The sequence below is a fragment of the Cryptomeria japonica genome, chromosome 11 (assembly GCF_030272615.1).
Source record: "Cryptomeria japonica chromosome 11, Sugi_1.0, whole genome shotgun sequence".
NCBI classification, from domain to species: Eukaryota; Viridiplantae; Streptophyta; class Pinopsida; order Cupressales; family Cupressaceae; genus Cryptomeria; species Cryptomeria japonica.
This window is the reverse complement of record NC_081415.1, coordinates 564,022,948-564,091,183: the sequence shown is the minus strand read 5'-3', so window position 1 is coordinate 564,091,183 and position 68,236 is coordinate 564,022,948. Positions and strand designations below refer to the sequence as shown.

Genomic DNA, 68,236 nt, shown 5'->3' with positions numbered 1-68,236 from the left:
TTCAAGTAACATAGTTTTTTTCTAAACTCTTTCAAACAAAAATGTTCCATCAAAATCTACTTGAAAACTAAGTGGCGCATAGAGTTTTGGACAAAACTCTTTTTCTTGAAACCTCTAAATAGATATAATACAATTTAAAAATTCAAATTTAATTGAATTTAAATGCAATGATTCACTTGAAACATTTTTTTGTGAAATAATTTTGGTGAAAATAGTTTCACTAGTAAAGTTATCTATAAAATAGTTTAACCCCTCTTTTGGAGCAAATTTAATTAAAAAGTTAACTTAAACTCCATGTTTCTCCAATCAAAAGTAATTTCATAAAAACCTAAAAATAACTTTTTATAGAACTCAAAGTCTATAATCTAATTATTCTTTATTATTTTTGTTATATATATACATGCATATAACATGAGGCTAATTAGAAATTTAAAAATATTAAAATGTATTTAAAAAAAAATTATGATCAACTTAAGGGCAAGTGCAAGATAATGAGTCACAAATTCGTGGAAGTCTACGCATTGGAAAATGCGCTCTTAAAACTGGGGGTCCGTTTATGCTTCGGGCCCCCGAGCCGAAAGGTAATGGGGGCCCGAAGAGAAAATAAACGGGCCCCTGTTTTGTTCTAAAATGGGGGCCTGCTTTTAAACAAAACCGGGGCCCGCTTTTTTCCATTTCTAAATCATATTTTACCCTTTTTTTTAGCCAATTTTTTTCATTTTCACCTTGGTACTGAAGTGAGAATAGGAGATCAAAATGGGCCCCCGTGCTGTGGATTCCATTTCAAGCCTCCACCACTATCCCAGGTACACATTCAATCATCTATTTTCACATTTTGTAATTTTCTTGTATATTTTTCCTGTTTTTTGTGTATTATTTAGATTTTTTTGGTATTATTTTAGTTTTTTTTTAAAGTAGCCTATAAATAAATTTGTTTTTACATTTGTAAATTCTTTATTTTGATTTGAAATATTCTTCAACAATTAACCCTAAACCCTAATCAACAAATTTACAAATCAAAACCAAACCTAGATAGTTAACAAAACAAAATATCAAATTTACAAGATACAAGATATCTCAGAAACATCAAAACGAAAACTAAATCGAAACAAAACCGAAACTAAATGGAAATCAAAACGAAAACCAAAATCAAAATGAAAACCAAAACCAAATCAAAACCAAAACCAAAACAAAACAAAAACTAAATGGAAATCAAAACCAAATCCAAACCAAACCAAACCAAATGAAATGGCACAATAGGACCGTTAAATGTTTCTAGGAATTATTTTTTTAAGTATTGGGTCTTTCAACCAATAAACGAAAAAATTTAACCACTTCTAGCAAGCCACCATTCCAATTCCTTAAATTGAACATATGTACCAAAATTGTTCTTAATCCTCATTAGGCAATACAAAAGTTACCACTATTAGTATAACCTTAAAAGTAATTAGCATTACTCTTCAAATATTAGATATCAAAGTTTAGGCTTAGGTTTATGCCATGTTGTGGCATAAAGGTCCTATTATGGTCCTATTATGTCATGTCATGGTATAAAAGGACCAATTATGGACACATTATGCCATGATGGCATAATATGTCCTATTATATCATGACATTGCATAATAAGTCCATAGTTGGTCCTATTATATCATGTCATGGCATAATAGGATCTATTATGCCATCATGGCATAATAGGTCCTATTATGCCATGACATTGCATAATAGTCCACCTATTATGCTATCATGGCATATTAGGTCCATAATAGGACCTATTAAGCCACAACATGACATGATTTTCTTGAATTGCCAACTTCATCATCTAATTCATCTCTAACACTAAAACTATGCTAATTCGACATGTTTACTTAGTACAATAGGACCAATTATGGACCTATTATGCCATGACATTGCATAATAGGTCCATATTTGGTCCTATTATATCATGTCATGGCATAATAGGTCCTATTATGCCATGACATTGCATAATAGTCCACCTATTATGCCATCATGGCATAACAGGTCCATAATAGGACCTATTAAGCCACAAAATGACATGATTTTCTCGAATTGCCAACTTCATTATCTAATTTATCTCCAACATTGAAACTATGCTAATTCGGCATGTTTACTTAGTATGATAGGACCAATTATGGACCTATTATGCTATGATGGCTTAATATGTCCTATTATGCCATGACATTGCATAATAGGTCCATAGTTGGTCCTATTATATCATGTCATGGCATAACAGGTCCATAATAGGACCTATTAAGACACAACATGACATGATTTTCTCGAATTGTCAACTTCATCGTCTAATTCATCTCCAACACCGAAACTATGGTAATTCGACATGTTTACCTAGTATGATAGGACCAATTATGGACCTATTATTCCATGATGGCATAATATGTCCTATTATGCCATGACATTGCATAATAGGTCCATAGTTGGTCCTATTATATCATGTCATGGCATAATAGGACCTATTATACCATCATGGTATAATAGGTCCTATTATGCCAAGACATTGCATAATAGTCCACCTATTATGCCATCATGGCATAATAGGTCCATAATAGGACCTATTAAGCCATGACATGACATGATTTTCTCGAATTTCCAACTTCATCATCTAATTCATCTCCAACACTGAAGTACTAATTCAACATGTTTACTTAGTATGATAGGACTAATTATGGACCTATTATGTCACGTCATTGCATAATAGGACCTATTATGCCATGACGGCATAATAAGTCCTATTATGCCATGACGTTGCATAATAGGTCCATAGTTGGTGTCCTATATTTTTTGGCTAGGATTTTTAAAAACTTATAAATATCTTGCATATCATTTAACATATCCACACCTAAAGGATTTGGTCTTGCATAAAAATTTAAAAAGAGAGAGAAAAGTAAACATAATTTTTTTATTCATGGGTGAAAACCATTCTTATGACACCTTGGACAAGTACCATGATGAAGATCAAATTCTTGCATCATGTATAATCTATTTTTTAAAAGTACCCGACACTTAGGAGTATACCATAATCCATTCAAATTCTCTTTATTCTCAACCATCCTTGTCATCATCCATATCATGTATCTCACATTCCTAGTTTTTGACCTTGATTCAAGTGTTTTAATCATTTTGAGACATGTTTTAGGAAAATTCTAATATATAAAATCCTCTTTACAGAGAACTCTTACACAATTTTAGAAATTTTAAACAAAATTTATTAAAAAAATAGAAATTAAAGAAAAAAATATCACGTACACAAACATTCATACAAAAAAAATTAGAAGATGAGTAACATATATCTACATCTCTACCAAAGTAGGGAGTATGAGTTGAACATGTGATGCTTACCTAGGTAGATATCTACCCAAGTAATCTTATCCTATCCTAGGTGCAAATATGCAACACAATAGTTAGCTAAATGCAAGAAAATAATTATGCAACAACAAAGTGAATGTACACATTGAGGTGACACATAACATAAAAGAGAAACCACTAGATATGAGATATTAGTTTATCACCTAGATTTAACTCTTACTTTTCCTTCATTCATAATTTATCTTTCATATTGTTCACTTTTCACATCTACTTTATCTTTTGGTAGCTATTTATCTCCTTTATGTCTTTTTTTTTTTTAATTGTTAAGTGCTATCATTTATGGGGATAGCTCCCTATATTGCTTGAAATTTTAGAAATTACATTGAGTTTGAACATCATGGACCCACTAGTCCATATGCATCTTTCCCTCTACATATATACTCGACTTTGCATAATAGAAACTTAAAGTTATTACCCCTTCTTTAGCCAAAAGTAACCCACAACTAATCCTGCACACCCCGAGATTACACCTGCCCCCCAATGGCTTGATATATTATAGCACCATACTCACCAATCACAATTGCATTGTGGGTGGAGTTCTCTGGAAGCCACCAGTCATCTGACTCAGTTATCATTCGGAATGGTTCCAAGTTTCCATTGAAAATTGCACATCTAATCTCCCATGCCTCTTCCCCAAATGTCTTCAGTCTCACTCGCTCTTCCCTCCAAAATTCTCTGCGGGCCATTTCTTGAATCTCCTCATTGTTCACTGAATCCTCCTCTCCAACTTCACTACCCTCGTCAGCTTCCCCTTCCTCCTTGTCATCTCCATCGCTCTCTTCATCTTCCTTTGAGTCCGAGCGAAGGTAGTTCTCGAATTGAAAATAAATCTTCAATATGCTCACTCTGACATCTTCCTCCATACCCATAATGGCATCAACGACCGTGTTTGCAATAAAGGGTTTTATGAAGCCTCCTAACAATTTGACCACACGCTCCTTCGTTTCAATGATTTCCACCACTAGAAGGAGAATGGCTTCCAACACCAGAACATCACACTATCTCCTTTATGTCTTATCTCCCACTTTGGGAACATATATGTTTAATTTAATCTTTTATGTTTACTTCATATTCTATTACCCCACTTGTAGGGCATGTTTAATATTTTCTCACTTGATTTCCTTTCATGATTCCTACTTTTACTTCATATGTTTTATCTCCTATTTTTACATTATCTAATCTTTATTAATAACTACTAATTTCTCATAATGATTTATGTCTTATACTTTAATCTTTGTTCTATCTTATGATCTTCAAGACTATTTGCTTCACATATGTTCATATATAGTGTTTGTTTTATCTTATTAAAGCATTATCTTATGTTTGTATATTGGTTAATCTATCTTATTAAAGTATTATCTTACGCTCATATATTGGGCAATTTATCACTTTAGATCATTTTTGTATATCCTTCCATTTATATATAATTATATCTAGGTACACTGATAATTAGGTCTATATGATCTCTTACTCTTATGTCTAGTTACTAAAAACATGTTATTTATTATTTTTCATCAATGACTTATCATCATTATTTTATTTTTTTTCAACAAGAGCATGCTATTTACAATCCTCTATTGTCATGCCTATTATTTTAGAGAATATAATAGATTATCACTATTTGATCACGCATTTTTGCATCTTAGTATCATATGATTGTGCCTCACATGATGATCTTGTATTGCTATTATCTTGCATGATCTTATGTTCATATCTTGGTTTATAGAGCATAATGATCTTACATTTCAATATCTTATTTTAAGCACTTATCATGAATCCTTATATGTTCTTAGACTAAGGAGGATCATCTTATTTCCCACTTCTTTATTGATCTTACATTGGCATATCTTACGAGCAATCCTACTTATATCAATATTATATTATTATATCACATAGCTTGATCCTACATTAGAGGCATCATGGTACTCCACTATCATGTATATTAAATATTTTAAATTAGATATCATACTTATCATAGTATCATAATTTGTATATTTGAATATTTGCACCATTGTTGAGCTTCAAATCATTGATCACTTTTGATCCTAACTATACTTTTCTATCCCATCCTTCATATTGATCCTATCACACTTCATTTGAAAGTATTGAGTCTTTTGCTAATGAACCTACTTGTCCTACTAATCCTACAAGCAACATTTGATCATACTCATTGATGTCAAGTTGGACCATTTGTTTTAATTTCATGGTCACTTTTGCCTATATGATGTGTACTACATCACCATTATTTTGACCATATGTTGATCTTATTTAACTTTTTTTACAAGTTCATGTATGGAATATTTTATATTTATTTTAATAGTTGATGCATTTTACAAGAAATGAATGCATTAAATTGAATATATAATAGATTTATGAAGTTTCATTGAAAGTTTTTATTAAGTTTTGTGCGCAAATTTTAATTTTAAAGATTCAATAGTATGTACATGTATATTTTTTTAAGTTCAATATTATATTATATTTCATGTGTATCTCATTCAATAACATAGAAATGTTACTATTTATAAATGTTTTTTTTTAAACTAAAATAGATTCTTCTTTGACATAGAGTTGTATATAATTCATGTATATCTTTATATATGCAGGAGCTCTTTGTTATCATGGATGTCTTTGACATAGATGAATTATTAGGTGAAAACCCCCCACCACAACCCCCTCCTCCTCCACCTCCACCCCCTAGATTGGATGAAATTCATTTAAGAGAACGAATTAACGAAAACCTACAAGTGATTGAACAAAATATTACTGCTATCCAAAATGAGCCAATTATGCCACCCCATATTCTAGACTTTGCAAAATCAATGCAAATTGTTGTCGAGTTAGTTAGATCTATTGATTCTCAATTAGATCAATTTCATAGACAACGACAAGAGTTGTGTGATTTTTATGCCTATGGTTTAACTTATAGGCAAATCATTGATCTCAAAATAACCAAAGCTCATTTATGTCCATATTTTACTAACCCAAAAACAAGAGAACCAATGCAACCTAACCAAAAAAGAATTTCAATTAGGTGGTGGGTGCATCTAGAAATGGCTAGACACTTTTGGGATAGATGTCCCACTTTGAAATATAATTTAATAATAAATAATAATAAAATTAAAATACAAAAGAATAAATATTAAAATTAATATTAAAATATAAAAGAATATAATTAAATATAATTAAAATTTGATTAAAGTTAATGAAAGGTCAAAAGGCATGAAATGATAAGTTGTGACTTCCTCAAACATGAGATATAAAAGGGAGAAGAGAAACTCATTTGATTGGGGGAGAATTTGAAAAATGAGAAGGCAGATCTGATTTAAATAAGAAGTACAGATCTGATTATAAAAGATTATGTCCTTTCCAAAGGGCAAAAATAATGAAGAGTTGCACTCTTTCAAAAGGTGCTAATGGTGAAAGGGTGTGTCTCTTTCCAAAGGGCATTACATTGGTGGAAAAGAAAACAAAGTATTAAGGATAAGGGATTACTGGAGAAAGGAAGGACTCTAACACCACTATTGCTGCCTCAGTCCACATCTACACCCTGACTAACACGATAGGGGTATAAAACAACCAAAGAAATTTAAAAAGAAGACGTTTCAGGTATGTCTTCATCTCCTAAAGGAATGGTAATAATTTTTGCTAAGATATTGCAAAGAGTAATACGTGTATCTAAAGTATGATAGAAATCACTTCAGTATGTCACGAATGTTAAACCATTTCCCACAGCTAATTATAACTGTAACAAATCTACTATATAGTTTTCAGTAACTTACTGTATGTCGCATACTCAGAAAATATGCTCAATTGGTTAAATGATACAAACAAGTTATAATGCACGACGGTGTTTAGATTTATGGTTATAATGCCAAATTCGCGTGTGCTTGTATTAAATCGTAATTATTCATCATTCAACCTGTATAACATATTAAACTCCAACTATGTATGTGAATTGATAGAGCTGTGCATTTCTAGTAATTAAACTTAATGTCATATATGTATTTACGATCCCAAGCGATCACAATCTGATACGCATAAGCAGTTTATAATAGTAATAAATATGAATAATGTTATACTAAGGAATTGACACTAGACTTTCACAGTACGTCTGATATTTATTGATATACATAAGTAGATTATTATAAAAATTAAACCACAAATGGCATAAGCAAGCTCCTTAATGATTTCCTTTTCTGTTCACCTGATATAATAACCATAAGGTTATACATAAATTGGATAAAGCGAACTGCTAAAATACTGATAGATTATTTTACAGATCTGAAACTATAACATATTGTACAATCTTATGTCAATAACAATAAAAATGAATCTACTCACTAATTTACTTAAAATCTCGAGAAGGCAGAGTGTTTGGGAGAGGAGGATAACTGTCTCAGTTGTCCACCTACTGATCCATGTAAGATCAGTAGGCTAGTAGGGCATATGACTGCTACTGGGCCTGGGACTGGCAATTAATAAGCCCCTCTACAATCTGAAACTTTCTTGGTTTAATAATTGTAGGGTGAGACAAGGAATGAATTGCGGGGATAAGACCCACACCACTAATAGTAAGCCAAAGGGGCATAATGACTACCTTTGGATCCAGAGTGGGATGGATGGGCTAACCGGATCGTTCCCTGTGCTACCAACTATGGTTATTAAAGGAAAAAAAAAGTTATAAACCATATAAGTTGCAATTGAATAAATCTTGTTTCCGCTGCATATGTATAATCTGAATAAAGTAATTTATGTATGTTCTACTATGATTTTTCTTTGAATGAACAAGTAAATATAAGATTATAAACCAAATTGAATTATTAATTCAATATTAGAAAGAAGACTATGTTTCTCTGTTATGACTATCAGTATCTAAGAAGTTGGAAAATGTGATATTTAAGATAGTTTGTCTCCTAATCAATGTAGTTTAAGTCATAAGTATGTTGAGATGGATTAATTATGGGGAAAACAAAGCTAGACCTAGTAGGGGACATTACAAATGGTATCAGAGCTATGATCATGCCATCCTGTAGGGTAAAGATGAATCAATGAACCATTCTAGTTAATAAGAAGAAATCTACCAATATGTGTATTCACGTGTATGCTCTGTGTTTGCATATATCCATTTGTATGAATCGTGTTTTCCATGTGTATGGTATATGTTTTTAATTCATATTGGTGGATGACTTAATTTGAGAAAATTAAAATTTACATTGCTTGAGGACAAGCAAATTTGGGAAGGGCGGACTGTAATGTCCCACTTTGAAATATAATTTAATAATAAATAATAATAAAATTAAAATACAAAAGAATAAATATTAAAATTAATATTAAAATATAAAAGAATATAATTAAATATAATTAAAATTTGATTAAAGTTAATGAAAGGTCAAAAGGCATGAAATGATAAATTGTGACTTCCTCAAACATGAGATATAAAAGGGAGAAGAGAAACTCATTTGATTGGGGGAGAATTTGAAAAATGAGAAGGCAGATCTGATTTAAATAAGAAGTACAGATCTGATTATAAAAGATTATGTCCTTTCCAAAGGGTAGAAATAATGAAGAGTTGCACTCTTTCAAAAGGTGCTAATGGTGAAAGGGTGTGTCTCTTGCCAAAGGGCATTACGTTGGTGGAGAAGAAAACAAAGTATTAAGGATAAGGGATTACTGGAGAAAGGAAGGACTCTAACACCATTATTGCTGCCTCAGTCCACATCTACACCTTGACTAACACGATAGGGGTATAAAACAACCAAAGAAATTCAGAAAGAAGACGTTTCAGGTATGTCTTCATCTCCTAAAGGAATGGTAATAATTGTTGCTAAGATATTGCAAAGAGTAATACGTGTATCTAAAGTATGATAGAAATCACTTCAGTATGTCACGAATGTTAACCATTTCCCACAGCTAATTATAACTATAACAAATCTACTATATAGTTTTCAGTAACTTACTGTATGTCGCATACTCAAAAAATATGCTTGACTGGTTAAACGATACAAACAAGTTATAATGCACGACAGTGTTTAGATTTATGGTTATAATGCCAAATTTGCGTGTGCTTGTATTAAACCGTAATTATTCATCATTCAACCTGTATAACATATTAAACTCCAACTATGTATGTGAATTGATAGAGCTGTGCATTTCTAGTAATTAAAATTAATGTCATATATGTATTTATGATCCCAAGCGATCACAATCTGATACGCATAAGCAGTTTATAATAGTAATAAATATGAATAATGTTATGCTAAGGAATTGACACTAGACTTTCACAATACGTCTGATATATTTTGATATACATAAGTAGATTATTATTAAAGTTAAACCACAAATGGCATAAGCAAGCTCCTTAATGATTTCCTTTTCTGTTCACCTGATATAATAACCATAAGGTTATACATAAATTGGATAAAGTGAATTGTTGAAATACTGACAGATTATTTTACAGATCTGAAACTATAACATACTGTACAATCTTATGTCAATAACAATAAAAATGAATCTACTCACTAATTTACTTAAAATCTCGAGAAGGCAGAGTGTTTGGGAGAGGAGGATAAATGTCTTAGTTGTCCACCTACTAATCCATGTAAGATCAGTAGGCCAGTAGGGCATATGACTGCTACTAGGCCTAGGACTGGCAATTAATAAGCCCCTCTACAATCTAAAACTTTCTTGGTTTAATAATTGTAGGGTGAGACAAGGAATGAATTGCAGGGATAAGACCCACACCACTAATAGTAAGCCAAAGGGGCATAATGACTGCCTTTGGATCCAGAGTGGGATGGATGGGCTAACCGGATCGTTCCCTGTGCTACCGACTATCGTTATTAAAGGAAAAAAAATTATAAACCATATAAGTTGCAATTGAATAAATCTTGTTTCCGTTGCATATGTATAATCTGAATAAAGTAATTTATGTATGTTCTACTGTGATTTTTCTTTGAATGAACAAGTAAATATAAGATTATAAACCAAATTGAATTATTAATTCAATATTAGAAAGAAGACTATGTTTCTCTGTTATGACTATCAGTATCTAAGAAGTTGGAAAATGCGATATTTAAGATAGTTTGTCTCCTAATCAATGTAGTTTAAGTCATAAGTATGTTGAGATGGATTAATTATGGGGAAAACAAAGCTAGACCTAGTAGGGGACATTACACCACCACATCGTACTTATGAGGTCCCTTTATATTTTTTGAAGAAATTATACTGTGAGTTTGTAATGCACCAAAAACCAAATTATTTTGATATTAAGTCATTCCAGGGTGTTGGTCGTGGAATGCCATAGCGTAGATTAGGGGCACGGAGTAATAATCCCCTACCAGATCCACCCATAGTTCCACTTGTTGCTCCATCGATTCCTGCAAATGTGCAGAATACATCATTCATTTCGACTTTAGATGCTTTGACTTCCCTCATAGGTAACCTAAGTGAGCAAGCTACTCACATGGCATTCTCTCCTCAATGGATGCCACATATGTGTTCGAGTTGTCATGAGATGTGTGTAGATCCTACTGTTGATCCAGGATCTGCTTTAGTTATAGCTGAGCATGATGCAACAAATGATAGTATGATGACATCATATATGGATTTTCTTTGCTCTGATGATCATCTTGAGCAGGTATAGATATCTATACATGTACATGTCAATCTTTAAATACTTCATTAAATATAGGTATAAATTAAGTGCATGTCTTTTTTTTATACAATCTAATACTTCATTAAATAAATTTGGTTTATGTAGATAAGGACTACACCTAATTAGAGTCAATATTGCATCTACTGGAACACAGCTCGGCACACCTTATGGGGTATAGTATCAATTTCTATCTAGAAATTGTACTAGGTTTTTAAGTTAATATGTTATCATCGTATACTATATAAATTTTCATGTTGATACATTGAATGCTTCTTTCTCCAGGATTCAGGTCATGAGGGACCCTCTACATCACATTGAGAAGAGGGTGTGACAACTGTGACACCATCTATGGTATGTATCTTAGAATTAATAACTTAAATATGAACTCTTACAATATTGTAACTTAACTTGAAATTATTTAATACACATATATATGTTCAATAAATATGATTTCATTAAATGCATGTTTGCAGGTGGACACTAATATCAGGATAGGTTACCCTCATAATTTTTATCAGAGCCAATTTGAACGCACATAGACATCCTTTGAGGTCTTAATATGTAATACTTAATTTGATCTTATTTTGACTCTTAATTTAAGATTTAATTGGACACTTTGAATTTGACCTTATATAGGACTTAGCTAGCACTACATTTGGTGTTGATACTACACAAGATACTGCTAGAGGAGATACTGCTAGAGGATCTGATGAGCAACATTATGGATGATATTTTATTATATGATTATTTTAAAATCAAATTATAAATGTTCATTTTTCTGTAATAAAAAATAAACACGTGTATGTGCTCATGTTCATTATATCATGTTTCTTATCTTGTATATAGGATGCAAAACAAGTTACTGGAGTTGAAGTGCACACACATATGCTAAGTTTGTAACTTAATTTATGAATTCCAACTGTATTTGATAAATGATTCTTTTGATAGTTAATTTAAAGTATTTTAATATTATTTTTTCCTTGTACAACATGAGACGGGTGGATTTGGTCCACATCTCGGGGAGAAGAGACCACGAGATGTTATTGATGATTGCACTTAGATTTTACTATTTATTTGGCTCTGATATGATGTAAATGTACTATTTTATATGATATGTACTTTTTTATGGACTTTACACATTTGTTTACATGTGCAATTATTTTTTAACATTGTATATATTGTCTTGGACATGCACATACTTTATATATATGGATAGTTGCATAATAGGATTAGATCATATATATTTTGTGCATACTTTATATATTTTGTGCACATTAGATATTATGTGGAGTTCATCATGTTACCATCCATATATATATATATATATATATATATATATATATATATATATATATATATATATATATATATATATATATATATATGGATTAGATATTAAATATAGATTATGTGGACTTGAATTTTTATTTATGGAAGTTGTGCTTAAATAACTTTATATGGATTATGTGGACTTGAAATTTTATTTTCGGAATTTTATTTAAATAACTTGTGATTAGATAAACTAAAGGTGTACATCATGAACTAACAATGATGATAAGACCAAAGTATCAAAATATATCTTATAATTATAACATATTCTAAATGAAAAGGTATTAATCATCATAGATAAGCAAAATATATAATTACCATTACAATAATAATGATGATAAGAGAAAAGTATCCAAAAAAAAAAATTGAATAGAACTTGATTAAAATATAATTATCTCATTCATAAATTTGACCAATAGTCTCTCATTTATGTATATTACACAAAGTGTAATCAAGAAGACCTATCTAAATAAAATAAATAGTCTATTTAAATTATAATAATAAGGATTTATATCTCTCAAAATACAACATAAAGTATGCATAAACAATAGTAGTCATTGAGGCCAAGTCTACTCTGAGAGATCCAGAAAAAAAATACATATGATTAGTTTTTATAATGAGGATGCATTGAATTTAAAATACAACATAAAGCATACATCATGACTCTTCAAAGGGATTTGCCTTAAGGGTACAAAACTTTAACTTACTTGTAATTATTCAAAATGAAACATAAAGTATGCACAAATAACTTGGTTTTCATTGATGCCTTCTACTTGTGGTAGACTTGAAACAAAATTACTAGATTAGATCTTATAATTATGATGCATGATTTAAAATGCTATATAAAATATGCATCATGAATTTTAAAAGGGAGGTGGATTAAGGGTTCAAATTATAACTTACTTGATATTCATTCTATTATACCATCTGCATCCTCTTTCTTTTGCAAAGCATCTATAATTATCTCGTGCTCTTCCATAGAGAGAGTCCATAATTGTTTATTAGCAGGCCTGCCACGATATCTATCCAATTCTATATTAGTTGCCACTACCAAATGCGAGTAATGTATAATCTTCTTCTCTAATTCATAATCTTCAAATGCGGGCAATCCATTCTTTCTTGTTCTATATTTGTGTAGCCAAGTGCCAACAACAACCATAGATCCTGTTGGATAGTCATAATCATCATCATCTACTTGAGGAGTGGTTAGCTTATGTTTTGGCTCTACACATCGAGCCAACCAATACTCTGTCACCTCTTCATTGTCCTCTAGTGCAACAATAGCATAGACATGTCCTGTGCACAAAACAATTTTATTTTAATATTTAATGAGAAATAAAAACAAAAATATACACTATAAGATTTCATATATATGTACTATTTAATAAATCAAAACAAATTTCAAAAACAATTTTACCTTGTTGTATAAGATTTGAAATGCGATCATAGTCATTTGATCCATATCTTCATCAGTTCTTTCATACTGATCATTTGCATCTATGGGTGTCAATGATCTTTGTTGCCATTCTTCAACCCATTCTTTATTCTCACAAAATTCCCAATCTCCGGAAACACAAAACTGACAAAAGAAAGCAAGCTGCCTTGTGAATATAGTCCATGTGTTTGAATTAGAACTCTTAAACGAATGCCATTTAGTTGATCCAATGATGGTATTAAAATCATGCCAAATAGGAATACTATCTTCCTCTACCAACTAGAAGAAACGTTGAATTGCAAAGTTCTCAGTTGATCCTTTTGACAACTTTGAATTGCACCAATCTACAACTGCACGAGCATCTTTGAATTTCGCTGCATCCTCGAATTTCAATTGTTCTCTAGCAAGAGCTCTTTTTACACAGGCACTAGCTCCATCGTGTTCTCCCTTACCATGTCTCACTTCAAAAAAGCTCCATAAATGTTGGACATTGGTTATCTTGTGAACTTTGCATAGCCAATAAAACATTCTTGCATTTTTGAATTGTCCAGTGTAGTTATCTGACCATATCATATGTTGTTTCATGTCAATTTCTCTTTCCTTAAGATTATCATGAAATACCTTGAAGCAATGCTGAACAAACTCTGACGAGTGTAATCGATTATCACTAACATAGAAATGATAGTCCCTCAAAAAATTTCTGTTATCTTTTGTACTGTCATGGTCATGTCTATATATAATGAGCACAAATATGGCCACTTGCACTAAGTTGTAGTATTGTGATTGAGTTTCCTCTTGTAGTTTTAGATTATAATTTTCTACAAAATCCACAACTGATACTATTGTTCCAACTGGAAATGTGCTCTTGCATATGTGAAACTGTCCATCAAGCCATCGGGCATGTTGGGAATGTTTCACATATTTTGAAACAATATGACTTTTAAACTCACTGATAAATGCATTCACATTACTCTGTTATTTAATCAATTCTAAACATTTCCCCATCTTTCCATCCTTTAAAGGGTATTCTATATTTTTAAATCTCCTAACATCAACCATTTTTTGTCCATACTCAGATGAAACATGTTCATGCAAACATTCACCTATCAAAGAATAGTTCCCACATAAATTGCAAAGGCCATAAATGCACGAAGTGGAAAGAAATAATTGTTCATTAGGTGGTTTACAAAATAAACTTGCAATAAAATCTTTTATAGTTTCAGGTGGAACATAAACACCACAATCCTGCACAAGATCATTACCATGCAACATACAACATATATATCAAAAAACATCATAATGGTAACGAAACTGAACATGAGTTTTACAACAACAAGATATTCTTTGTTTATTGATTTTAACATACCAGGGTTTGCATTTTTCAAATGATCTTTGACTAATTCGTAAATTCATTAACATAGATTCATCACTAAATTTTTTAAAGAATTCAGTTTGAGTCATGTCAAGAAGATGTTTTGGATAAGGATCGTGAATTTTTTATCCCACCCTTAACTTTAAAACATCTCTAGCATTTGATGAAACTCTAGTGTTATCATGCCAAAATTTTGCAATTAATTGTTTAGTTTCATCATTTAATTTCATGTTCAACCTTTGAAGTCTACCACTAAAACTCCAACAATGGTTTAGTGGATCAATTTTAATCGTGTCTCTTCTTTTGGCCACTCTTCACAAGGTTCTACGATGTAAGTTCAAATAGCCACTTATATCACTTAACATTCTTTTACTAACAATTGTTTTGTCAACTATAGTAGTTGTTATAACTCTACGTGTTGCATTCTTATCTTTAGAACGACTTGTTTTTCTGATAGAATCGATGGCACTGGCAACAGTAGATACAACTTGCTTATATGATTCATCTTTTCTTTTTGGTTTTGCATAAATACTTTTTTTTTTCATGACTTTACGCATTTTTAACATTTTTATTAATTGTAGCATTAATTGACATTGGAATCCTAATTTTTTATTATAGAAAAATTATTTATATAATCTATTTGCATGTGTTCTAATTTGTCTCCAAGAAACTAACCCATTAAGATTATTTAGCACATTGCTATCAATAGTAAACAAATTACATTCATTTTCTTTCAAAGAGGGTGGTGTAATATTTTCAATTTTTATTTCTTTTCATATTGGTGTATGAAATTTATATCCAGCTTCATTTAAATCAGTAATTTGATTGGCATCATAGTTTTGGGGATTTAAATACATACCAAGATTCGCATCCACATGAACATTTGCATCAACAGTCATACCCGTGTTTGGTTCTACATTTCTTGTGTCCATCATGACCTCTTCAATGGTCTCATCTACAACGAGCACTGAACTAGATGCTTCAGAAGTGTTATTCAATTGTCGTTGTTGTGATCTTTGATCTCTTTGGTGTTTTGCCTCCTCCTCTATTTGTGCTTGAATTTCGTCCGCTGTCATTGTCTTCCTTTGTTTCTTTTGATGTTTCTTAGAACGCATCTTTACAAACTCCTCTTCAAAAATTATTCTTTTTACTGAGCTCTTCAGAAATTTGTGTAAAAAATATTAAAAAGTATTGCCAAATGATGTAAAAAATGTTTGTCGGTACGGATTTCAATGATAGTGTGGTAAATTGATGCAATTTGTCTTTTTTTTATAGTAACGGTTATTTAGGAATGGGCCCCGTGGCCCGTTATTAAATCCAACAATCAAAAAAATGGAATGGGCCCCCGTTTTTAAAACAGGGCCCCGTTCTGTGGAAGTTGATTCCACAACCCACCACTTGGCTTGGGATTAGGCCCGAGATAGGCCTAGGATGGCCACACCTGAGACATGGACCTGCAAATTCAAATCTCCATGAATGAAAGCACAAATATGAACTTCTAAAATAGTTTATGTGCCTGTAATTAGAGAATTTTTATACGAAATTAAAACCCATTTCGGATTATACTGTCTAGTTTCTAAATATGTAAATTTATTTAAATATTGATTATTTTAACTATTTTTCATTTAATTTATACTAAATCGGGTCCAAAAACTTGAAATATTAACTAATTTTGTTAATTTAATTAAAAAAAAATTTTAATGAATTTTTAAAAAAATCTATATGTCATCAATCTACACAAAATTCTTTTCTATTTAAAAAAAAAATTAAGTTTACGTCAAATTTTTAAAAAGATAATTATGGTCATTAAAAAATTAATTAAAAAATAAATATTACAAAAAAAAATACAGAAAAATATGCTCATCAATCTTCAATGTGTTACAAACCATTTCCAAAAACGGTTTGAGAAAATAATTTTAATTGTGTCAAAAAGTGTGAGTCGTACACATGCATGGTATGGTCCTGAAACGGGTATTTTTAAAACATAGTTTTAGAACTCCATTCAAAAATTTATTTTTTATTATGTGGGTATTAAAATAAATTACATATTTGGAAAGTAGACTCATAGGGCTATCTTTTATATTCCTGACTTTTTCCACGATTCAATCTCTAAGTGTTTCAAAATTTAAGCTCAAATGAGACAAAATCTAAAAATCAGGGAAAACACTTCCACTTTTTGGCCAAAAAGTGGACTCAGCTTCTTGCACTGACCCTTAAAGAGAGAATGTTTTCCAACAAGTTATATTTTTTTTAAATGATTAAAAAAAGAAGACAAAAGTTGATGTTCCATGAAAACTATGATGTTTTGATTAAGTTTGACTTTAAAATATTTTTAAAAAACAATCATTGTTTTTTTTCTATCTACTATATTTTTATATTGGCAACTCTTGATGACATGGACAAAAAAACAACTTGCCCCAAGTGAAAAGGAATAGTTTGACAACTTGATGCACTTGTATGCTACTAATGATTTGGTCAAGGTGCACAACTGGAGAATGCTAAAATTGTTGAACCATCTAGTTGCATTAAGTATTGTGACGAGCATCAGGAGCATAATAAAAAATGGAACCACTGGTGAACAACTTGAGAAACAAGTACTACTTTGTAGAGGTCAACATGTCATGCTCACTGCCAATATATGGACACAAGCAGACCTTGTAAATGGAGCTCTTGGTGAAGTAATTGAAATTGTTTACAACAGTGGTTCCAAGCCACCTGATATCCCAATGTATGTTTTAGTAAGGATTGTTAATTATACTGGGCCACCATGGAACCAAGATGACCCCAAAAGTAGACCAATAGTCCCTATATCTCTAGGCAGTCGTAGACATATACCCCTCACAATGGCATGGGCTATAACCATACACAAATCCCAAGGCCTAACACTACAAAGAGCAATAATTAATATAGGCAAAGTGGAGAGGCAGGGGCTAACATTCACGGTCATATCTAGAGTCAAGTCATTAAATGACCTACGCATTCAACCAACATTCTCTTTTGAGAGGTACTCCAAAATGCAAAATAATGCATATACAATTATAAGGAAGAAAGAGGAAGCTCGGCTACACCAACTCTCTGTTTGAGAAATCAAGGTATGTTACTCTTAGCTATTTCTCCCTCAGATTTCTCATTGTTATTTATGGCATATCAACTCCACTATTATAAATTCCTCTTTTGTAGGAATGTAGTCTATGTAATTGCCAAAATCAACTATAAGGAGATGACCTCAACCCACAACAATCAAACTCTTAAGGTAATTATGCTCGTACATTGTCAAGCACATTTTTTGTCCTATACTAATACTCCTTTCTCCCCCACATCTCTCCCAACTATTCTTTGAACATTAATACCATTGTTACAAACTCCTCTTTTGTAGGTGTCTATTTCGGTCCATTGCAAAATGAGCTACAAGGAGGCAATATCAAAATCCAAGCATACATATCAATCAACGACACCAACTATAGTCCACTCAACCATATGAAGGCAACATATTACTTTTATTCTTTGGGTCTAAAAGATAAATGACATATGTGACAAAAAAAACTTGACATGAGGCACCAATAAATGTATTATACATAAACTGCCATTCCATATAAAATAACCAATACCATTTAAAAGAAGCACAATATCGCTACTTTGGGTTTTTTATAAGGGTAGTTTGACTCTTTAACCCTAAATATGCTCCCCAACTTATCACACAATTTATTTATATAATAATCATTTGTAGTTCAAGAATATATAATGTATTTAGCTAGATGAATAAAAAAAATATCACACTTAAATGTTGAATATAAAAATTAATGTCCTTAATAACCCCCTGCCTTTAAGCTCAATTGCCCTCCACTATTTGCTAAAATAATGTTGTCAAACCATTTATCATAACATACCTATGACATTTCTTGTAGTTTTTACCCCTCCCCTTCAAAATATTGCCATATTATACCTTTCTATCAGTGTAACCATTGCACCTCATTGAGGTGCATGTGCTACTTATATCATTTCAAACATTCAAAACATAAACACCATTTTTAGGTAGTCCAATTTAAAAAATTGTATTTGTGTTAGTTGTTTCCTTTATACAAGTGTGTTGATTCTAAAATTTTATGCAAAATATTTGATGACAAATACAAGAGTGCAATGGACCTATGATGTTGTCACAAGAAAATAATTCAAAATAGACTCTCCTTGAAGATGTTTCACTTAGATGTTCTTTTCGTATATTTTAACATTATCTAAAATGAGTGAATGTTTGTCCTTAAATATAACAACCAAGTGCACAAAATAACATAATCACATGCTAATTTGAATCAAAATGGCTAATAGGGGGACATGGTGAGATAGATTTTAAATTTGAATTTTAAATGTTTTGGGTTCGGATCTATGATTATAAAAGTAACCTAGGTCAAGTCAACACCTATAGCTGTAATTTAGTGTGACAAATACTAAACGTAGTGATCAAGACTAAATATTTTAAGATAAGTGATGATAAGATCAAGATATAGGGATATCTTGAGTTAAATTCCTTCAATATATACCATTTCAGTACACTTATTATTATATTTAAGATACTCTAAATAAAGTGGATCCAAAATATAAGAAAAAAGTGTGGGTATATAATTTTCACCACTATTTTTCACGTACACTTTGGTGTGCATGCAAACTACTAGGTGGATGCATGGACAAGTAAAATAAGCAATCAACATACATATTAAAATTTTTTAATGATCAAAATATATAGATCTAGATGTAAAGTAGTAGATCATTGTTAAATTATTTTCATAGTGAGTGTTCCATGCGAACTTCTAAAATAGAAAAACGTGAAATTAATAGCTTTTTTCAAGCATTTAAATTTAAAAATGAATATAATCACAAATTTCATAAGGGGACTATCATTATAAATAGTAGAAATAAAAGGACAAGGTCGAGAGATCCCGTTTCTATGGAAAAATATCAAAGTTTTGGCTATATGGAAAAAACTTTGACCATATAGATAACTGTAGAAGAGCTCTATTTGGATATATATTAGCATTTAACTCAGATAGAGTGATAAAATTATTTTGGTTCTATAGAAATGCACTTTATCTAAACAAGATAATGAATCTCAATCTAGTGCCAAAATATGACCATATCTATCATAATTGCAACACTTGTAATGAAACTCTTGAAGAAATCTTGGCGATCTATTAAATTCTTCTTCCAAATCATTATTTATAAATGATGTTAGGAATTTAAGGTAAGGTAAAAAGGACCATAATCACATGCACAAAACAACAAGCATGTAATACTATTATAGATAACATCATATATGACATGATATGGTAATAAACTTGAGTGGATAACAAAAGATAACATCATGCATGCATAATATGGATGTAAAAAAATATACATTAGATAATCATGTAAGAAAGTAAGTTCAAGAGAAGGATATGGTCCTTATAGAGATGAAATGTGATCAATAATATACAAATATGAACCATGTAGGTAGACTAATATTATATCTATACCTAAAAATGTTATGCAATGTAATCTTCTAGAAGTGTGGAATTTTCACATCATAAATGTAGATTCAAATCTCACTACCCATTATAGTAATCATGGAAACATCTCAAGATAGAGGCTACATAAGTATGGTAATGCATCAAGTAAAGCCCACCCATATATAGTATCAAGGGGGTACCTGATGTATGGTCAAGTATAATCATATTAAGGAACCAATCTCAATCTCATATATGTGATGAGGAGATCAATATTTCATCCCAAAATTTTAATCCCAATTATTTTTTATCTAATACTAGTGAATGAAGTGTTTCACTATAGACCTAAGTTCAAATACTAACAAATAGAGTAACAATTACTGTGGTGATGCATACACTTGCGTGTAGGAGTCATACTTAATGATAATGAAATGTGCATTTATACATCTTATATCATATAAGATAATAAATTTTAACTATTTATACATCTTGAATGTGCATTTTATACATTTAAATATTAGGAAAATGAAATTCATTGAATGGTAATTTGCAAATACAATGGCTGAAAAACTTGGCATTATATAAACTCTGCCATATTTTAGAATCCTGGAATTCTATTTATTGTTGAACATTGTAAACGGTTGGAGGGTTCTGGAACTTTTTGTGTTTGTGCTGCAAGGGTACAAATCTGGGGATTCTTCTTCTCTGAAAACTGAACTTTCTCAGTTTTTAGCGAGGGCTTTGAGAGTAGAACCTGGGACCTCAAGTACGGATTCTCTCTCACCCCTCTACTGGAGGCTCCGCTTCTCATTGCGGGTGGAATTCTACGCCGGAGAGAGTCTCGCATAGAGTTCCTCTGTATCCTGAACAGGGGATGAACAATTTTAAAACTGCTCTCATTTGGACAACAAACAAAGATATTTAGCAATTCGCTTGATATTTTCTCTGGGAAAATTTCAAACAACAGCCTGTCAACAAATGGAGATCGCAGTTAATTGGCTTGCACTGCAACGGGATTTGACACCATTGTGAAGAATTCGTTGAAGCTGACCTGGCCATCCCCATCAGCATCCACGCCTCGAATAATGTGATGACACTCATCCAAACTAGAAGTCTCTCCCAGCCTCCTTAAAACTCTGTGGAGTTCATCGGCAGAGATGGACCCATTACCGTCGATGTCGAACATGTTGAAGGCATCTTTAAGATCCCGCAGGCTCGCAGCGCTGTCTACGCCACGTGTATTGAGCGCAACAAATTCAGACAAGTCAATGTAGCCATCTCCGTCTAAGTCAGCCTCTGCCATCATCAACTGCACCTCATCCTGCGTCGCATCGTGCCCCAGCGAGCGCATGACGTGGCCCAGCTCCGACGGAGATATTTTGCCGTCACTGTTGGCGTCAAATTTAGTGAACACATTCTGAAGCTCTTCGCCGCTCGGCAACGGACAAGGAATCCTCACAATACAATCCCTGCTCGAATTTTGCCGTTCTTTACGGCCCGACATTTTCTTCGGCGACGAAGATTTTCGCGGCCGAGATTCGGAGGAGAAAATGTTAATGCTCTCTGATTGCCGCCGGGGAGATTCGATCGGCGCATTTTTGCGGTTGGAAAACCAGGGGAATCCCATTATGATCGATCCAGAGAAAACAGCCTAAAGCTTTAAATTTTGCTTCGGAAGGGAAAGGGATTTCAGAATAAAAATTTCTGGAACTAGGGTTTGAAGCTTTGTAAAGAAGGAAAGGAAAGATTCTGTATACTAAAGCGCTCCAATTCTTTGCTTTCTCCGACACAGCAAGTTCTTTGTGGTTACTTAACGGCTGCAAGGTACTCTAAATTGAATGATAACTCAACAAGTAGTTGCAACAGAAGAGTAGATGATCTGAAGCTTTATAGATTGTGGATTAGCGCGTGAAATTATAAAAATGATCCGATCACACCCTGCAGGTGGCGAACCGTCCAATCCTAAAATCCAAAATCGAATAGAAGATTCGTTGAAAACGAGTGCGTGGAGCAGATGAGAAGTGTACTACCAGCGTTTCTTCGCTGTTGTTTGTTTTGTAGAAAATGAAAGTTGAATAAGTAGAAGAAAGTGCAGGCCGTAGGAAATTTCGGCGTGGAGGAGTTGTAACAAACTTGACAAGCGTGTTTTGGTAACCCAAAAATTTAATTTTGGTTGCCGACTTTGAAAAGTTAGGAGGTTCCCAATTTCTTGAAAGATTCGTTCTAGAGATTTCCATAAGTAATGACGTGAAGCACACAAGATTAATGACGCCCTACCTAAAATAAGCATGATTTCAGTTGTTGCCAAAACAAGGGGTAGTTGTTGTAGTTGTTGAATTTGGAACAATTATCTTCAACTTTTCAACTAGAAAATGATTTCAGTTTTAAGGTAGGGGAAGGGTCGTATATCTTAAGTTTCTAAACATTATAAGTGTATTTGTAGTGAAAGGTGTACGAGTTGATACTGTTACGAAATATATTAAAGTATAAATGAATAAGAGATATTATTTTGTTTAGTAATTTTATTGTACAAGATAATATTTAGAAATAAATGACATAAAATTATAATATTGATTTTCGATATATGTATGTATTCACAGAGTTTTTTGCACTAAAGCATTTTCTCATTATAAAGATTTAAAAGTTGTTATTTGAGCTCACATCTCAATTGAGTAGTGATAGTCACTTATAGTAGTCCACATTAAACATAAGCCAATAAATATAAACTAGCATACCTATATTTTATAAATAAAATGTATGTAGGAGACGTCAAGAGATATCAAATTTAAAAAATCTTTACCTTTAGCATACATTAATTAATTGCATTTGATTTATAATCAGCATTCAATTTGGTTTAATCTTAGAATTGGTTTAGTATTAGGGTTTGATTGAAGGGATTAAACATAAATATTAACCTTAGCATTAAGTATTATAAATGTTATAATTAATAATACCTTAATATTAATTTTTATTTTTTAAATTTAGAAACATAGAAATTGTTTTAATCTATCTAAATTGGAAATTAAAAATTATGTATTCTACAAGGAGATTAAATGTCATGTAAAATACTATATTATTTTTAAAATATGTGTGAATTTAGAAACATATAAATGGTTTTTGATTTGCCTAAATTGGAAATTTAAAATTAAATATTTGTGTATGCATTTAACTTCGGTTTTTTGAATTTAGAGACATTATTGATGTATATATGCATATAACTTTGATTTTTTGAATTTAGAAACATCATGTTTTTATGTTTACAATTTTGTAACATACAAGTTGTTTTCAATTTTTCTAAATTGGAAATTACGATTATTTTTTTTCATCTATTTTTTATTTGTTATAGAAACAACACTTTAAAGGCATGTATGTTCATGCTCATTGAAGGAAATGACTCTTTCAAAATATTAAGTTTTTTTTTTTATTATTCCAACTTTAAATGTTTCTTTTTTTTAATCGGTAATATGTTATTTTTTTATTATATTATGAAATAAAAGCACTACATTAAAAGAGATTCATTTAACAACCATGCACCTAAAACCACCAATTTAAACCCCCAAACCACCCAAAATAGAACCAAGTATCAAAAAACCACCACCTAACCACCCACCAAACCAGCTTCCCACACCCAAGTAGCAGTTAACCGAGCACAAAAGATGCTCATTACATCATTTCCATAATAAAAAAATTCACTGGCAATTCAATTTTAATAGACAACTACTAAGAGTATAAAAGTTTATGAACTAAAAACTAAACTATGCACATGGCAAGCTAAAAACAGGGGTACCTGGGAACTCTTCATGATCATTGACAAGATTCCTCCTCCTCCTTCACCACCACAATATTTGAATCTCCACTCGTGTCTTTTGTCACATCTCCACCTTCAATCAGAAATATTGCCATAAGTGCATTTCTCACTGCCATAGTCTCAGACATATGTCTAGTTCATGGCCTCAACCTTCATCCATTCATCTCAACCTCCCCTACTTCCACTCGTGCCTATTTAATAATCTCCTCCAACTCTAAGATTTGAACATACAACTTCAATGCCTCCCATCCACGCCTCTCCGTCTCCCGGAACCAAGCCTTCACTTCTTCTCTCCTCTTGAGGAAGGAGATGTCCATACATCTATTTCTAAGTTCTATTTGACACATTGAAACCCCACCCTAGCACTGCCCACTCAAGTAGAAAATCCATGTTCTGTAGATAATCCTTTAGCACAATCGCCTGCATAACTTTCCTAACCTCCTCACATAGGGTGCCCAATTCTAACCCCCATGTCATAATGAGTGAATAAACATCAACCCTTGATTGATACCTGTAGACGTTTTCCCGCATACAATACCTATGGCCGATAACAGCCACCTCCTCTCCTAGCACGAGCTGCACTGCTTTCAAAAACAAGGAATCCCTTGACTTAAACATGGTCTTCAATCTTCTCTCTGGGATCGGCCCCCAAAATATCGACATCAATTTGTTGGTTTTAAGCATGAAATTAGCCTTCATATCGTATGCCACCTATAAACTACCTTCCTCTATCACAAAACCACTCTCTCAACCTCCAGCAGTCACAAATCATCCGCACTGACTGGGCATTCATTCTCAAACTTTCCATAAATGCATCCTTCATCGCCCCTGCAAAATTCATTGGTATTAATTACCAATGTCAGTGAAATTCGTTTAGGCTCGTGTGCAGTGAATGGGAAATTAATCTCACACACTTCATCCGAGTGGTTGTACTATACGAAATCAGGCATTCAAATCATGCCAATGAAATATGTCATCATCCTTGTCCCACCACTTCGTTATTCCTTTATCCATCTCATAAGCCGCATTAGATAAAGCATCTGCTAACTCATTGCCACCTCTTCAGATATGGGTTATACGGAAATCTTGAAGGTTGCATAATTTTGAAACAATCAAGTCTATGAGCTTATTTAATCTCCAACTCAAGGTTACCCCTTTCATAATTGCATTCACTACAACATTAGAATCTCCTTCAAGGTGCACCTTCGGAATCTTCATATTAACTGCTAACTCCACTGCTAATAAAGCGACATGCACCTCTGCATCATTATTGGTTCCATCTTGTAGTCTCTTTGCACCCTTAAAGAGGATCATCCCACTTTCATCACGAGCAACACATCTCGCCCCTTGAGATGCCTAGATTACCCTTAGATGCCCCATCAAAATTTATTTTAATCCACCCCTACTCTGACTTACTCTACGATTCCTCCTCCTTTCTTTGTTCTTCACCTGAAGGATGAACCCTTGGAAACCCATGAATGGGTCGCAACTTTAAATTTTTCATTTGATAATATTTTTTAAAAATATATGTAGATTGAATCTATAATCAACATTTCTCCCATAAAATATAATATAAGGCAAACAATATAATTATAATCTAATTATTAACTCTTGTTTATTTCTTTCCATTTTTTTCAACAATAAAACTTGATTTACTAATTTAACTCAAACCAAGTTTTTGTTTTTTTTAAATTAAAATTAGCTTTTAAAAACATAGAAGCAAAATCAAAATTTCATGTTGTGGTTTAATTTCAAAATTGCATGAACCTTTGGAATGAGTTTTTAATGGATATGTTTATAATCTTTTATAATTTTTCTATTATATATAATCTTTCACTTAATATCAAATTTGTTTTTGATGTTTCTATATTTTAGTTCTACAAATATATATACTTTCAAAAATAACTAAATAGAATAACTATTAAATAATTAAATTTAACTATACAATTTTTTTTCAAAAATCTATATGAGATTTCTTTGTTCATATATAAGCTTTCATGTTTCTAAATCTCAAAAAAAAAATCAATATTTATAATCTTTTATATCCCACAAAGAAGAAAATAACTAGAAATATTTATTTTATATATATACCTTTTGTCACAAATAGAAGAAAATAAAACATGTATTAATATATACAATAGGCTTATTCTATTACTCACATTTGAGATTATGTATGATTCAAGGGCAAGAGTAACACCCCTAAAGATATTGGTATAAATTTTACATTTAGATATGAGTTGTGTAAAAGAATCTTGTTCACACTTCGGTCCAACCCTGTGGGTGACTTGCATCTTTGTATTGAGCAGACATAAACTCCAAACAAACAAAAATTAAGATTACATTATGAAGAGTACAAATTATATATATATATATATAAGTCGCCCCATAGTAACAATGAAAGATGTGTAGAGAATGCCTTTGCATGGTGTCATGTCTCCTTTCAACCACTCATGCCCTAGTAAAAAAATAGAAAAAAATAATAATAATAACACAAATCATGAAAAAATAACATAAATCATGAATGAATTGCCTTCCTTGTACAAATTATCAATGATTATATTTGCTTACTTTTTCATACATGCTTCTTTTCCTTTGTAATTTGCTATGTTGTAGAAGGTGTGTGCGGGATTATTTTCATCGTGCATGTGAAGCCTGGCGTAGAAATGAACTCCAACTAGGAATCTGCCAAAGCTAGGGCTATAATCCAAGAGAAAAGAATTGTATCTTCCTAAAAAAAATTCAAGATATACAAGTTTCTAAATAGTTTAAGTGTATTTGTAGTGAAAGGTGTACAAGTTGATAATGTTAAGAAATATATTAAAGTATAAATGAATAAGAGATATTATTTTGTTTAGTAATTTTATTATACAAGATAATATTTAGAAATAAATGACATAAAATTATAATATTGATTTTGGATATATGTATGTATTCATAGATTTTTTTTGCACTAAAGCTTTGTTTCCTTATAAAGATTTAAAAGTTGTTATTCGAGCTTACATCTCAATTCAGTAGTGATAATCACTTATAGTAGTCCACATTAAATATAAGCCAATAAATATAAATGACATATGTTAGTCTCATAAATTTGATAGACGATGTGATACAAAGGAAAATGCTTTCCCAATTACCAATTCTTAATCCTTCAAAGTATTTATCATGACTCTTATGAAAGGTGATTTTCTTTACATAATTGACAACAAAATAAAAAAATTGTGGCACAAGTTTTAATATTAGCATCCAAACATGTAGATTATGACAATAATTTTGTACCTTTTTCGTTACAAAACAAGATCAATCATACATTTATAGATAAGTTTTCTTAAGTCCCGGCTCCACAAACAAAGATACAATGTGTGATTTTTTCATTATTAAGTTCTTACAAGATTAGTATCACATGCTTGTAACATATAAATGGAAGTAAGAAAATAATTTACCATATTTTTTCTACAAATATTTATAATAAAAATAGTAAAAAATTTCACCAATAAAAATAATGTTTTATGAAGTTTCAAACAATTAAGTTAAGACTTTATTGTGATTCAATATTATCAATATGAAGCATAAAAAATCAAGATTTCATCTATAACCCAATTATTGTAGTCTAAAATCAATCCACCTTCATGCTTCACAAAACCATTCATTTCATATGTGATCTTATTAGCTTCTTTGAGATCCTTGAATATTCATAAAGATAACCCATTGATTTGAGTATGGACTTTAATTTCAATTTTAATTTTAGAAAAAATGTTTATTTGCCTATACTTTCCTTGCCTCGTGTTCAAGACATGATGAGGACCACCATGTTATAGAGAAAACTATCATACCTCAAGGGCATAATTGGGTAAAATGGCTCCCCTCCACTTTCTTCATAGCTATGATAAGTGATAATTGAAAGAGGCATCTAAGAGGTAGCCTATAAATTATAGAAGTTGTTGAAAGTTGACTATTTATGAGGAGGATTCCCATGACCCATAGTTTCCATTGATAAGTGAGATGATAGGGAGAATGCAAGCAAACTATTATCATTGCAATTATTCATGGATTTCACTACCATCCAAACGTTACAATTAAGGTTTTATCATAGGTCTCCTAAGTTTCAACACCAACATATAAGAATGTAGTTAAAGTGCATATGACTTTGATGGTGTTAATGTTTAATAGTGTCGCATAATACACAATGTCAAGTCTTGAATATTTTTAAAATTACTTTTTCACCTTTTAACGACTATTTGAAAACACGTTGACACTTATGAGACTGAAATGTACATTTATACATCTTATTTCATTAGTTGTAAATTTCAACTATTTATACATTTGAAATGTGCATTTTATAAATTTAAATAATACTAAAATAAAATTCATTGTGTGAATACTATGGCTGAAAAACTTGGCATTACGTAAACTCCCTATATTTTAGAGTCCAGTGATTCTATTTATTGTTGTTGTTGTTCAACATTGTAAAGGGTTGGAGGGTTTTGGAATTTTATGTGTTTGTTAGTTTAACATCGGCTATCGATATCCAATGAGTTTGTGAATCTGTGATTGGATTATTGTAATTCATACAAATGAGATTTCATACGGGCAGTATTTTATAGCCCATGGTATAATAAAAGAATGAATGTTATTGTGCATCTCAAATTTGTTACCGAACTCTTCCTTGGAAACAGAACTTTCTCAGATTTTACCGGAGAACTTTGAGAGTCGAACCTGGGACCATGGGTTGGTACTTCTTAATTGGGCTCCTCAAGTACGGATTCTTTCTCACCCCTCTACTGGAGCCTTGTTGGAATTCTACGCTGGAGAATTTCTCTGATTGCTTGGCCTCTGTATGCCGAACAAGGGATGAAAAATTTAAAATTGCTCTCGTTTGGACAACAAACAAAGATATTTAGCAATTCGCTTGATATTTTCTCCTGGTAAATTTCAAACAACAGTCTGTTAAGAAACGCAGATCAGAGTTAATTGTCTTGCACTGCAATGGGACTTGACATCATTGTAAGGAATTCGTCGAAGCTGAACTGGCCATCCCCATCAGCATCCACGCCTCGAATCATGTGATTACACTCATCCAAACTGGAAGTCTCTCCCAGCCTCCTTAAAACTCTGTGGAGTTCATCGGCAGAGATGGATCCATTGCCATCGATGTCGAACATGTTGAAGGCATCTTTAAGATCCCGCAGGCTCGCAGCGCTGTCTACGCCACGTGTATTGAGCGCAGCAAATTCGGACAAGTCCACGTAACCATCGCCGTCCGAGTCAGCTTCTGCTATCATCATCTTTACCTCATCTTCCATTCGTGCCCCAGGGTCAAAGCTATTCTGGCTTCAAAACAGACTTTTGGTACAGCGTGATAGCAACGTGTTAGTCAATCGCAATCGATAATGTAAAACATGCGACATGTTAGTCAATTTGTACTGTCGTTTTGAAGCCAGAATAAGCACATCTGTGCCCCGCAAGCGCATGACGTGGGCAAGCTCCAACGGAGATATTTTGCCGTCACCATTGGCGTCAAATTTATTGAAGACACTCTGAAGCTCTTCGCCGCGTGGCAACGGAAAAGAAATCTTCACAATACAATCCCTGCTCGAATTTTGCTGTTCTTTACGGCCCGATATTTTCTTCGGCGACGAAGATTTTTCGAGGCCGAGATTTGGAGGAGAAAATGTTGATGCCCTCTGATTGCCGTCGGGGAGATTCGAACGGTGCATTTTTGCGGCTGGAAAACCAGGGCAATCCCATTGCGATCGATCCAGAGAATAAAAAACTAATGCTTTAAATTTTGCTTCGGAAGGGAAAGGGATTTCAAAATAAAAATTTCTGGAACTAGCGTTTACAGCTTTATAAAGCAAGAAAGGGAAAGAAACTGTATAATAAAGCGCTTCAACTCTTTGCTTTCTCCGACACAGCAAGATCTTTGTGTTTTCTCAACGCCTGCAAGATATTCTAGATTGAATGATAACTCAACAAGTAGTGCAACATAAGAGTAGAATATCTGAAGCTTTACAGTTGCGGATTAGCGCGTGAAATTATAAGGTAGAATTCAATCACGCCTTGCAAGTGGCGAACCGTCCAATCCTGATATTAAAAACTGAATAAAAGATTCGTTGAAAACGAGTGAGGAGAGCAGAAGAGAAGTTGTACTCGCACTTGACGAGTGTGTTTTGGTAACCCAAAAATTAATTTTTGTTGGCCGACTTTGACAAGTTAGGAGGTTCCCAACTTCTTGGAGATTTCTTAATTAAGCACACAATATTAATGAAGCCTTACATAACATCAAACCACACAAGCATGATTTCAGTTGTTCCCAAAACAATGGGGAAGCTGTTGAACTTGTAACAACTTTCTTTAATTTTTCAGCTATAAAATGATTTTTTTATATCAGGTAGGGGAAGGGTTAGAGTAGGAGGGGTGTACAAGTCCATAATGTTAAAGAATTAAAGTATTTTTTCATAATAAAAATTTAAAAGATATTATTCGAACTGACATTTCAATTTAGTAGTGATAATTACTTATATAGTAGTCTATATTAAACATAAGTCAATAAATATAAGTGGCATATGTCAAGCTCATAAATTTCATAGACAATGTGATATAAAGGAAAATGCTTTCCCAACTACCAATCTTTAATCCTTCAAAGTATTTTTCATGACTCTTATAAAAGTTAATTTTCTTTACATAATTGATAACAAAACAAAACAAGTCGTATCACAAGTTTTAATATTAGCATCCAAGCATGTAGTTTATGATAATAAGTTTGTAGCTTTTTCGTTACAAGCCAAGATCAATCATAGATTTTGGTGCACTAATGAACAACTATAGATCTTTATGGTACTAGATCATATTCTAAAACAAAAGAATTTGTCAAACTACTGCAATATTCATCACTGCCACTTATATGGTGTTTTACTTCTTAGTCAAATAAGTTTTAAGAGAGTAATAACATGGAAAGCATTAACTTAAAATTATTTTTGAAACATATGGCTTCTAAAAAATAGTACCATTAACATCCAAAAATAAAATGGATTGCAGGGTTAAAATTGATGGCAAGAAAGGGTAGAGCAGAGGAGGGTGAAGCATCAGAGGTGCAAGTAGAAGGGTAGATGACCAATATTTTATTCAACCTAGTATACCATCTATCCTTCAATGGAGCTTTAATAGCTCATTCAAGTCTAAGACTTGAGTTTCAAACAAAGACTAGCATTTGCTACTAGAAGAGGGTGTTGTCACATAGATTTACTAAGAATGCAAAAAATACCTTGACACTTTTTCTCCTATTTTGATGGAGATGCTTCTTGCTATGGATAAGTTCCAGATAACCTGTTAGGTACCAACATTGGTGAGGTTAGTGTGAAGGCTATTGTGAGGGGGAATCAAAAGTAGAGGAGACATGAAGAACTATTGTCTATGAGTCTACTACTAAGGCACTAGGGAATCTGTTACTCTTTATAGATAAGAAACTGTTGGAATTAGTTTTCCTCTCCTTATGGTATATTTTGATAAATCTAGCTAATGATATATACGATCTGATCCTTTTTGATGTTTGTGTTGACTAGCTTTTAAACAATCTAGAAGTAGATCTTTAATTGCAGGTTTATGGATATAAGACAAATTTTTTTAAGATTATTATTTGTATGGAGTTCATCTGGAGCAACATTAAGTGGTCCTCTCCATCTTTTTTGTCTAGAGGCTTATTTCATGTATTTTTTTTAGTTTTCAAAGCATCAAGATTTTGTCTGGAACAATGGCTCATGATTTTGTGCAATGGTTGGTGTGATGGTATGCCTTTGTAAACCCTTTTGTTGATCTAACGATTGAAACTATTAATACCAACACTTGTCCAACTTTGGATTTGTTGTGTTGATTCCCTATGGTTATGTGAAATCATGAAATGATTAGGTTGTTGGCAAATAAGGTTGGAAATTTTGTGTGAGGATTGATATGGAGTATGAGGATTTTAAAAATAAATTTGCAAGGCTTTGTAACTGTGTTATTGTAGACATTTCAAAACCTATTTTGTATTCTTCACATTGTATGTGCACATGAAATGTGCATTTTATTTTTTTTAATTTGAAGGACTACCAATTAGATGGTTCTAGTGCAATGAGTTGGGTAGAAGATTTTTTTAGTTCCATGCTCCTAAGTTTCTAGGGTCCAGTTTAGTTCATTGAGAAAAGGGGGTCTCCTAAGGTGGAAAGCTAGACGAGGATTTTGTGCTAAAGAACCATAGTTGTTTAATGTTAAGTCAGGAGGATGGCATGATGATTCCTCACAGGCTCAATCTAAAAGGACTCTGACTATTTCAAATCTATTGGTAGAGGGGTTGGGAATCTTGCCTCTAAGGTTCTTTGGGAGCATAGCTGAGAGATGGAAGTTGACTTAGAGATTGGCTGATGAAGTTGATCATGAATTTCAAACTACATTAATTTGGTAGTGACATACCTTCTACCTACCTCGAGGATTTTAGATTGTTTGCAGGGTTTGGTTAAGGTGTTGTTTTGAGTGGATAAACATAAGAAGCACAAAGTGTAGAAATTTGAAGTAGAGAGACTGTGGCAAGAAGCAGCAAAAGCAATCAACATAGGATCACAATGAACTATGAAAGATATCTTAATTTGCAAGCGGAGGAGCCAACACACAAATAAAGATTTATTTTTGAGGGAAAATAGAAAATGTTCACCTAAAAAAGGGGACATTCGATATATATACTATGTTTTGTTTCATGGAAGAGAAAATAAAAGAGTTGAAACAATGAAGTTGGGCTTTGAGCTCTTTTATTGCATCTGCAAATCTAAAATTTTATGGTCTGTTTAAGCTAAAAAAAATTCAGCAATGGATGGCAGTAAAAGCTTTTTTAGGTAACTTTTGTATTTTTTTTGTTAGAGGTTCTTTTGTACCATCTAAGTCGATGCCATTAAAAAACATTTTTTCATAAAAAAACAAATTCCTTAAATTTGAAAATAAAAACTACTTTAAAAAAAGAAAGCTTGTCTTGTTTCACAGTCAAGGTGTTGTTGGTAAACCCTAATATGTTGGTTCCCTATAAAAGGGAAGGGTAAAAACCCTAATTATTGCCCTAGCCATCAAAGATTTAAAAACTACCTTAAAATACCTGACTTTTTTAGCAAAAAATGTGGGCAGGACATTCAAAAATAGTGGGCAATGTTTAGACAAAACAAAAAATCTTATCGCCATTTAGGTTGAAAAGCGCCTATTATTTCTTTGAAAATTTGTCACAAATTTCAGCAAAAATAATTGTCATGGAAGCATGAAGGAGTCTCTTGGAGTAGTAAGGGTTTGTTTTACGAAACATTAGGAATGCAGCTATAAGTGGTACAACTATTTCGACAACAACATTTGAGCCAGGGTTTTGGCTATCAATTTTTCAAGCAGTTCTGGTAGTTCCATATCCTCTAGCCTCTCCCAACATTTATGGTCATTGTTAGGACAACCTGCATAATTTTAATCAAGCCTCAATAATGTATAAACCCAAGAGATAGAAATACATCATCATGACATAAAGCATTCACATTTTGTACCTAAACATATATGGTGAATAGTAACCTAGAGAAGATAATCTGTGGCCCAACATGTGGCAGTTTTTTTGTTTTTTTTTTTTGCATTGGAGAGCTCAGTGCCCATGAATCTAGGTCAAACTAAAAAACACTCCAAGATAGCATTATGGTTGTGAAGGCTTTGTTGTGCTAATTTATATAGTCTTTGGGGCAGGCTTGAAAAATGTTTGTGCTCGATCATAACCCTAACACACAATTGTCAATATCTCAACTAAATCTTCGCCATGCTTTTGTTGAGCAAATGTGTCTGCCCCATTGTAACCCTAGTTTTGATGCTAATCTCATTGATCCATACCTCTTTCCGAAAAAGAACACAAACCAGCACAAAGCATTAAGAGTTAAAAACCATAGACGTTCATAATGGCTACCAAAGCAAACCTTGTTGGTTTGAGGCTAGTAGTTGATAATGCTAGTCAATGTAGTATTTTCATATAGTCAATGGTAGTATTTTCATATGTTACAAACTTGGGTCGATTATTTCCATTGCGTGTCATTTCTGCAGGATATGAAGATAAATATGTACAGATGGAGTAGACGGCACGATTGGTGAAACATTTTCTTTGAGTTCAGACTGATCAAATTGAGTTTGGCAGTTGCGTGACTCATTCCAATAAACTTTTCTTTAAAATCGAATGTGACTTTAAGAAATCATTAATTTTGCAATTTTTTTAAAGAATAATCAAGTTCGCCATCCTTTTTGTCGATCTGTTGGAAGTCTCGGTTTCTTCTACGAATTGCTGCCAACCACTGTAAACAAGACTTTAAAGTTGAGCACATTGGATATGAATTTGATGGTAAGACGTTCTGAAAGGCACGAACCTTCCTTTGCCGATCGAACAAGACTTGCTCTACATGAATACCAAACTATAACCTGGATTGATATTAGTTTTCTTTCATTATCTTGCTTAACTCTCATGGATATCTGATTACTCACACCTGATAATGCCTTGTGCTTTTTCTTACAACTTAACTTATCTTCTCACAACTTTTCTTAAATCTTGTGTATCTTTCGAATTATGGGTATTCGATATCTTAGGATTTAGTATTATTTACACCGTGGCTTCATCTGTAACGCGCTTCAAAATTTAAAAAATATATAATTAATCATTATTTAAAATAATTAAAGATATTTATTGAAGGTTCTGAGCAAATTTCTCTTTCGAAGATCAAAGATGTTGTAATGTCTCCTACTAGGTCTAGCTTTGTTTTCCCCATAATTAATCCATCTCAACATACTTGTGACTTAAACTAAATTGATTAGGAGACACTATCTTAAATATCGCATTTTCCAACTTCTTAGATACCGATAGTCATAACAGAGAAACATAGTCTTCTTTCTAATATTGAATTAATAATTCAATTTGGTTTATAATCTTATATTTACTTGTTCATTCAAAGAAAAATCACAGTAGAACATACAGAAATTATTTTTTTCAGATTATACATATGCAGCAGAAACAAGATTTATTCAATTGCAACTTATATGGTTTATAACATTTTTTTTTCCCTTTAATAACCATAGTTGGTAGTACAGGGAATGATCCGGTTAGCCCATCCATCCCACTCTGGATCCAAAGGCAGTCATTATGCCCCTTTGGCTTACTATTAGTGGTGTGGGTCTTATCCCCGCAATTCACTCCTTGTCTCACCTTAAAATTATTAAACCAAGGAAGTTTCAGATTGTAGAGGGGCTTATTAATTGCTAGTCCCAGGCCCAGTAGCAGTCATATGCCCTACTGGCCTACTGATCTTACATGAATCAGTAGGTGGACAACTGAGACAGGCTTATCCTCCTCTCCCAACCACTTTGCCTTCCTAGGATTTTTAGCAAATTAGTGAATAGATTCATTGTTATTGACATAAGATTCTACAGTAAGTTTTAGTTTCTGATTTGTAAAATAATCTGTCAGTATTATAGCAGAACATTTTATCCAAATTTTATATAATTTTATGGTTATTATACCTGGTGAATAGAAAATGTACTCATTAAGGAATTCACTTATGCCATTAGTGGTTTAACTTTATTAGTAATCTAGTTATGTATGTCATAATATATTTGTAGCTAGGAAATGTGGAAATCATCACAAACAAATCAATACTAATTTAGCTCAATCACAAAAGCTCAAATGCAATGATCAATCCTAAACACACTCAATAAAGACATGAAAGCAAAACATTCAAAGATTAAAAACTAAGCAAACCAAATGTAGATTTGAATGTTTCCTTCATGCGGCTCCATTGTCCTTCTTTCTTCTTCAAATAGTCTTTGTTTGTGGATCTCACCTTCAAGTGCATAGACATGAGATGAAAGCAAGTAGACAAGATAGTAGTGCAAGAGTACTCGAAGCATGATTGATTTGACAAAGTGATTCAAAAAAGTGATTAGCTGGGATTGAAGAAATTCATCCAATTTATAGACAAATTAGAGAAAAGATCAAATTAGCATGAAGAGATTCTAATGGAAATTGCAAATCACAAATGTCAATTATGACAAATTATGACAAATTTTGCACTTGCTATGCAAAATTGATTGATTGATAATTCATGACAATTTATGACAAATTTCTATGTCAAAATTGATTGATTGTCAATTATGACAAATTGAAATGTCATTCCCATGAAATTAGGAGAAAAATAGGAGAGAATTGAAATTAGATGAATTAGAAATCAGGAAATTAGAAAATTAGAAATTGATGAAAATTAGGAAATTAGGTAAATTAATTAATAATTTGTCATTTAGTAATTAATTCACAAAAAGAGGAATAATTAGTTAGCCAATTAAATAAACATTTAATTGTGACACGAAGACTTAGGATAAATAAACTATTTAACCTAGAGGGAGAAATGACAAACAGGGTTAAATGATTAAATCATGAAACCCTAGAAGATGAATTAGAAATGCAAGGATGACAATTAGGTCATGATTGAAGATTGATTTGATGCCGATTTGATCATGATTTTGAATTGATAAATGACCAATGTGATAAATGATTTGATTGATAAATACGCCAATTGACGAGGAACAATGACTAATTGATCCAAATTGACATGATTGAAAAAGACGACGATGACGATCGATGACAAATTGATCACAAAATGACAAAATTGACAAGAGGACAAGGATCGATAACAAAATAGATTGCAAAATGAAAAGATTGAAAATGACCATGATTGATGACAAATCGATCGCAAAATGACAAAATTGACAAGAGGACAAGGATCGATGACAAAATAGATTGCAAAACGACAAGATTGAAAATGACCACAATTGATGACAAATCGATCGCAAGATGATAAGATTGAAAATGACCACGATCGATGACAAAATCGATCGCAAGATGACAAGATTGATAAGAGGACAAAACCCTAATTAGGATTGACAATGTCCAAAATGATGACAAATGAACACGCACATTGATGCGACAGGATAAGATTGACGAAAATCATGACTGAAGATTATTGTCGACAAGACCAAATTTGAAAGCAAGACAAATGAAAAATGTAGAAGAATGACTCGATGCTCACAAATGATAAAAACCAAGTGCGTGACATAGGAGAAATGTTAATGCGATGCAAAAACCTAAAATGAGGCAATGCGCCAATGTTAAAGTATGAATCCGCAAGCATTGACCATTTTTACATGTCTACATTTTGCCCCTCTTTAAGACAATGCGAATTTAAGCGTTGTTTCAAAGAACGATACTAAAAATGCCCCAGACAACTGACAATGACATATGCATGCCCCCTCGAGGAATTGGCTGGAAACATCCAGAAAAGAGGCCAATTAATCGATAAGAATGACGGAAAATGATAGGATCGAACGGATTGAAAATTGGACTGCCAAGACTGATGGAAGAAATGTTAGTAAGAAGAAATTAGACAGAGGATAGTTAGAGATGAAGGAAAACTTTCTTTCACCAATGCACTTTATAGGTGAGAACCTTTATTTAATGTAGCAAAACGGATGCAGAGCATCATGGCATTGAAGGCCAGAGCTAAAACGCAACCCCTTTGGCAAAAGACAGACACATCGCACACAAGGAATGAGTGAAGCATCGTAGGGTGCATACATCAAGGGTCGAGGTATGTGCGGCGTTCACAAAGTGAACATACTTATCATAGACACCCAATGATATAGTTGCCCCAGTTTGTGACAAACATTCCACAAACAGCAAACACTACAAAAAAAAAGAAAGGGACCATGAACCATCCCGGTCACTCTAAATCACTCAGTGACATCATCGAACAACATAGGAACATGATCGAAGATAAATCAATAAATGATAAGACTCGCTAATTCCAACAAGTCAAACAAACATCTTGATCTGCATTGTCAAAAGTTGAACATGTTGATAGGATGATCATGCTGTCTGGTTTCAGGACATGTGGCACCCCGTCTAAGACAGGACACAATTTGGTTTCAAGTATACCACACCCTGTATAAGACCCATGATAGTGTGCCAAGGACGAATGATTTTGAAGTTGATTGTTATGACAATTTTGATCAGTTTGAATGTCTGGTTTGATCGAAAAAGTTCATCTGTTTATGCATGATTTCATTAAAACACAATGTGTGATTGCGTGTCATTGGAGGGACGCTCAGTGATCTGTCTTATGCACAGAGGGGATATTTTTTGCAAAATGTTTTTCGAGTTTTTTATAATTTTTTTTTTGTTTATTTTTTCAGGACTTTATTTGACTTTTTAGGGATTTTTTCAGGACATTTTTCAATTGTTTAGGGATTATTTCAGGACATTTTTCAATTTTTAGGGATTTTTTTCAGGGCATTTTTCAATTTTTTTGGATTATTTCAAGACATTTTTCAATTTTTTTGGATTTTGCCCCCAATGTCTAGAAAGGCAAGGAATATGACAGGTGAATAAATAGGTGCTGAAATGATGGTGGATAGAGGGAAGACAAAGGCCTTTCATCATGGAGACGATACGGATGCAATTTTCAAGGGCTATTGCATGATGGGACAAGAGACTGGATATGACAATGTAAAGTGGGAACATGGCATGAGGGACAGGTCAAGAGGTTTTTTGAAACTATGTTTAAATTTTGCATCCTTATGTCAAATCAAGATCAAGGAATGAAAAAAGAGGAGTGTATGGATAGTGATAAGATATGGATAGGATAAGCAAGACCAAGAATGGATAAGGGACATGGACTGAAGGTCAGAATTGGATACGGGATAGTGGCAGAAAGTTGCAATAAGCTAGGGAATATGGATGAAAGGTTGTAATAAGCAAATGGATAAAGACCAAAAGCTATGATAGACTAAAAGTTGCAAACAAGATGCATGATGCTCATGATGATTCTTAGCCTTGTCAAGATCAAAGGTGGAAAGGGAAAATGGACATGAGGGATGATAGGACATGAAGGGTAATGACAGGGGTTCGATAGGATAATGAAGGGCAATAGGATATGAAGGAGGAAACCTGCCCCCAAGTGTGGTGTGCAAGAAGTTCATAGATTATGCATGACGCCTGTTTGCTAGGTTTTCATCACGGTACTTGCCCAAGGTGCCTGTTTGCCAGGTTTTCACCAGTGGATGAATTATTTTTCTTTTTTTTTTTTCACTTTTTTTTTTTTTTTGTATTTTGATTTTTTAAATAGAAGATGGACACATGATAGGGGATCGAAGAAGGACTCAAGTGTCTTTTTTTTTTTGGATATTAGCCTTGAAAAAAAATGGACCATGACCTTTAAAGGTATGCTCAAAGACGTTGGTAGGATAAGAACATGGAAAATAAGATGAAACTAAGCTAAGGATTTATGCAAAGGATTGGACCAGAGGGATGGAAGGATGGAAAATATGCATTGGATAATGGATAGGGTATTGGAAGAATTGGGCTTCAATGGACAAAAATGTTGGCAAGATCGACATTGGCACACACCTTGAGGGGTGATGGACTGATGGAGGAAAAATGTATTTTGGATATTGAGATTTTGACGGAGGAATAGCTTGGGATTTGTGAGATTTGGATGGAGGAATAACTTGGGATTTTGGGACATAAGGGCCCAAAATGGATGAAGAAGATGATGGAGGAACAAATTTGAGAGGTTTGGATGGAGGAATAGCAACTTTGGATGCCAAGTTGGATGTTTCTTTAGGCTTTTGTGCTTCAAGGAGCTGCTTAGGGATCCACATGGTTTTTGATTTTTCATGCTTTTGTGGTTCCTTGGAGTGCATTGCTTGCACAAGGGATTTAGGAACCCATATATATTTTGACTTTTCTTTATTTTGCTCAGTGGGCCTTTGTGGCCTTTTGGATATTTCTTTTTCTTTTTGGATCATATTTTTCTTTGCTTTGACATGTTGATTAGATTGGACATGTTGATCCTAGAATACATGTGGATTTCTAGCCTTATGACTTTTATACTTGGCATCCAAATTGCTTGGAGGAGGAAAGGAATGTATGGATGGATATGAATGAAATGGAGTAGACTTATGACTTTTATACTTGGCATCCAAATTGCTTGGAGGAGGAAAGGATTGTATGGATGGATATGAATGAAATGGAGTTCTTTTGGATTGATGAAATTTACTCAAGGATGTGTGCTTTTGCTGACCTTGCATAGAGGACAGAGGGATATAAGGACCTCAGATGGATGGAAAGTATGATGGGGAAGGTGTATGTTTTGATTTTGATGGATGGATACCAACGTCTTGAGGAATTTCACTAAGGCCATGACCCTTAATATTTTCTTTAACATGAAGGGATTCTTGCTTATGAAGATCTACTCCTTTGCCTTTATGAATATCTTGACTTGTAGGATACTCTTTTCTTTGGGAAGAAGACACGAGTCCATTATGAGGTGGATATGATATGAGAGAAATAATGAGATCTTGAAGTGGATCAGATTGCACCAAAGTGGAAGAACCCATTATGCATGTCGAGGGTTCATGAACATCTTCCACTGACACGTTAGAATCATGAGGGGTATCAGGATCACTAGGGGGATCAGGATCACGAGGGAGACTAGGATTGTGTAGTGGACATGGTTCAATGACTGGTTCTTCAAGAGATGGAATGGGAGAAATAATGGGATCATCAAAAGAAATGTGATCTTGGAGTGTATATGGAGCATTAAGACAAGGAGATGGAGGAACAAAAGGATCTTGTGGAGGATTTAAAGGAATAATTTGATCTTGACAAGGAGGAAGATCATTGGAATCCTCTTTAAAGTTGCTTTGCTCTTGACTTTTAATGGGATCATCGGAAAGGATGGAAGGGATATCTGGAATGTCCATGGGATTTGAAAGGACATTTTTTTTATGAAATGGAATGGGATCGTTTGGGATTGGATGGACTGGGATATCTTGATCTTTCTTAGGGAATGGAGTGTCAATAGGAATTTGGATAGGATGGACAAGAATAGGTGAATCATCGTGAGTGTCTGGGAACATGGGGTCCTAGTCAACAATTGGATGGGATGATAAGGTTTCAGGATCTTGATCTTGATCTGTTTTAAGACACGTTTCTTCATGCTCTAAATTATCCTCTTGACATGGGGTTGGACTTTGGATATGCATGGGGGATTTTGGCAAGGGATTAATGCTTTGGCATGAAGGAAAAGCACTTTGAACATTTGTGATGGATTCTAGCAGGGAATCAATGCTTGAACATGAGGAAGAGGGACTTCGAATGGGGTCCTCTAAAACAGGTAACGACAATAAAGTGCATGGTGGCATTGGGTCTTGTATTTCTGAAACATGACAAGGATGTGCATCATGAATTGGATTATCTTGGCAATCAATTATGGATAGCTCTTGGATAATTGCATCCTTGGGTGTATTGTTTGATGAGGACAATGTAGAAGGTTCTTGGGAAACTTCTAAAGGTGTAGGAATAGATGCCACTAGAGAGTCAATTTGTTTGTAGGGGGATGAGGCATTGCTAGACATAATTATATTATCTTGATCTTCCTCAAAGAATTCACTTGGTAGTTTCCTTAAGATCATTGCAATAAAGCCACCTTTCTTTCGAGGTTTTGACATAGTTGTATCTGGAATTTGAACTTGTTTGGAAAGGAGTTGGTTCTGATCTGATGTCATGTTTTGATATTGGACTTGGTTCAATTGTTCTGACATGTTTGAAACTTGGGTTGGTGTGTGCTGCAACCTTTGTTTCTGAATGTTTGGTTGTGGTTGTTGACACTGATATTCCACCATTGGTTGAACCATTTGTTGACATTGTATAGTTGGTTGGACATATTGTTGAAATTGGACCATTGGTTGTATTGGTTGTATATGTTGAACAGTTGGTTGAACCATTGGTTGTATTGGTTGAAAATCTGATTGATAGTAAACACCTTCTTGTTCTTGTTGTGGAGGCACATAATGTTGAAATTGTTGTTGTCTCTTTTCTTGAAATTGTTTCATCATCTCTATTTGTGAGAGGAGAGCTAGTATGTCTTATCGTTCAAGAAGAGATCTTACATCAATTGGCTCAATCTTTGGATTTCGACCTGGAAATTTTTGAAACATTTTGGACATTTGTGATCTATTCTTCTCAATGTTTTTCACTCTTTGTTCCAATATCTCCTCTTCTTGAGCTAGTTTCTCCTCTAGTTTTTGTATTTGGAGACTTGTTTCATCATAAAACGTTTGATTGATATTGCCTTGTTGTTGGGTTGGATATAATTGTGATTGCCTTGTGTGTATGGTGAAAATGGATAACAATAATAACAATATTGAAAGGCTAAATGAATTCAACCACCAAACCCTAGCCTAACAATGAACAAAGATCCACCATAACATATGAAGATAACCTAAGACAATGCAAAATAACTCAAAATCACAAAGATTATACCATCACATGTCCTATAGGGTTTTGATCTCCATTCTTCCTATCTCCATTGATCTTGCTTGATATATTTGCTCTCAGATTTTTATATGCACAAGAGCTCAACAAAGAATGGAATGTGGTTGCAAGTAGGATCGTAGTGTAGTCAATTGCATAAAAGATCATTAGCATCTGTCATTAGGATTAGGGTTTGAAAATGAAGAAAGCATCTCCTTAAATAGAAGACACAATAAGAAAAGGAGGGATAAGATTGAGAGGTGTAAAAAGGAGGTCGGCTAGGATTAGAGGGTAGGTAGAAGAAATAATGAAAGAGGTAGGTAGTGTAGGAATTAAGAGATGAATGACATGTGTCATGGATAGAAAAGGTTAATGAATTAATTAAATAAATAAAGATTTATATAATTAATAGAAGAAGTGGGATCAATTAAATAAATAAATATTTATTTAATTTAGGAAAAAGATAATTTAAATAAATAAATGTATTTATTCAAATGAGAAATAAGGCTAGAAGAGGATAAATGAATTAATTAAATAAATAAAGATTTATTTAATTAATAGAAGAATTAGGCTTAGATAATTAAATAAATAAAATATTTATTTATTTAGACATGACAATTTTGAGTGTCTACATTTTGCCCCTCTTTGAGACAATGCGGTTTGTCGCGTTGTTTCAAAGAAGATAAGATGAACTAATACAGAGTTGCCCCAGGATGGGAATGATATGCCCCCTCGAGAGATTGGATGAAAAAGTCTGGAAAGATTGCAGACAATCTCTCGATAAGAAAGACGGGATAGAATGGACTGATCGGATAAAGTGACAGAGTCACGGGATGAAGAATACTGACCCGGGAAATGAAGACGAGGGCTAGGTTAGGCTATAAGATAGACCACGGGCAAAAGACATCCTTATTGTCATCCACACCCTTAGAAGATCACAGTGCAGAGCGAAAAAAGAGCAGCAGCAGTCAGCAACGATGGCTTTCATTCATAGATTCGACCGTGTTCGCCGATTCCAGCGACCAGCAGATGCAGGAGAGCCGGTAAGTACCCGAAAACCTCCTCGTACTTTCACGCATTTCAAATTTTGTCATTAATGCATGCTAAGTAGCAATAAATGCGCTAGGAATAGGATAGTTGAAATATGCAAAAATGCGGAACCGCGTCTGTGTCAGTGCCAGGCGCGTCTTTGTCGGACAGGCGCGTCTGTGTCGGGTCTAGGCGCGTCTATGCCTATAACCGTGTTTGTGCTGAATGCGGACGCGTTTGTGAAATGTAGAAGCGTCTGTGCCCTGTAGGGGCGTTTATGTCATGTAGGGACGTCTGTGTTCCCTGGTTGCGTTTGTGCATGGCATACGCACGTTTGTGTTCAGAAAGCGCATCTGTGTTGCAGAAGTGCATTTGTGCAGTCTATAAGCACGTTTAGGAGTTTAAAGTGCGTTTGTGTGTCAAAATGCATAGTTTGAGTCTTGTAGGTCAAATCGGCAGTTCTGTGATGAACATACGCTATCGATTGGATAAGCTATTGAGAGGATACACTCGAGCAGGTCCTATAGGATGACTAGGATAGATCAAGGCACTTTGTGATGAACAGGGAGCACCAAGATAGGCAACACTTTGTGATGAACAGGGAGTGCGAATGTGAGTGACACTTTGTGATAAACAGGGAATGTCACACACGTAGTACTTTGTGATGAACAGGGAGCACTACTAGGGTAGATAGCAACACTTTGTGATGAACAGTGAGTGTCACTAGGATAGGTAAGCGTATGCATTTAGGTAGCAAGTAGCATTTTGTGATAAACAGTGAATGCCACGATAACTGACATGATTGATTGGTTGACTGCAGGAGTATTTGCCTATGTTGGAGTCACGGGAGAGATTCCCATCGACTCAGAGGTTGCGACCAGAGTTGTCGATTCAGGATAGGATTGCGATTGAGGAGATGGGTCTCACACATGTGCTATATGTGCTCGAGTTTTGGGCAAACATGGGTTTGCTGACTGCACTGGCGGAGAGATGGCACTCCGAGACTTGCACGTTTCACTTGCCTATGGGTGAGATGACAGTGACGCTTGAGGACGTCTACAGGATTCTGCATATTCTGATCGATGGAGAGTTGATTCCATATGATCGAGATGGTGACAGGGAGGCACTGAGACGGGTATTCCAGGATCCCGGGTTGGAGATGCGAGCAGGTCACGTGGCATGGGATACCATGACCGCTACAGGTTTAGCTTTACCAGCTGTTATCGGAGGAGTCATCAGTGGGTACTTGTGTCCAGACAGAGCTACACGAGGATTGGCAGTTGGCTGGGGAAGGGCATTGGAGACACTAGTGACTGAGCACACCAGATATGCATGGGGGCCATGTGTCCTGGCCCATTTGTACTATGAGCTGCATCAGTTTGTGTACCACGGATCAGTGGGCTTGGACTGTGGAGTGACTCTCCTACAGGTGTGGGCATATGAGCACCTGCCGATCACACGACCTATCCACTTCAGAGGCAGAGGGCATGGATGGAGCTTTATGCATTTGTACGATATGATTACATCACAGCCTCGGATTGGTCGACTGGAGCATTGGAGACGCGTCATAGATGACATTGATATGGTTATCTGGAGGCCATACCTGGGGTGCGAGGAGTGGGATGACGACGCATTGGAGCTTCCCTATGCATTCAGGAGCAGGTATCTGATTGGGCGGACGCCCTATATTCTGGAGAGGCAGCTTGTTGACAGGGTATGCAGACAGTTTGGCTGGATTCAGCGGATGCCACGAGGCTCGGGCATGTATGCCCGTACAGTCAGAGATCAGGTACAGTTCGGGCCGCTGTTATCATATGATCAGGTCGTGACACAGCTGGCAGAGATGATGCCATTACCATGGGACATGTGGCCGGAGGTAGAGGATGCAGGGATGGACGCAGAGTACTCTGCGTATTGGGCAGAGCATCCCTTTCCGAGATTGATAGATCCGGGAGAGCTGTTGGAGGGAGAGGCTGGAGGGGATGATGATGATGATGGTGGAGGAGATGGAGGCAGGGGTCGACGGAGGTGGAGGGGAGTGGTGGGAGAGAGGTGAGTAGCACCTCGGAGGGAGGGAGGACAGGAGAGAGCAGCTCAGGTGGTGAGGGGTCGAGGTGGATTGCCCCTACAGGTACCAGCAGCACAGGGTCCTAGAGCACAGGGACCTAGACAGGTGCAGGGACAGGGACAGGCACAGGGGCAGGTACCTATTCAGGCACCTAGACAGGTGCAGGTGGAGGCACAGGTACAGGCACTTGCAGAGGAGGAGCCACAGGCAGAGGCGGAGGGTGGAGATCCTGAGGAGGATGAGTTGTTGGAGCTGCGAGAGATCTGCCAGGGTCAGGCAGACGAGATTGCTGATTTGGTGCGGGAGAGGGATCGCCTCAGGATCAGGCTCAGGGACACAGAGCGGGAGAGAGACCAGGCCATCCAGAGATATACTGAGGCCGAGACAGCTCTGAGGGCAGGGAGGCAGGCAGCAGAGGATACAGGGGCAGGCTACGCATATGTGCTGCGAGCCGGGGAGGAGATCGCCTACTGGAGGGATCTGTACTATGGTGCCGTGCCAGCGGATTAGCGGGCGAGGAGCTTCCATAGATCGTCGCGCACAGCGACGACTACGAGAGGGAGTCGTAGGAGGCAGGCATCCAGCAGTGGGGTCATGGGACCTCCTCCACCACCAGACAGGCAGGGGGATCTTAGAGCGGGACCATCTAGAGCTCAGACTCCGTCGAGGCCAGGCGGCTCCGAGGGAGGGAGTTCATCATAGCCATAGAGGGCTCCCCTTTGTATCAGTATATGTACCATTTTTGTATTGTAGACACCTACGGGTGATTTTGTAGCCATATGATTCTTTTGACATCATTGTATCATGACACTTTTGATTATATATGAGAGATGATCCATTTTTTTGCGGCAGCTATATGCATGTGTACCTTATGTGATGATATGTTCTTATGTGATGCATGTTTATGATATGGATGCTTATATGATGCAATGCAATATATTTTTGTTCTTTTATGTTGTATATGTGATGCATGATGCAAAGGTGAATGTATGTAATGCAAATGAATATGATAATGCAAATGATTATTTACATAATGAAAATGTGAGATGTGCTAACATGTGTTGTGTGCAGGACATGATGCAATTGTGATATCTATATGTATGTATGAAATGCTTATATGTGGTGATGCAGGTGCAACTATATGAAATGCAAATGTTTTTGGTGTGTCATTATACTCAATCATGTGATAGCAGGCTACGCGGACTCGAGAAGGACGATGGAAGTCAATCAAGAAAGGGGGATGGAAGACAGAAGATATGAACGTGAAAGAGCTTCTTGTGCATTATCATCATTGAGCTTATTATGGCAAGTAGGTTATGACAATCGAGGCATATGTTTGACCCAGAAAGTCATTGTACCTGTTTGCATGGAGATAAGACAGTCACAAACAAGGAATGCCCCTAGTTCACACTAGACTCACAGTGTCCTCATATCCTTGGACAAGTCATAGCATTACTAAAAGACAATCCACAGACAGCAAATGCAAATAGGTGACGATACCCCATCCTCGCCTTTCTAGTCAAAGACATCCTGGAGATAGAATCTCTAGTCAAAGACATCCTGGAAAAGCTAAAAGACATGTCACCAAAAAGATAAAATCAAAAGAAAACCAAGACTCGACACCAACATCCACTGTAGTCCTCAAGTTTAGTGTCTCTTATCACTTGTACAAGTCTTATTTGATTGTGGTCACAATGTTTACTTTCACAAAAAGGATAGATAGCACTGAACCATATGTTGTCTGAGTCTGTTGAAAGATTTGATTTGTTGAAGCCCATTGTTGCTGTTGTGTCTCATTTGAAACTGACTGAATCCATGAAACTGATACTTTATTGTGGAGAAGATGGAACTTTATTGTGGACTGGCGATGCAGATGTTGCTTTATTGCGGATTGTGCGCGGATAGACTTGAAGGAAGCTGGAAGAAACTGTACTCCTCGAAACATGTGATGTTCTCAGTTCCACACCCATTACTAGACGTAGGATTTGCCTTAGCCACAGAGAGGATCTGATTTATTATGGATGGAAAGGGAGTGAAAAGGGAGGGTTATGGATAGCTAACCAATCTTAGGTAGATCAATAACAAGCCATGATGAGAATAGGTAAGTTTATTTGTGAGTGAATACGTTGTGAGTGTGTGCAAAGTGAAAGATGAAAGAGAATCCTGAAGGAGAGAGGAGCAAAGTCTCTACGCATGGCGCTGGTGACCCAGTTTTCACCATGGTACTTGCCCAGGGCGCCACCGAAGTGGTTTTCACCGTTGGACGAAATTATTTCTCTTTACTTTTTTCTTTTTTTTTTTTTCAATTTTTTTGTTGTCACAAGGCGCCTGTTTGCCAGGTTTTCACCAAGTGACGATTTTTTTTGTTTTATAATTTTTTTTGTATTTTTGAATTAGGATGTTCCGAAGAGCTTATGTGTAGAACCTGCGAAGGTGCATGCTGTTGATAGGATCCTCCAAGGGTTCACCTTCTGTAGTTGAGAGCTGATATGCCCCAGAGCCATATACTGCTGTGATGATGTAAAGATCAAGCCAGTTTGGTTCGAACTTGCCCTTCTTATCTCTGTCTTGCTGATTCTTGGGGTTCTCTCTGAGGACTAAGTCACCTACCTCAAATGTGCGAGGCTTAACTTTGTGATTGTAACTGCGACTCATTCGTTGTTGGTAAGCCTTGAGATGATTAAAAGCAGTGTGTCGTCGTTCCTCCAGCAGTTCTAGTTCTTGTAAGCGAGAGACCCTGTAGTCTTCGTCATTGATTATGTTTCTCAAGGAGACCCGTAAAGAAGGTAACTCAACCTCAATAGGCAAGATGGCTTCAGAGCCGTAGACAAGTGAGTAGGGTGTAGCTCCTGTAGGTGTGCGGACACTTGTGCGATAGGCCCAGAGTGCAGGATTGAGTTGGATATGCTAGTTACGGCCAACGTCGTCGACTATCTTTTTAAGGATTTTGAGAATTGTTTTATTAGACGCCTCAGCTTGGCCATTACCTTGGGGGTAATATGGTGTGGAGAAACAATGGGATATATGGAAGCACTCACAGAGTTCACGAACATCCTGATTTTTGAAAGGACGCCCGTTATCAGTAATAATGGAAGTAGGAATCCCGTATCGGCAAATGATGTAGTTCAGGATGAAGGTAGCAATTTGTTTCCCAGTAACTTGTGTGAGAGGCACGGCTTCAATCCACTTTGTAAAATACTCTGTGGCTGTGATAATGAATTTATGTCCATTGGAAGAAGGAGGGTGAATCTTGCTTATGAGATCGAGTCCCCACTGACAAAAGGGCCAAGGAGACGCAAGTGGTTGTAGTTCCTGTGCTGGTGCATGTATGAGGTCTCCATGAATTTGACACTGCTTACACTTCTTGACAAACTGATATGCATCTTTTTCCATAGTAGGCCAGTATTATCCAGTCCTGATGAGTTTCTTGGCCAAGGTAGGACCACTAGTATGCAGACCACATATCCCTTCATGCACTTCTCGTAACGCAATCTGAGCTTCGTCATTCTCTAAACATCTAAGAAGGGTGCCATCTAGACCTCGTCGGTATAGGATATCAGCTAAAATGACGTATCGAGAGGATTGGCGAATGAAAGTGCGGCGTTGATTGTTTGATAGATCGGGAGGTAAGATATTGTCGCGAAGGTATGTGAATATGGAACCATATAACTGGGATTCAGGACCAACAACACATATCATTTCTGTAGGAGTGATCTCGTATGACGGAATCAGCAGGTTGTCTACCAGGAATTCATAGCAGGTCTCATTTTGCGGTAGATCAATGAGCGAAGCAATTGTAGCCATGGCATCAGCAGCGCGATTCTGTTCTCTTGGTATCTGCTCAAACTCTATCTTTGCAAAGTGTTGTTTCAGATCATCTACCAGTTGTTTGTAAGGCATTAGCTTTTCATCTTTTGTTTGATAATCATCAGTTGCTTGACGGATGACAAGTTGAGAATCCCCAAAAACATGAAGTTCTTGGATCTTCCATTGAACTGCAACTCTTAACCCAGTTGTTAATGCCTCATATTCCGCTATATTGTTAGTGCACGGAAATGATAAGCGGTATGACTTTGGTATAGAATCGCCTTGGGGAGTTATAAAGAGTATACCCGCTCCTGCCCCGTGCTGTGTGTATGAGCCGTCAAAATATAATTGCCATGGCTTTGCAGGTGATATTGTTAGAATGGACTCATCTGGAAATTCTGACTGTAGAGGAGCATCATCTATCATGGGAGCATCTGCCAATTGGTCTGCAATTGCTTGTCCTTTTATAGCTTTTCTGTCCACGTATTCAATGTCGAATTCACTCAAAATCATTACCCACTTGGCCAGCCGCCCAGTAAGTGTAGCTTTGTTGAGAAGATATTTTAGTGGATCAATTCTGGCAATCAACTTAGTCTTGTGAGTGAGCATATAATGTCGTAACTTTTGTGAAGCAAAGACCACAGCGAGACATGCACGCTCGATTGGTGTGTAGTTTAGCTCATATCCCACCAATGTGCGACTGATATAGTAGACTGCTTTTTCCTTGCCGTCAGGTATTTGCTGTGCTAGGAGTGCCCCCAGTGCCGTTGGAGTAGCTGATATGTAGAGTAACAAAGGTTGATCTGGAATTGGTGGCATCAAAACTGGCGGGTTCAAAAGATAATCTTTGAGCGTCTGAAAAGCCTGTTGACAGTTCTCATCCCATTTGAACTTGATGTTTTTGTGTAGCAGGTGCTGGAAAGGGTTACACTTATCTGCAAGTTGTGCTATGAATCTTCGTATGGACTGGAGTCTCCCTTGTAAAGATCGAAGTTGACTGATATTCTTGGGTGGCGGCATGTCCAAGATAGCCTTGACTTTTGCTAGATCAGCTTCTATTCCTCTTTTAGACACAATGAATCCTAGGAGCTTCCCGGAGGTTACTCCAAAGACACATTTCTTTGGGTTTAATCTTACCTTGTACTTTTCCAACCGATCAAAAGCAACTGAAAGTATGTCCAAGTGTGTATTTCTGTCTATTGATTTAACCAAAAGGTCGTCAACATAATCTTCCATCGTTACATGCATGAGATCATGAAAGATAGTGGTCATCGCTCTTTGATAAGTGGCACCTGCATTTTTCAGCCCAAAGGGCATAACATTCCAACAGAAGGTTCCCCATGGACAAGTGAATGATGTTTTATGTTGATCTTCAGGTGCAATCCTGATCTGATTATATCCAGAAAATCCGTCCATTAAAGATAACATTTCATAGCCTGCTGTGAGATCAACAATCAAGTCAATGTTTGGTAATGGGAAATCGTCCTTTGGACAAGCCTTGTTGATATCTCTGAAGTCTGTACATATTCGAATGCTGCGATCCGGTTTGCTGACAGGTACCAAATTGGAGATCCATTCGGGGTAATCAATTGGGCGTATGAATCCGACATCGAGTAACTTTTCCAGTTCTGCCTTAACTAGTAATGCCACTTGCGGGTGCATTTTCCTCAATTTCTGTTTTACTGGTTTTGCCCCCGGTTTGACTGTTAAATGATGCATCACCAAATCCGGGTCTAGCCCAGGCATATCAGCGTATGACCATGCAAAGTTGATTTGTCGTCCCTCAAAGAAGCTTATGAATTTTGCTCTCTCGGCCTCTGTCAATGATTGAGCCAAAAATATGTTGTGTGGAACCTCTGCTGTACCAATGTTTGTCTTTATAGTCTCCTCTACCAACATGGATGATTTTTCCTCGTATGATGCTGGGAGAATGTCGAGCCTTCCATCTTCGGGCGCCTCAGAAAGGTTTTCACCCTTAGATACGTCCTTTCTTTTTACTTTTTTGGAGTCAGATAGCACCACAATGTGGTTTTCGCCATAAGACCCTTGTTTTGTTTTTATTTTCACATTTTTGCGACTAGAAGGCCCGACACCTTCACCAAAGTATGCTATGTTGTTGAGCTCTATGGCGTATCCTGCTTTGTGGTCTCCAGGGGGAAGATCATCTCGAATGCCAAGGTAGTCGATAATAGCTTCATCATTTTGAAATGTATCAAATTGTGCTGGTCCTTCATGATCCCAGTCAATGAGTTGGGGGTGAACAAGGGGAAGGTCATTAGTGTTTTCAGAGTTTGCAGGACTAATAGTGAAGATGTGGTTATACTCAGGTATGTCAAGGCAATCGTCGAGGTCATCGATGGCACTCTCCTCATCAGTTTCGATCGTGAGCGAATCCAAATTGTCATCACTAGTAGAGCCTTCTGGGACAGGTGTCCTCATCCTATGTGATTTTGACCTAGGACCTTGAAACGAAGCTTGTGCGGGATCCTTATGGGTTGGTTCTTGACCAACTCTGAACTTTTTGTAAAATTCCTCCTCCTCTGTGGGTTCATCTGGCTCTCTGAATGTTTCAGTGAGCTCATAGTCACTGGAGGATTTGTCTGAACCCCATTCCCACTCATTGGAGTCTGTGGAATAGTAATCCTCTTGTTGAACTTCGGCAACTTTAATTCGCCATACCTCTTTTGTTCTTTTATTATGTAGTCTGGGATTGAAAAAACCAAGCCCCTTGGAGCGTTCCCTTCTTGTAGTTAGCTCAGGTTGTAAGGGCTCCATGACACCTTCTTTGCGTAGTCCGAGAGGGCTTTTTCCGTCATACCCGAATCTTTGCAAAATTTTGAAGCCTTTGCCATAGTTCTCACAGGGTATAATAATCTGATCATGTGTGTCCTCTTCAACGTCCTTATAGAGCATTTTATATAAATTTTCTTCTTCTAGTTCACCCCATTTTTGAAAGATAGTAGGATCCCATTTGAGCATCATGATGGAGATTTGCTTGTTAGGATGTGGCCTCCCATATTCCTTGGGAGAGGTCATGACTTGTCGTAAAAACATTGTTTGATTCAAAGTGTATTCTCCCATGCCTTTGTCTTGAAACTTGGCTCTAAGTTCACCTTGTTTGGATGTCGAGGGCTTTAATGACTCAGGATCAATATATGCTGAAGAAGGAGTAGCCTCACGATTGTTGGGGATGATAGTCTCCGTATGTGATCTCAAGTTATTACAATATATGAATGGATTTGGATCACCATTGACCGTTACCTCGACTCCATTGTGAGCGAACTTTATGTATTGATGGTATGTTGATGGGACTGCCCTCATTTCATGAATCCACGGACGTCCTAGCAATATGTTATACGTGAGATCTAGATCCAGGACTTGACAAACCACATCCTTTGTGACTGGCCCTATCCTTAGTGGTAAGGTGACCGTGCCCTTGGATGAGCGCTCTTCATCATCATAAGCCTTAATGGTGATTTGGTTTGTAGAATTCACAACTTTGTCAGAATATCCCAATTGTCTGATGGTACTCAAGGTACAAATATTAAGACCTGCTCCTCCATCTATCAGGACTCGCTTTATTCTATGTTTATGTATGAAGGCTTCAACATGTAGAGGTGCATTATGTGGCTGACTTATGGAGGCATCATCGGCTTCTGTGAATGTGAGGGAGTGTGGAACGGATAGGTATCCCACCATGGCTTGAAACTGGTCCACGTTCAGATCAGTAGGGACGGCAGTATCTCTCAAGATTTTGTCAAGGATAGCTTTATGTGTCGGAGATATGCGTAAGAGCTCAAGAATAGAGATGAGCGCAGGTGTCTTTCCTAGTTGTTCTACAAGGTCGTACTCAGGCTTGGTTGATGAAAGATTGGTATTCTTAGTAGAGGCACCTGGCAATGTAATCTTACCTCGACGAGTTGTAACATAACATTCAGAGGTAGATGCGGATGAAGATCCCACACCTTTTAGGACAATTTTGGGTCTTTGAGAAGAATTCTCAGGATTTTTATTTTTGATAGTAATGGTAGAAATATGATTGTCCATTGAGATGTGATTGATAGTAGAATCATAATTGTAAGGTGCTCTAGTGTAATTGGCTTGATCATCTGTGACTTTGCCTTTTCCTTTGTCATATTTTGGGAATGGTTCCTTAAACACCTCATGCTCTTGGTTAGATGAATGTCCCTCAATCTCTATATCTCCTCTGTCAATGAGATCTTGTACAATGTTTTTCAATCGATGGCAATTACCTGTCTTGTGACCCTTGCTCTTATGAAACTCACAATACTCATCATCATTCCACCAATTTGGTTTTACCTTTGGTTCATAAGGAGGAAAGTCTGGAACCGTGATTACTTTGTTTGCTACAAGCTTTTTAAATACTGATTCAAGTGGTTCTCCCAATGGAGTGTACTTCCTTCGTGGTTTAGAAGTTGTTTGATTGTTCACTTGATTATTGGTAGAATTTGATCCAGAAAAGATGAACTTTGGTCTCACTATGTTGGCATCAACAACACCATCATTAACCGTGTTCTTGTTCTTGTTCCAAAATTTTGGTTTGTCCTTTCCTTTGAAGTCCTCTTTGTTTTCTTTGAATAGTTTGATAACTCCTTGTTCAATTAAGACCTTTTTTGTTGCTAGGCCCTTTTCAATGACATCCTTGAATGTAGATAAACAAGCTTTTCTGAGATCATAGCCAATAGCTTTATTAACGTTTTGTGTAAACATCTCCACCATCTGTTTTTGCGGGATTTCACAAGAGCATCTGCTAGCTAGGTTTCTCCATCTCTGTAAAAATGTTGCAAAAGATTCTCCTTCTTTTTGTTTCGTATTGCACAAGGTAGTAACTGAGACATCTGTTTCAATGTTGTAAGAGAAATGCTGAATGAATGCTTCTGCCAAGTCGCCCCATGACTTAATACCGGGAGGTAATTGAGAAAACCATTCCATAGCTTGATCTCCTAAGCTCTTTGGGAACAACCTCATTAAGTATGTTTCTTCTGCGGCTACCTCAATACAAGCTGTGAAGAATTGTCTTATGTGTGCCTTGGGGTCTCCTCTCCCTCTATATTTGTCGAATTTTGGTGTCACAAAGTGTGGAGGAAATGGAGGCATTGGAATGCTCTTATCGAAGGGATAAGGGCATATATCTCTCATAGTGTATGTAGGTTTTGATGTACTCATGTCCTCCACTTTCTTTTGTAGATCTCTAATTTGTTGCTCCAAATTATTCTTGGGAGGAGATTGATTTCTTGTTGCATACCCCATGTTTGAAACACCCATTTGAGGAGGAACTTGTTGCATGTATGGATGATACTGATCGTAGACATGTCCGTATGGAGGTCTATATTGTTGCGACATATATGGAGCACTTGGCATAACTTCTTGTTGAGGGACCCCATATCTGTTTTGTGTGTATAAACCATATTCAATAGGCCTTTCATTTTCCATTGTGTTGCCCCCAATTTTGACATGAGGTCTCCTTGTGTCAAAATTTTGAGGATGTCCTTGAGTATCCATTTGTCTTGATTGACCCATATCTTGAGCATGTGTTTGAGCATAAGGCCTCCATGATGGTCTTTGAGTGTAAGTATCATATGTTTGAGCTTGTGTATGTGGGATTGCTGGTTTCTGAAGCAAAGCTGATGGTGACTCCGGCATCATATTATTCGGTCCTCTATTTCCTCCACTATTTGGTCTCCTTTGATCCATGTTGGGTTAAGTTTGTTGTGAGGGTCGACTTTCCATAAGTTGAGATAAGTCAAAATCATGCGGTATTTTAGCTCCACTTTGTGCCATCATGTTTAGAAAGTATTGACGATCTCTCCTCATTATCTCTTCAACCAATCTATTGAATTGGGGATCCATTATGGATTCTTGTATGTCTGCTGATAGTATTGAAGAATTGTCCACGGTGTCATTGTGTGTAGCATTGTTGTTTATAGTGTTTGTGCTCTCCACATTTGGATTGTGTCTATAAACATTCATGTCTGGTAATGTAGTGTGCTCAGGATTGTAGAATAGATCATTGTCATACTCATAAGAACTCATGTTTGCGGATTCTTGAGCTTCTTTAGCTATTCTCCTAGATTTTTGAAGGTGGGTTTCAACCATGAACTAGGTGTTAGACCAAGATGAGAGACTAGATGAAAAATGACAAGAGTATGGAAGACCCAGAGTTGTATGGAGCGTAAATGAATCTTGGGGTGTACTTGCAATGTCCAAAGTGTAAGACCAAGTATGTAAGTAGTAGAGTAGGTGTGACTTCCAAAGAGAGGATAGTTTCTCTTGATGAGGTAAGCTGACCTTGACTCTAAGTAAGACCAAATGAGACCCAAAGGTAAGAAACCTTGATGAGGGACCACTTAGCAAAGTGTAGTAGTATGTAGTGTGTTGAAAGAGTATAGTGAGGACAAGCAAGTGACCTTTTTGACTCAAGTTTAGACAAGTATGAATGTAAAATGAGGTATGAAGCAATGATGGACTGTGTAAAACCTTAGAATAGGCTAAATGCTAGATGAAACCTGAAGAGACAACCTAAGAAGCTCAAGTATGCCGAAACTGATTTTCTTTGTTTGCTTGACTGTTAAAATTTTCAAATCCTGACACAGACACCTCTGTATACTTCACAGACGTGTTTTCCAGACACAGACGCTACTCTGTTTGACGCAGACATTGACAAAAACACAGACACTATTCTGTACTTCACAGACGCGCTTATCTGACGCAGACGTGGTTTGAACAGACACAGACGCGTTTCTGTAACCTTAGTGCAATTTTTCCTATCTGTGAAATTGTTTTGTTGTGACCAAATCTGATTGTTCGACTGTTTTTCGTGACAAGAGGACACAATATTGATGATTCAATGTTTGCAAACTGTTTAGACTCCAAAAGTGTGTTGTTTGATGTAAAAAGTTTTTTGCATACACTTGAAGACACAAAAGACACAATGTTTTGCTGTTTTGTCTTGAATGTTTGAGTATTTAGCATAAGACAAGCACAAATCTTAGGGCTAGCCAAGACAATAGTTGTTGATCCCACATAGGGTTTTACCCCCGAGGCTACGCTATTCAGAGCGGATACTTAGATGCTTGACCTCACTGGCTCCACCCTCGGCACTCACTTCTCGGGTCAGCCAAGCATCAGTCCCCATGAAAACTCCCCATGGCGAACTTTGTATCTCTACTAAGAACCGTATGTGTGTGGGCCGCTACCAGAGGTCTGACCTCCTGCCTCAACAACTAGAAGGATTTGGGCATCTAAAACAATGAGGTGCTAGTAAGGGCATCCGCTCGTGTGGCCATACATGCGGCACTTTCAGCTCTGTAAATACAGAAGGCTCCCAGCCGGTAGGGGTTACGCCCTACAAATGATCAAATAAATTTGATCAAACGGGTTTATGGGGAGACATAGTGTCAGTATGAACTAATCAGCACACGTTATTCATAGTTTTCACCATGAATACATTTGATTATAGTGGTTTGGATGAGGTGGGTTTTCCTCGCTACCACTTGGGTCGTTCTCTTCTCACTAGTAGTCCTAATGACCACACGGGAAGATAGGCCCTCTAAAGATTAAACAAAAAGAGCCTATTGCTCAAGACACAAAAGACAATGATTCAATTTTAGTGCACCAATTGAAGTGTTTGCTAAGCTATGAAAGACAAGGCACACAATCAAAATTACAAAACCCTAACTAAGGCCCTGCAACAAAATTATTAGTAGTTTCAAATGATAACCCCTTCCTGCAAGTACACAAGTTAGGTAAATTTTAGAAAACCCAAAAAGACTTTGTGAAAAGGGGCCTTCAACAAAACGTATTTGCCTCCAAAGCAAGCTGCACAAAACCAGATTAACTAGATCTGCAAGAGTTAGCCAAAAATAAACCAGATCTGAAACCCTAAGTACAAAATCCGAAAACCCGAATCAAAGAAAATTGAAAAATTTGCAAAATAGAAAGCACAGACGCTTCTATACAGACGCAGATGCGTCTTTACGACATAGACGTTGTTCTGTGATTCACAGACGCTATCAGAGGTCACAGACGCGACTTTCGAATGCAGACGCGATAAGATCCAGCACAGACGCGGTTAAAATTCTCAGACGCGATTCCAGAAACCTGCAAAAAAATAAAATCTGGCAAAACACAGACGCGATTAAAGATATTGCAGACGCCTCTGAAATACAAAAACGCGACCCGAACACTTGCAGACACGGAAAAACCTAAAATGTTGTCAAAAACTGTCCGATCTGCAACTTCAAAAATGCAAAATCTGCAACAAAATGTTAAATGCAAAGGGACAAGAGTCCCACCGGGCATGCCAAAATGTGTATGGTGAAAATGGATAACAATAATAACAATATTGAAAGGCTAAATGAATTCAACCACCAAACCCTAGCCTAACAATGAACAAAGATCCACCATAACATATGAAGATAACCTAAGACAATGCAAAATAACTCAAAATCACAAAGATTATACCATCACATGTCCTATAGGGTTTTGATCTCCATTCTTCCTATCTCCATTGATCTTGCTTGATATATTTGCTCTCAGATTTTTATATGCACAAGAGCTCAACAAAGAATGGAATGTGGTTGCAAGTAGGATCGTAGTGTAGTCAATTGCATAAAAGATCATTAGCATCTGTCATTAGGATTAGGGTTTGACAATGAAGAAAGCATCTCCTTAAATAGAAGACACAATAAGAAATGGAGGGTTAAGATTGAGAGGTGTAAAAAGAGAGGTCAGCTAGGATTAGAGGGTAGGTAAAAGAAATACCAAAATAATGAAAGAGGTAGGTAGTGTATGAATTAAGAGATGAATGACATGTGTCATGTGTAGAAAAAGATAATGAATTAATTAAATAAATAAAGATTTATTTAATTAATAGAAGAAGTAGGACAATTAAATAAATAAAATATTTATTTAATTTAGGAAAAGGATAATTTAAATAAATAAATGTATTTATTTAAATGAGAAATAAGGCTAGAAGAGGATAAATGAATTAATTAAATAAATAAAGATTTATTTAATTAATAGAAGAATTAGGCTTAGATAATTAAATAAATAAAATATTTATTTAATTAGACATGACAATTTTGAGTGTCTACACCTTGGATTAAAATTCGATTGCATTGTCGGTTGATACATCAAACTTTGTTGCATCATTGGTGCTTGGAACCTTGTTTCAATAGACATGTCACTATGCAATGCAACTAATGGGATTGACGAATGCAACCTAAAGGATGACAATGCAACTTAATGTTTTTGTTGTTTTTCAAGATTTTTACAAACTCATGAATGCAATTCTAAAAATGAGACCCTTAGGAAATTGAAATGAAGTCTAGACCTCAAAGGACAAAAGGACCAAGTGACAAAAGGACAAAATGACAATGTCTCCCCTATATGCTTGGATACTAAGCTATGTTTGACCAAATGACATTGATGACAAAAAGACAAAAGGTTTGATAAGGTCTAGACTTGCTAACAATAGCTTAGGGTTTATCAAAGATTTGCATTACTCAAGTATGACAAAACCTATTTTTGACACTATATGCAAAGGGATAATTACTATGCAAATGACCCTAATATGATATGATAATGACCTAAACTTAATGAAGAGACCTAGGGTATGCAAAAACGAATGTATGGCAATGTCATTACTCTAATGCAAGAGGACACATGCAAATGGATGACCCTTATTGATATGCAAAGGAGTATGACCTAGGTGAAACCTAACCTTGGTAATTGACAATGAATTTGCAAAATGCAAACCTAGGATGAACCTAAATCTAAGTGACATGAATGTTGAGACAAGATTTTGAAAAATGTTTGACAACGATGTTTGAAGGTGTTTTGAACTTTGTTGGATGAAATTTTCTTGTGTTTAACCTTGTTTTGAATCAATTTGCCTTATTTTTGAAATGAGATGCAATTCAACTTTTGACAAGCAAAGAAGACAAGATATTTCAACTTAGACTCAAGACAATCATGCTCATTCACGCATTTCTTATGGTAGGAAAGGACATTAGGTACTTGAGAGGTAGACTCGTTATGGGATTCAAGGAGAATACATAGATACTTGACCCCACGGGCTCCCCTCCACGACGCTCACTTCTCAGGGCAGCCAAGCATCAGTCCCCATGGAAATCTCCCCATGGTGAACTTAGTATCTCTTCCAAGTATCCGAACTTGTCCTTCTCAAGCAACTAGAAGGATTTTTGGCCTCTAAATACAAAGTGTTTAGTAAGGATTTTTGTTAAGCGTTACTCCTTGGTGTCACGCAAGCATGATTGAGACATTAAGCCCACCAAGATACCAAACAAATGTAGTCACACAAGCACGATTTAGACCATGAGGCCCTACTTAGATGTTGATATGAGAAAGAGTTCAAGGGTCATCACTTCCCAAGTAACTACAATTCCCACGTAACCCTTCCTTCAAAGCTTTCGCTCATCAGGTATTTATTTATAGTGAGTTAGAATGCCAAGGTATTCTAGCCGTACTCACTTTGGGTTGTTCCCTTCTCACGATTGTCACTTGCTTGCAAAAGAAAATGGTCGGGAAGGCAGGCCCTCTAAAGGTGACACACAATCAAAAACATGAGCATGGTATCGAAGATCTGGATTTCTGATCACCCTAAGAAGGATGAGAGCATACTCTCCTACTCCAATGTCAAACTCAACAATCAAAGAAAACATACATTCATTCCATCCTATTTAGAAATCATACTAGGTGCCTAAATATTAATTACAAACACAAAGTTTAGTTGTAGTCCAAGGCAACTTGCAAAACCCAAGTCAAAAGTTTGATATGTTTAGTCTTTGACTATCTAACCTGCATAAAACATGTTAGTAGTTTCATTTGTTGTCTTTGTCATGTGTAATGCCAAGGTGCTACACAGAGAATTAGTACCAAAAACCAAAAAGCAGAAACAGAATGCAAAACAAAACAATTTGCAAGTAAAAACACTGCTTTTTTACCTCTGTTTCTGGACTTACACAGGCGTAGAATGCTTGACACAGGCGCAGAATGCTTGACACAGGTGTAGATTGTCCTTGACAAAGGCGCAGAATGCTTGACATAGGCGCAGATTGTCTCACACAGGCGCAGAAGTTCCCAGAAAACCCTGCATTACCCTGTTTCTTGGGTTTTTAACCTGCAAATCAACTCAAAAGCACTCAAAAGCATGATTAGGGGGTTAGTTCACGTTTGGTTCACCAATTAATGTAGCTAGGAAATCAGAAATCATCACAAGCAATAGCAAATTGGTCAAGCTCAATCACAAAAGTTCAAATGCAATGATCAATCCTAAACACACTCAATAAAGACATGAAAGCAAAACATTCAAAGATTAAAAACTAAGCAAACCAAATGTAGATTTGAATGTTTCCTTCATGCGGCTCCATTGTCCTTCTTTCTTCTTCAAATAGTCTTTGTTTGTGGATCTCACCTTCAAGTGCATACACATGAGATGAAAGCAAGTAGACAAGATAGTACTGCAAGAGTACTCGAAGCGTGATTGATTTAACAAAGTGATTCAAAAAAGTGATTAGCTGGGATTGAAGAAATTCATCCAATTTATAGACAAATTGGAGAAAAGATCAAATTAGCATGAAGAGATTCTAATGGAAATTGCAAATCACAAATGTCAATTATGACAAATTATGACAAATTTTGCACTTGCTATGCAAAATTGATTGATTGATAATTCATGACAATTTATGACAAATTTCTATGTCAAAATTGATTGATTGTCAATTATGACAAATTATGACAAATTGAAATGTCATTCTCATGAAATTAGGAGAAAAATAGGAGAGAATTGAAATTAGATGAATCAGAAATTAGGAATTTAGAAAATTAGAAATTAGGAATTAGAAATTGATGAAAATTAGGAAATTAGGTAAATTAATTAATAATTTGTCATTTATTAATTAATTCACAAAAAGAGGAATAATTAGTTAGCCAATTAAATAAACATTTAATTGTGACATGAAGACTTAGGATAAATAAACTATTTAACCTAGAGGGAGAAATGACAAACAGGGTTAAATGATTAAATCATGAAACCTAGAAGATGAATTAGAAATGCAAGGATGACAATTAGGTCGTGATTGAAGATTGATTTGATGCCGATTTGATCATGATTTTGAATTGATAAATGACCAATGTGATAAATGATTTGATTGATAAATGCGCCAATTGACGAGGAACAATGACTAATTGATCCAAATTGACATGATTGAAAAAGACGACGACGACGATCGATGACAAATTGATCACAAAGTGACAAAATTGACAAGAGGACAAGGATCGATAACAAAATAGATTGCAAAATGAAAAGATTGAAAATGACCACGATTGATGACAAATCGATCGCAAAATGACAAAATTGACAAGAGGACAAGGATCGATGACAAAATAGATTGCAAAATGACAAGATTGAAAATGACCACGATTGATGACAAATCGATCGCAAGATGATAAGATTGAAAACGACCATGATCAATGACAAAATCGATCGCAAGATGACAAGATTGATAAGAGGACAAAACCCTAATTAGGATTGACAATGTCCAAAATGACGACAAATGAACACGCACATTGATGCGACAGGATAAGATTGACCAAAATCATTACTGAAGATTATTGTCGACAAGACCAAATTTGAAAGCGAGACAAATGAAGAATTTAGAAGAATGACTCGATGCTCGCAAGTGATAAAAACCAAGTGCGTGACATAGGAGAAATGTTAATGCGACGCAAAAACCTAAAATGAGGCAATGCGCCAATGTTAAAGTATGACTCCGCAAGCGTTGACCATTTTTAGACGTCTACAATATCAGACGTACTGTGAAAGACTACCAATTCCTTAGCATAACATTATTCATACTTTATTACTATTGTAACTGCTTATACGTATCAGATTGTGACTGTTTGTAATCATAAATACGCATATGACATTAAGTTTAATTAATTGATATGCACAGCTCTATCGAATCATATAAATAGTTACAGTTTAATGTATTATGCAAGTTGAATGGTGGATATTTACGGGTTGATTCCAGAACACATGAATCTGGAATTGATGCAAATTATTGTTGTATGTTATAACCATGAATCTAAATACTATGCACATTACAAGTCAGCCTGAAACGTTAAAACTAATCATCATATTTTCTGAGTATGCGTCATACAGTAAGTTACTGAAAACTATATAGTAGATTTGTTACAGTTATAATTAGCTGTGTGAAATGGTTTAACATTCGTGACATACTGAAGTGATTTCTGTCATACTTTAGATACACGTATTACTCTTTGCAATATCTTAGCAAAAATTATTACCATTCCTTTAGGAGATGAAGACATACCCAAAACGTCTTCTTTATGAATTTCTTTCGTTGTTTTATACCCCTATTGTGTTAGTCAGGGTGTAGATGTGGACTGAGGCAACAACAGTGGTATCAGAGTCCTTCCTTTCTCCGGTAATCCCTTATCCTTAATACTTTGTTTTCTTCTCCACCAACGTAATGCCCTTTGGCAAGAGACACACCCTTTCACCATTAGCACCTTTTGAATGAGTGCAACTCTTCATTATTTTTGCCATTTGGAAGGGACATAACCTTTTATAATCAGATCTACACTTCTTATTTAAATCAGATATGCCCTTCTCATTTTTCAAATTCTCCCTCCATCAAATGAGTTTCTCTTCTCCCTTTTATATCTCATGTTTGAGGAAGTCACAACTTATCATTTCATGCCTTTTTTCTTATTTAAATCAGATCTGCCCTTCTCATTTTTCAAATTCTCCCTCCATCAAATGAGTTTCTCTTCTCCCTTTTATATCTCATGTTTGAGGAAGTCACAACTTATCATTTCATGCCTTTTGACTTTTCATTAACTTTAATCAAATTTTAATTATATTTAATTATATTCTTTTATATTTTAATATTAATTTTAATATTTATTCTTTTGTACTTTAATTTTATTATTATTTATTATTAAATTATATTTCAAAGTGGGACATTACAGATGTGTAGTTTTATTTATAAGAGAGACAATCAGATTACAGTTTTGGAATGAGAGGACGAGTGGAAATTGTAATCAAGGATAACGTATTTGATTCTTCAACCTCCATCTTAAAAACACAACCTTTCTTCTTACAACTACTGTACAACATATTGTTTTACACAGATACGCTCTAGAATTGAATCTTTAGCAGGCTTACATAAAATCAAAATTACATACAATCCAAGCCCATTACAAACTATAGTTATGAAAGCATTAAAACATTCAGAGCTTATTTTTGTATAGTGAATTCAATGTCTTCGGTGATACGGAATACCTTCTATAATCACAATAAAAATTAAAGAATCATGAATAATACAACCACTAGATATTTACAACCAGCAGAGCGGGAGATCCAAATGCCATATCTACAATTCTTGGCTTAACAAAGCAATTCGCTTTTGATATTTTGCAGTTGTATTGTAGTTGCATAGAAATAATTGAAAACAAGTGAGGAGCGAATAAAAGAAGTGTTTCCTTGCAGTTGTATTGTAATTGCATAAGAAATAGCTACGAAAATTGAATAAGTACAAGAAACTGCAGGCCGTAGGAAACTTCCGTATACAATCTTAATTAATTTCATATGCAATCTTAATTTTTTATTTTTTTATTTTTACTAGCAATTGTATCTTGGTGTGTAATGAGTATGCTGAAGTGGTGTGGAAGGTCGAGAAGGAAACATTTGTTCTATTTTTTTGCATAAATTTGTGTAGTACATGGAGTCATTTGGTAGGCCATGATGTTATTTGTGCAACAAAGCTCTTAATAGAGAAGTGATAGCTTAAAATTAACTATGCATCCACGTACAAAAATCCAATCATAATTGAAACAAAACCTTAAGATAATACAGTTTCATTACCAATAGGCTCATGTTATGCTTGCAATAAGGTGAGAGTGAGAAAGAGTTTGAGATAGGGCTAAAGAGAGGGATATGTAAAGGGGGAAGAATTAGTGAAAGATGAGTAAAGAGATAGAGATAGAGAAGAAGATAGAGAAATAGATAAAATTGAAGATTAAGATGGAAAATGAGGAGAGGAAAATGAAGAGGAGAGAGATATGGAGAAATAGAAAGAGAGAGGGGAGATGAGTAGATACAGATGAAAGAGAAAAATAAATAATGGAAGAGAGAGAGAGAGGGAGAGATAGAAAGATAAAGATAGAGATGGGAAGTGATATATGTGGACAGGGAGAGATCTAGTAGCGTAGAGAGATATGAATAATAGCTAGAGAGAGAGAGAGAGAGAGAGAGAGAGAGAGAGAGAGAGAGAGAGATGGATGGATAGAGGGAGGCATGTCTAGAGATATGGGGGGAGAGAGGAAGATAGAGTGAGAGGGGAAGAGGGAAACAATAGATAGAGAGATAGAGGGAGAGATAAATATAGAAAGAGCCCAAATAGAGAGGGATAGATAAAGAGGAAGAGATAGAGAGATCTAGAAAGGAAGAGGGAGAGATATAGAGATACATAGATGGTGAGATAGAGTTAGAGAGATAGAGATATAGAGAGAGAGAGGTGGAGAAGGAGATAAATAAAGAGATGGACAAATAGAGAGAATTAGAGATAGACAAATAGAGATGGAGAGGGTGAGAGAAACAAGCGGACATAGAAGGAGAGATAGACATATTGGAAGAGAAAGAGGGAGATATAGAGATATACAATTGAAAAAAGGGAGAGAGAGGTAAAGATGAAGAGATAGATAGGGGGATAGGGAGGGAATGAGTGAGGGAGAGATGGAGAGAAGGAGAGAGGGGGATAAGATAGAGAGGAGGACCTAGGAAGAGATAGAGATGGATATAAAGAAATAGAGAAAAAAGAGATCAATAGATAGAGAGAGGGAGAGGAACACACACACACACACACACACACACACACACACACACACACACAGATATATATATATATATATATATATATACACACACACACACAAGTAATAGAGACAAAGGTTTAGACTTTAGAGAGAGGGAGAGATAGAGAGGGACAAAGATGGAGAGACATAGATAGAGATAGGCAAGGAGAAAAATGAGTGTGTGTATACATATTAAAGTGAACATAAGTAAAGAGATATAAAAAGAGGGAGTGATAGGGAGAGAGGGAGAGATAATAGAGAGAGAGAGAGAGAGAGAGAGAGAGAGAGAGAGAGAGAGAGAGAGAGAGAGAGATAGGGATATAAAAAGATATAGATAGGGATATAAAGGAGAGAGATTAGATATAACTTGTAAATTATAAAAGGGGTGAGAGAGGGAGAGATGGAAGGAGAGAAAAGGGGGAAGAGGGAAAAATAGACTGACAATGAGAAAGGGGGTGATAGAGAGATAAATAAGATAAAGATATAGGAAGTTGTATATATAGAGGTAGAGAGATATAGAGAGAGTAGGAGAGATGAAGGAAGAGGAGTGTATAAGATCTAGAGATAGAGATAGAGATGTGGAGGGAGAAATAGGGTGTGTTTTTGTGAGTGTGAGAGATGTAGAGACACAAATAAGATATAGAGATAGAGATAGAGATGTGGAGGGAGAAATAGGGTGTGTTTGTGTGAGTGAGAGAGATGTAGAGACACAAATAAGGAGGGAGAAACAGGGAATGTGTGTGTGAGTGAAAGAGATATGAAGATAGATATAAAGAGGGGGAAACATATATAAATAGATGGAGAGGGGAAGAGAGGGGGATGGGGGATATACAAGCAGATAGATATAAAAAGTGGGAGCAAGAGGGAGAGAGAGAGGGGGGGCGAGAGGGAGAGATAGATAAATAGATAGTGTGGGAATGTTAGAAGGGGAATAGAGAGAGAGAGAGAGAGAGAGAGAGAGAGAGAGAGAGAGAGAATAATCTTGAATAGCCTACTACCCTCAACACAACTCCCCAAGAACACCTGTTATCCTTAAATTATTAGAATAGAATGAGTAATCACAAGTTAGTTTCTCTCTCTTTTTCTGCCGCTCTAAACATTTAATTTAACTTTTAAGTTGAAATTTATTTTAATATAAAAATTAAAATACAATTCAAATATAATTATTCTACAATAAATAAAATATTAATAAGACAAAACATATAAATTATATTAATTATAATATATTTTAGTTATTATTTGTCCAAATTCGATACGAACCCATGTAAATAACTAAAATAAATTTTAACTTAATAGAAATTAATCCTTAAAATAAGATGTAGAAGAATTATAATAAATTAGAAAACAAGAATATCTAATAAGAGAATATAACATTAAAATATATCCTTATCAAAACAAGATAGTAATAAAATAAATATTTTAATTCAAAATATAATTATTCTATAATAATTAAAATTATAAATTATAAATTAAATTAATTTCAATAGTTTTGATTATTGCCAAATATACTTTTTTTTTTAAATTATTAAACTAAAAAATATTTTCAATTCTATCAAATGAGGATAATAATAACATATTTATTTTTTCTTTTACACATTCTTTTTCATATTAATAATATTAAAATATATATTTTTTAATTTATTATCATAAAAGTTTTTTTTTCCTAAATTAATATAAATTTAACTATACAATTAGGATTTATTCTAGTCTTGCATCCTTTTTCTCAATTTTGAACCATTGATTTTAAAAAGGATGTGGTTCACTTCGAACAGGGAATACCTTCAACATAAATATTTATATTTCTTTCACTTCTAAAAACTTATTAGAATATACACATCTAAATTATTTTGAGATTGTATATATATTTATTAAATAATTTACACAACTAATTATAGAATTTGAATATAAGTCAATTTTACCATTTTCTCATTGTATTACAATTATATTATTCAATATAATCATAATTATATAGCTTATATGCAAAAAAATTATTTTTACATTTCATAAATATAATAGTTTTTATAATTCTTTGTTTTAATTAAATAGATATCGTGTAAATAATTGTTATAAATTATTAATTACAAAGTAGTTAACCTTATTCTCAACCTTTATCAATTATTAACAAACATGTATTATTATAAACTATTGAGAAATTATGGAGATGATACTTCCTCAACCTTCATCTAAAGAGACAAAAAAATAAAGCTTATGAAAGATAAAGTATTTAACATAAGCATTTGGAAGGGACTCACATGAATTGTTACTATGCTAAAAAAAAAATGAATCCAAGGTGAGTTGAAAGCTTAAAGGAATTATAAAGAAGTTAAAAACATTTAATTTTTTCTTATCAATTTAGTATCTTTCAACATTGTTAAATGGAGGTTGATTCACTTTCTCACACACATATCTTAGAGTTATTATAAGGAGGTCAAATACCCAACATATATCATTATAAATATTGTAATTTAGTAAGATTTTAGATTTGATGATTTATAAAAAATAATTTTTAATATTTAAATAATTTGAAATATTATTTTGATAAAGATAAATGG

General features: G+C 35.1%; 3 protein-coding genes across 3 annotated transcripts; all 3 read right to left on the bottom strand.

Annotated features, from left to right (window-relative positions):
• Nucleotides 1–21,178: 21,178 nt before the first annotated feature.
• On the bottom strand, nt 21,179–22,724 carry LOC131080116 (probable calcium-binding protein CML10). The gene has a single exon (XM_058018213.2). It carries the CDS (start codon nt 22,288–22,290, stop codon nt 21,655–21,657), a length of 636 nt encoding a protein of 211 aa, XP_057874196.2. The 5' UTR covers nt 22,291–22,724; the 3' UTR covers nt 21,179–21,654.
• A 6,159-nt stretch (nt 22,725–28,883) lies between these two features.
• Nucleotides 28,884–29,768, bottom strand: LOC131859863 (probable calcium-binding protein CML25). Its single transcript, XM_059214060.1, has one exon. It carries the CDS (start codon nt 29,766–29,768, stop codon nt 29,433–29,435), a length of 336 nt encoding a protein of 111 aa, XP_059070043.1. The 3' UTR covers nt 28,884–29,432.
• A 30-nt stretch (nt 29,769–29,798) lies between these two features.
• On the bottom strand, nt 29,799–30,182 carry LOC131080117 (uncharacterized). The gene has a single exon (XM_058018214.1). The coding sequence runs from the start codon at nt 30,180–30,182 to the stop codon at nt 29,799–29,801; it is 384 nt and encodes a 127-aa protein (XP_057874197.1).
• Between the last annotated feature and the right edge of the window lie 38,054 nt (nt 30,183–68,236).

Excerpts from the sequence above, each read along its gene's own strand:
- LOC131080117 (XM_058018214.1), bottom strand. The coding sequence starts at position 30,182 with ATGCACCGTTCGAATCTCCCCGACGGCAATCAGAGGGCATCAACATTT.
- LOC131080116 (XM_058018213.2), bottom strand. The coding sequence starts at position 22,290 with ATGGGATTCCCCTGGTTTTCCAACCGCAAAAATGCGCCGATCGAATCT.
- LOC131859863 (XM_059214060.1), bottom strand. The coding sequence starts at position 29,768 with ATGGAAGATGAGGTAAAGATGATGATAGCAGAAGCTGACTCGGACGGC.